This window comes from Gobio gobio (assembly GCF_949357685.1).
Source record: "Gobio gobio genome assembly, chromosome: 11".
Lineage (NCBI taxonomy): Eukaryota > Metazoa > Chordata > Actinopteri > Cypriniformes > Gobionidae > Gobio > Gobio gobio.
In genome coordinates this window covers 16,562,540-16,634,292 of record NC_137104.1, presented here as the reverse complement: position 1 = coordinate 16,634,292, position 71,753 = coordinate 16,562,540, and the positions used below count along the sequence as shown (strand labels likewise).

Below are 71,753 nucleotides of genomic sequence, written 5' to 3'. Positions count from 1 at the left end.
ACCCTAGGCATCTTTTCTCCTGGTGCAGTAGAAAGGTATCTTTAGTGTCCTAAGTTATTGGAACTGTGACCTTAAAAAAGGACATTTCTTTATATATTCTTATATCTAGTTCAGTCATGAAACTCTAGAGGGTGCTAAATAGTCTGGTTCAGTGTTTGCTGTATAGGCTAGTCCTGGAGCGCGCTATCATAGTTCCTCTGAAACTTTACATCTGCTATGGGATTTATCATGTATGTCTATTTATGCAGCAGCATATCTTACATGCTCACAGCTGCGTGTCTGTGTATCTATTAGCAATAGCAAGTCAATACTTGTTCTGCAGCAGCAGAAATAATCAACAGCAGCATCGTAACAGATTTAGTCCGCCAAGACAAAAAAAAATTTTTTATGCAAAAACATAGGGTTCAGGTTTTTTGAAACAGCATGGCAACACCCTAGCAACCACCTAGAACACATTAACGATTAACTAGAAATGCCTTAGCAATGACCTAGCAACCTGGGGCAGTGTACTTAGCAAACCATATCTTGACTCAGCAAAATTATAGAAACATGCTCTTTTCATTTGGGGTAGTGTGTCTCTGTAACAGAATATCAAATTGTACACAGGCCAGCACACCTGGTTATCTATTTGTGTTTGTGTGTGTGTGTGTGTGTGTGTGTGTGAGTGTGTGTGTGTGTGTGTGTGTGTGTGTGTGTATGTATATATATGGAGCTTGCCTATCCCTCGCTTTCTGGCTTTTCACCCACATACTAAAAAGTTGAGCTCCAATGGGTTTGGGTGAGGGTTAGTCTGTAGTAATTATAATTAGCTTTATTAGCTATATCTATGTTTTATCCTCGTTTAGCTAGGTGAGTATTTTTGTTCACTGACTGGACCGACCTCAGAGACCTCCCTCACTATCATTTATAGTTACACCCTCAGACTTGGCATTGAGAGAGAATGAACAGAGCCAGGTCTGAGTTTCTGTTCGGCTACGGTTTCATCCCCCCCACACACACACACACGGTATTGCACTTATCAGAAAGAGAGAATGAGAGAGCATTCAGCAATAGAGACCAATAGGTTGGGCAAAATTCCGAATTGAAGAATTCAATTCAATTCAATTTCATTTAAATTGGAAAGAGAATGTAGTTATAAAAGATACATACATATTTGGTGTAACGAAACACGATGAACTGCACGATACATTTTGACTAATTATATCAGTAGCTTATAGGTTCCTGATTTTTTTCTCACATTTTTATGTGATTTGACATGAATTGTCATTTTTGTAAACTTCTAAACCCATTTTAAATCAATGAATAGCTATCAAAACAGGTTTTAATATTAAAATCTGTGCGTGTGCATGTGAAATTTAATTTATTAAGTATAATGGAAATTATATACACTCCACCAGTCAAACGTTTTCGGGTCGGTAAGAATTTTTTGAAACTTTTTATTTATTTATTTAATTAAAAAACAGTAATATTGTGAAATATTATAACAGTTTGAAATAACCGTTATTTTATTGCAATATATTTTAAAGTGTAAATTATTCCTTGTGATGCTAAAAAAGATTTTTTTTTTTGCATCATTACTCCAGTCTATAGTGTCACATGATCTTTCAGAAATCATTCTAATATGATGATTTGGTGCTCAGGAAACATTTGTTATTATTATCAATGCTGAAAACAGTTGTGCTGCTTAATATTTTTGCGGAAAATATTTTTTTAATAGAATAGAAAGTTGAAACAGTAATATTGTTACATTATAAATGTCTGTACTGTAACATTTGATCAATTATATATTGCATTTGCTATATAAAAGAAAGTCATACATAAGTCTCAAAATAAGTCATATAAGTTACGTAAATATTTATATAAGTCTTAAAATAAAATCTTAATATATTAATATACGTTATCTAATGTTTTTGGAAATATCCCATATTGTGTGTATGATATGGGTCATTTATACAGACAAATACAATGTATTATTAAAAACAACACTGACAACAGAAGTTTATTTCACAATTCTACAGGCACTGAATTGAAATTGAAAAAGCATTCTCCATTCAATTCTGAATAGTGCAAAACCCACACTCACACAACCAAGAGCCGACCACTTTTGTTCTCACTAGTGTTAGTTCAGCATTCGGCCATCACATTTTGCTGTGGGCACTTCAGTAAAAAACACATAAAGTTAATCTGCAGCCATTCCTTTCCCCTTAGGGCTCAGTATGGGGTTAATGCTCCACTCTGTAATGCTGCTGGGCATGCTGGGTATTACTGTGGTGCTACTCTCTCTTTGCCAATCTGTCTATTCACCCAGCTAATGAGTCATTGTTGGGTTGTTAAGTGCCAGATGACGGTGATACAAGCAAGGGAGAATGTTCCGCATGATCATAGAAGTGATTGAGAGAAGGAGATAATGGGTTAAAGGAATAATTCACCAGGGGACTGAGGATGTCAAACTCCAAAAGGACACTAAAATTATCATACAAGTATTACAAGCCCCATTCACTTTCATATATGGAAAAGAGCAGCCATGACATTCTTCAAAATATCTCCTCTCTGTTCCACAGAAGAAAATAGGTCACAGGTTTGGAATGACATGCAATGTAAGTAAATGATGACAGATTTTTTTATTTATTATTGAGCAATGCCTTTAAAAGTAACGTAGTATGCAATGTGCATGCAGGGAGTCTTGTGCGGGAGACCTCTTTCATGCACATATGTATGCGTGGGTGCGCGTTATGCGTATGTATAGAGCTTTTCATGTGTCTCCTTGGCGACACGTCTCTGGAGTTCACAGTGACACTGAAGCAGAGAGAGGGAAGCCACAGCTGAACGGCAGACAGTCGGAGGGAGTCACAGCCATTCTCTCCCATGCAGGTGCGATCAAAGGCTCGCTGCTATTCAGATCTGCTTGTGAAAATGCATATCAGTCTGAAAGCATTCAGTGTGCGTGCATGTAAAAGGACACATCTGGCCATGAGAGGGTGGTTACATTCCACCGAATGGTGCAGAGTTTTCTTGTGAAGTTTGATTTGAGTGGATTTTTAAATCACTGCACCGTCAGATTCACACAAATTCTTTGGCAAACGGCAAGAGTGCATCGCACCCGAGCATTCAGTGGGATATGAAACCAATCATTTTGTGCGTTAGCAAACAAAACTATGACTTTTTATAGAAGCATAATTATACAAGACTTCATGTATGTGCATATTGCTGTGTAAATTAATATATTTTTATTCACGTTTATTTTTACATACTGTGATTAGCTGCATGTGTCAAGTATAAAACCATGTTGTGCTTGGATATGATTTTAACTCAGCTGTCCAAGTAATATAATAAAAGAAAGTGTTTAAAATAGATGTGCCTGTTATAATCCGGGCATCCACCATGTTAGAGCCATTAGGTTGGATGATTACAAGACCAGATGCACACTGGGATTATGCTTTCAACGTTGAAACCATAAGGCTTTTTACACTTGAAATGATTAATCTAACATGTATATTATATTATATTATATTATATTATATTATATTATATTATATTATATTATATTATATTATATTATATTATATTATATTATATTATATTATATTATATTATATTATATTAATTATATTATATTATATTATATTATATTAATTATATTATATTATATTAATTATATTATATTATATTATATTATATTATATTATATTATATTATATTATATTATATTATATTATATTATATTATATTATATTATATTATATTAAAATGTGGTGGTCTGTAAAAAATGTTTTAATTTATTTGATCAACATTTCACAATATTAATGTTTTTTCTGTAGTTTTATTACAATTTAAAATAACTTTTCTATATATTTTAAAATGTAATTTATTCCTGTGATGGCAAAGCTGAATTTTTTGCATCATTACGCCAGTCTTCAGTGTCACATGACCCTTCAGAAATCATTCTAATATGCTGATTTGGTGCTCAATAAACATTTCTTATTATTATTAAAGTTGAAAACAGTTGTGCATGAATAGAAGGTTTAAAAAACAGCCTTTATTTGAAATAGAATGTCTTAAATTACATTTTAATTAGTACATTATTAATTATTCTTTAAAAAAAAGCTTGCTGACCCAAAACTTTTACATTATATTATATTGTATTATATTAACAGTGTCACCTGTACTATTCATTTTGAAATATTTTGAAAGAGCTTTGATAGAGGTGAATATATTGAAAGATACTGTAGATCCTGTTTGTGTGCATTACCATATGAACAAATCATTTCTGAACATTTGAACAGCTCTGAGAGAATCTGAATTGCCATGTCGTAATCATAGTAATACTGACATGGCATGAATGCAGCATTAATCCAGGTTTTCGATATTTCACTCAACATTGTAAACTCTGAGGTTAACTTTTTTAAACTATTAATAACAGATCGCTCTGGTCATCTTTAAATGAATATAATTTGTTTCTGTATCTCTCCAGTTGCGCATTTGCCAGCACTGTTGCGTTAGACCCTTCCCTCAGATGCCGAAACTAGAAACAGGAATTGTACAAAGCTTGTGCATAATTAACGAGACATCAGTTAGTTTATGATTGGTTGTGAGTTGCTAAACATTTCAGTTTCACAGTCTAAGTACTGAAAGTCTTTCTTGAATAATGTGCAATATAACAACTTGTATGACTGCATTCCAAGAGGAATTAAAGCTGTTCTGAATGCAAAGGGTAGCGCTACACCTTAAATGCACTCTCTTTCTCCTTCTTAATGACTGCAATCTGTAGAGAGGAGAAGGATGTTCACCGCTGTAAAGAGTAGACTCATCTCCTGCATAAAAGGGGATATTTTGTTATCAGGGACTTAGCAGTTGCAGCCTTTTTATCCTACTCTACTTCTGTCTGTTCCATAATCTCTTGTCTGTCTCTTTGTTTCTCTCTTCCCCCGTCCATTTATCAATCTCTCAGGTGACTGCACGCGCTTCAGAGTAAACACACACAAACTAATTGAATTACCCTAAAGGCCCAGAAATGGTAAGCATAGCTAATTTGTTGCCATGGCAACAGACAAACCTTCCCGTGCCGCTTGTTTTGTGGACTGCGGTTCTGTAAACAGCACGCACTCCCTTGCCTAACAAGGGAACTCCTTGCGTGCCCGTCATGCGCTGCTCTTCAGATTGACTCGCATTAATGACCGAGCCCGAGCTCAAAGCACTGACAACCTCTGACTGCCTCATACTTTCCATAACACGGCCCATAGGGACGCGTTCAGTCGTGCGTTAAATTGACTCAACGGCAGGCCCACATGGATTCTGAACACGCAGAACTTCAGCGAGCATCATTCACATAGTTCTGAGCACCCCTTGTGTGTTCAGTTAGTCAATATTTTGGTTATTTTGAGAATGTTTTCACTAGTCTAGTACTTCACGAAACACATTTAACCAAAATTAAAATCCATGCCACAGGCATCCGTGGACTTTCCACTAAAATCAGTGTAGGAAATGTCTGCAGGTTCCATCTAGGCCTGTAAAGAAAGTTAGCTAAGCTATACTTTATTTTCATGAAGTATGTGAGTGTAAACAGCGGAAGTTTGAACTTTCACCTGTGTTATTTTAGAATCATTTGGTATAGTTTTATCTTTTTATTTTTTATTTTTTTTATCTTAAAGTTTTAGTAATTTTGTTCTGTTTGTCATTTTTATTAGTGTTTTTTTCATGATGTCTATATAGTTTTTATTAATTTTATTTTAATTTGAGTTATTTTTTTGTACATCAAGTTAAACCTAAAATAAAACAAGTCAATTTTTTAAATATCTTATTTTATTTTATTTTATTTAAAGGGTACAAAACACACAGTTTCTGCCAATCTCATGTAATTTTGAGAACATATAGAGCAGTATTGCATCCTTCATATCTCCGAAGAGTATTTAGGTTTAGTTAGCGCAGCTAAAGAGTCACAAGCACACATCATGGCATTATTCCTGGATAACTTTCGATTCACTATACGTTCATGTTGTTGGCATTGATTCTTGATTTAAGAATGTTTAACCCTCTGGGGTTCTTCATTTATGGGTCACACTCAGGACCTTCGGGTCAAAAATGACCGAAGAGCCCCAGAGGGTTAAATATTTAGACTAGAAACAAGACAAAAATTACTAATAAGCACATTTTTTCTACATTTTCTATTACAATTTTTTATGTTTTTAAAAGTAGTCTCATGCTAAAAAATTAAATAATAAATCTAATAAAAAAATTATACAAAATGAAATTCACTTTAAAGAAAGCAATTCACTTTCTACAAAAAAAAATCACTCCAGAATAATTTCTGACAAACTTTGATATTAAATTAAAAAAATAACACTAGGCTATTATATTTAAACATCAATATGAAGCAAAATATGTTTGACTGGTACTATATTTATAGCATCTGAGCAGACATTTGCGAATAAAAGCTTTATTGATGTGACACTAGGCTCTTTTACAATAAACACGTTATAATCTGTCCAAAACAGGCCAAATAAATCTTATCTAAACAGTCTTGCGTGTATGACATTATATGTTGCAGCAGGATATTTAAACTGTCTTTTTGTGTTTAATATTCACAGATGCTAACAGAATAAATGTATTCTACCTTACAATCAGCCCTGAATCCGTTGCTCTAAGAAATTAATAGCTTTTCATGAGGAGAATAAATCCAGGATTATTTCTCAGCGCGTCTCAAAACGATGTAGCTGAAGTAGGCTATAGCAGTACTTGATGTGTTTGTTTGAGTTGATGTGTGGGCGTCTGGATCGTCAGTATTTGAATCTGAAAGAGTGTGCGCTCCATGGGTGTGGTCGCATTACCGGATAATGAAGTGGCTTGCGAGTGACTGACATCTATCTCTTTTCAAACAGATTACATAAACACAGAATATTTGCTTTCGATTTGTGGTACATTATTTAAAACCTGACATTTCAACGTTTCTTTAGACATATGTCTCATGTTTGTGAGACAAGTATTCACTAAGCTAGAGTTCCTTTTCTGAAGACTATCTGAATGAACGTCTTTGACAGAGGGGCTGCAGATCGCGCATCATGTTTGTTTTCTTTATTTTGCGAAAAGCAAAACATTTTATTTTTATTGTGACTGTACACAAAAAAAGAAACTTAACAGATTATAATGATGTATAACACTTGCCTGAATGATAAAAAACTTTGGCACTGATAAGAAAAAAAAGCGATTCGATCGCGCTGGCGCCACCACCGACTCGGGGGGGTTAAATGCACTTACAATTGCCAACAAAACAGACATTTGATGCAGTTTCACTCACCGCCAGCGGTTTCGACTCATGACCGGGAACAAACAAACATGCTTGCAGAACTCTGTTTCTGCTCCGGAAAAAGAAACTGCATCCACTGTTTCCTTAACGCTGGGTTATTTGGGAAGCTGAACAAGGTTATTTTCCCTCACAACCAGAAACACACTTCTTTAGTGACATTTCGGTGTCTAAAAACAAAATGACAGCGCTGCCGACGGCTTCCGTAACCCGAACAAAGCTCTTTGATGGGTGTGCTCTTGCTCTCGCTCTGGTTGATGTGCGCACACGCTCATCCGGGAGAAGAGGCCATAGAAGGAATTCCACCCTTTATGACGTCATACAGGGCAATACTCGAAAAAAAACTTTACGAAACTTATTAGAATCGATTGAAATTGAAATTTTGTTTAGCATGAGAATTCAACTCTTTAACAGTGTAAATAAGTCAGAATGCATGAAATAGCATTATAAACCCCACCCCCACCCCCCTAATGTCAAGTAACAGAATTTTTTATGGTTTTAGTTTATTAATTTTAATAACCCTGGCTTTCACCTTCACTGTAAAAAAAAGTTGCTGCCTTAAATTTGTAAGCACAATCAACTTAAATGGTTAAATCATTTCAACTTAAATTACATTAAACTGACTTAAACTGAATTGTATAACCTATTAAAAAATTGGTTAACTTATTTTGATAAGTTAAAGCAATGTAAAAACATATGCCATAGCATATGTGAAATGTTTTAAATTGAAAATAAAGGTTCCAAAAGAGGGGTTTCATATCGACGCAATAAAATAACCTGTTTGTTTGGTCAATCTTAGTGTAAAGAACATTTTAATAATCTGAAGAGCCTTTTTCGTCTATAAAGAGCCTTTTGTGCCATGGAAATGTTAAAGGTTCTTCTTGGAACGAAATTGAAATCGATTACCTTTTTATTTTTTGAGAGTGAATCTTTTTTTTCCTTTGTGGGAGACATTTCTGTTGTCCGCTCTTACTGCACCATCCTCACCACCAATGAGCAGAATATATATTTATCAAAACTGCATAGCTAACTAGGTCAGCTAAACAAACTCTAGCCTTTAGCTATGAATCTGAGACGTTGTTGTCTCTAGCACCACCTGCTGGTGAGCTAATAGAACTGCAGAAGCTGTATAGCAAGAGATGCCGTTTGTTTGTTTTTTAAATGGTGCACAAACTAAGAGGTTCGGAGTTCAATTAGATGAGATGTAGCTGTACCGGATTCGCATCACAATGTCCTTGTGCTTTTTTATTGAGCTCACCTGAAATGAGCTTCTAATCCAGGGAACGCCGTGACTCTCCGTGGAAGTGTGTGTGGGTCTGTGTTTGTGTGTGCTCTTCTGCTGAAATGATTAGAGCCATGTGTGGGAGTGCATACTGCATATATAAGGGAGAGGGCATATTCACTCGTCTGAGTAGTTTGTCTATTTCTTCAGCTACGAAAGCACTTTTGACTTTTAGTGAATTAAGTCCTTTTGAATACACTTTTGACTAGTTAATTACAGCACGTCTTTAATGATGTATTGTGTTTGACATCATTCTGGGATGGAAATGTCTGTGGTGGAAATGACATTTGAGACATTGTTGCATTAAAATGGTAGATTAGTCTTGCCAAGGCTAATTTCATATTGTTTATATCCTAAATAACAGTTCAAATCACACTCTGTATGACTAGAAATGATGCACAAAAAAAATATTGGTAAGACTTCATGGTTGCACTTTATTTTAAGGTGTCTTTGTTACACTGTAATTATACATTTAAGTACTGAGTAATATTAAGTTACTACACTTATAGGGTTAGGATTAGGGTTTGGTTTAGGGTTAGTTGAATGTAATTAGGCATTAGTTATTACTATAGTATCTACATGTAACATTTGTAACAATGACACTGTAAAATAAATTGTTACCGACTTTATTTTAGTGTCTTTGTTACACGTTACATGTACTTGCTATAGTGATAATAGTAATTACATGCAATTAACCCAAACCAAACCCTGATCCTAACCTTATAGTAAGTACATGTTGTTAAAGGGATGGTTCACCCAAAAGTGAAAATTCTGTCATTTACTCACCAAACCTGTTCCAAACCTGGTCTGGTTACCAACATTCTTCAAAATATCTTCTTTTGTGTTCAACAGAAGAAACTCATACAAGTTTGGAAAAAATTAAGGGTGAGTAAATGATGACAGAATTTTCATTTTTTGGGTGAACTGTTGGTAACTTTTTTTTTTACAGTGTCCTTGTTACATATGTTACATGTACTTACCATAGTAATAACAGTAAATGATGCATAATTACATGCAACTAACCCTCAACCAAACCCTAATCCTAATCCTTGTTAATTAATATTACGCAGTACTTAAATATATATATACATTGTAACAATGACACTGTAAAATAAAGTGTAACCGAACTGTCCCTTTAATTAATATTACTCGATACTCAAATGTATAATTACACTGTAACAAGGACACCTTAAAATAAAGTTGTAAACAAAATATTTAGTTTATACGTTTTTGCTTGATATTTACTGACACTTTTGTGTCCTTGTATGAGGCCACAGCTGTAATTTGAGTATTATATTTTATTTATACAATAACCATAAATTTGGGTCTATTTTTTGATATAGAGATTAATACTTTAATCCAACAAGGATGCATTCAAATTCATCAAAAGAAATACAAAATATTTCTATTGTATTTAAAGTATCATAGTTTCCACAAAAATATTAAGCAGCACGACTGTTTTCAACATTGACAATAAGAAGAAATGTTTCTTGAGCACCAAATCAGCTGAAATTTCAGGAATGAATACTGTATTTTTGATCAAATAAATGCAGACTTTCAAAAACATTTACAAATCTTACCGACAGTAGTAAATTACTTTTGCTTGTTTTACTCTTCATTTAGAATGTCATAGTATCATTTTGTGAAGTTTTGTGATGAATCAAAAATCAAAACATCTGTTGAGTTGAATTACAATCAACCTCTGGGACATAGAAGTGCCTGTAGCTGTAGAAACGTACATCTCCTCATCTCTCTCTGGTTTAATCTCCATCGCTCTCTTTACGCCCCACCTCTCTCGATTTCCTCGTACTCTCGTTCCCTCACCTCCCTCCTCTGTCTTTCTGTACATCCCTCCCTCTCTCCCTGATCTCCTCCCTCATTCTGTCTCTCTTTCATTCTTTCGCTCTCTCTTTCTTTAGCAGTGTGGTCTGGGCATGCTGCCAGCTGGCATGTGTCTTTTTTGAATGAATACCTGATGAAGTTGGTGGTGCGCAGTGAGGTGAGGAGTGGGAGGAGCTGAGCGAGTGAGCGAGCGAGCGAGTGAGGGAGAGGGAGGGGAGGACTGGTGGCCTGGCGAGGCCTTGCATAACGCACGTTTGAGTGCTGCAGGCAGGGCTCAGGGCTCAGAGCTCAGCGCTGCCTGTGTGACACACGGGGCCCGGTGGGGCAGGGGGCAGTGCCTGACCACAGCCATGACTTAGACCAGGAAGGGCCATTGTTCACGCCGGCCTCACGGCTATACCTTCAGTAAGGTGTCAGGGTGTCTTTGTGTCTGTTTGGCTCCTGTGGAGACTGAGAGAGCGACTCAAATGGCCTCTCTGAACAACAAGGTAAGCTGTAACGCACTCCCACTACAACCGTTTTACTCAAATGCATGTATGTTGGAGTGTGCACGTCTGTTTGTGTCTAGCACCTCTCAACCGTATCCAAGGGTATTTCAGCAGCTTTCAGGTGGTACTGAAAAAGATCCAAGTTTTGCTTTGTTAAACTTTTAAAAATAGATTGTCAACACATTAAGTTGCTTTTTAAAGTAAAAAGGCTAAACAATCTATGTGTAATGTGTGCATATTGCTTGTGTAAAGTCTCTTGACTCGATTGATGATAATGCCAAAAGATGTGACAAGTTCACATCTCTGGTTTGGTATTGATGAAGTGGTTCCTGGGCGTTAATGATCGAACTGTAAAGGCTCATAAGACAAAGAAACACTACAGAGTTCTAGCTCAGCTTCTCTCTTTCTCTGTCTTGTCTTTGTTATTCATGTTCTTTATGAGTATCTCTGGACTTGAAAGTGCAAGTCATTCAGCTGCGCTTCTTCATGCAGCTACAAAGCTCTCTCTCTCTCTCTCACCTGAGAGTGTTCCGTTTCTTCTTTCCTTTTGTCGTTTCTACTTTACAACCTGTCTCCGTTTCACTCGCTCTATCCATTTCTGTGCTGTTCATTGTAGAGATCAGGCACTGGGACAGTTAGTGAGTATCTGCCCACCTTTTAAAGGGAAAGCACCTCAGAAAAGTGTGGAAGAGGCTACAGTACAGTAAGGTTGTGTAGTGAGCACTTTTGAGCATTTTTGATGCATTCTAAACGGCTATTTGTACTATTTGTGTTATTTATCAGTATCTATGAAGTAGGCAGCTCTCTAGAGGTTTTGAGGTTTAAGAATTAACTAAACATTTATTTAATTATAAATGTATATTCATGTGAAGTATACATCTTTTATATTTATATGCATCTATATAATATAATCTTATATATTCTAAGTATATAGATATATATTTTTAGGTATACATATCTATATTATATATATTTTTCTCAGTTTTTATGCAACTTTTATTTTAATTCTATAAAAAATTATATACAAGCATATATATTATATTTATATAAAATAAAATAAAATAAAAAGTCTGTAAAAATATGGCCCAATGTATACTGTTTTAATATAAAGGAATTTGGCATGAAATAAATTTTCACAGGTGTTTTATCCATATTTTGAATTCCCCTTATTTGCATTATGCAGGAAATTACACTAATATTTCATGTAGCTTCTCAATTAATATGACGTGATTTTCTAAGAATAGTGAAAAAATTATGTTTTGAAATAATTTAAGTTGAAGAGTATAAACATAAAAGTAATGCATTATATATACATATTGCCTTCCATTGTTTTATTTTTATTGTGATAGTTGTTTCCAAATCTAAAGTATGTTTGCATTTTAAACAGTGTTCGTTTGTGTGCAGAGTTTCATTCTTGTCAATAATGCTGAGGTTATATTGACTTAAACCTTGTCATCCTCACGGTCATCTCCCATTGACCCACTAATGCAGCCCACAGAGCTCTATGGATGACATGTATTGTTGTGGTGCATTATTGCGGTGCGAGTGGGGTTTTATGGAGAGAAAAGCATTTGGAGAGCCAATGCTTCCTCTCATTCATGTCTGTGTTAGATTCACAGTGAATGTCTTTGATTAATGTCTCAGATTTGTCCCTGCGGTTCTCCGTGGCTCTGAGGCCCCGGGGACATGATTCATAGTGTTGCCAGGGCTGATGGAGGACAATACGTTTAGGTTTCAGGTCATCTGATACTGTTCTGTTCCTAGTGCGCTCAGCAAGATCCAGCTGACAAGGCTTTTACACTGCAGTCTCTCTCTCTCAACTCTCACTACGCTCTTAGTTTACAGTTAGGAAGGTGTGTGTCTGAGTGTGTGTGTGTTGCGTGTGTGTGTTAATGAGTATTTGAATGAGCCTCTGTCCTGGTCTTCTGTTGCTATGTGCTTGTTATTTTACAAGTGTGTGTGTGTGTGTAGGTGTAGCATAGTGTTCTCACTAATGTAGGTCAGTAGATTGCTCGCTCCCTCCCTGCTGTGTGTGTATGCGTGCGTGTGTGTGTGTGTGTGTGTGTGTGTGTGTTGGGTTTAATCCTGAGGGATAAGCAGGCAGGGCTGAGAGGACCCAACTGTGAAAGATTAGGACTTGGCTTTCCCCGGGATACCACGCAACACACTGAAGCATGTTTGTGTGTGTGTGTGTGTGTGTGTGTGTGTGTGTGGGTGTGTGTGTGTGTGTGTGTGTGTGTGTGTGTGTGTGTGAGTGAGTAAGTGTGTGTATGTGTGTGTACACAAAATACCAGCCATTGGCATCAGTGTCATTAATCCTAACTGGCTCCCTGCAGTATCAGGCATTCATTAAAGAATTGTGTAACCTGCAGTCAGTTGAGTTGAGAATATACTACGCCCTCCCTCTCTTTCTCTCATACTGTGGCTTTCTCTCTCTTTTGCTCTGCTTTTCTTTGAAATATAGTGCCTGCATGCTGTCGTAGTATGTACTAAATAGGGTTAGTCACGGTTGTCCTTAGAGGTTGATACCTATAATGTTATCTGTCAATTTGACGGACTGAGTCAGTTGTGATATTCCCCCTCTGACACTTTTTTTCCAATCCCTGGTGTTGGTGCTGGACAGAGTTTAAACTATTTGGTCGCATTATTTTCTCATTCCAAATTTTGAGTTATATTTTTTGCATTTTTGCCTTTGTTGGATGGGTGGAGTCGAGTGGAGAGGAGAGGAGAGAGGGAAACGGGATCAGAAACTTGGATCTCGGACTTTGCAAATACCTTTTTCAATCACTTTTTTTTTTTTCAGATTTATGTTCAAATGTAATTCATTATACATATATATTAATTTATTATTATATATATTTTATATGTATATACATATCTTTATTATATAATGATATATATATATATATTTCTTTAAAATGTATATACAAAATATATATTATTTATAGATTATTTATGTAAATGTATATATATATATATATATATATATTATTATTATTATTTAATTTTTTTAAATGTACTAATTTTAAACACTTTTGGCAGTTCACTTAAATAGTCTTGTGGTGTGGCAAAATCCTTTTTAGAATTAGGAATACTCCATATATTTTTACAATTAATATGAGATTATAAAAACCACAGTTAGTAATTATAAAGGACGTTAGAAAACTGTGATATTTCTTTTTTTTTTTTTTACACTATTTGGTCTCGTATGTTGTTGTATGTTTATTTTTGTTTTGATACAGTTCTAGAGCTGGGACTCAAAATCAGGTCAATATTTAGGAGTGCTACCCCACAAGTCTATGGCTCCGATGCCATACAAATATATATATATATATATATTCTTGGAAATGTACATTCCACATGTGCCGTGATGGCATTGTCCTTTTACACGCATGTTCTTTGACCTATGATGTGACCTATGACAACCAAAAAAATGCACTGAGATGTTTAAACAAGTAAATAAACAAACAAGTACACTATAAGGAACTTTCTCGGTAGCAGTTAAACATGAAAAGATCCGCCCAGCTCACAATTCTCTGCTACTTCTCCCCCCCCCCCACAGTTTTCATATCTTTCATATTGATTGTATGTTATGCATAATACGTAGCTGAGAGTAGAAGCAGAAGAGTGAGGTGAGAAGAGTGTGATATATCATATGCTCTTGCAGGCAGAGACTAAATCGAGATGAATCGTACATCAAACTGGGAACAATGAATCACTGATTACCATTTTAATCAGTTTTCAAATATAATCTCATAATAAAGGTTTTAGTTCACCGCAAGCGTTCAAGGACCTGACAGAGACCAGTTTAAACCTCTAGAATTGCCTTTAGAGTAAGTTATAATACCATCTGGATAATATTGTCATCTACCATGCATGATTACTTACATCATTAATTAAAATGATTATGATAATGGGGTTATTAACATGCTTGATTGCCCTTGTCTGAATCAAATTATGGTTAAGGAAAAAGACTTACAAGAGAGGTTGGGGGTGGTGCAAAGAGAGATGAAAAGATATATGAGCCAAAGGGAAGGAATGAGAGTGTAACGGATAGGGGGTGAAAAGTAGAAAAAAAGAGGCAGGAAACACTGATTGAGAGAGTGCTGAGAATAAACACCCTGCTCAATGTCAATAGCGTCAATCAATAATGTTCAGCTGTTGTGTAACCTTTCTACACTACTTTGACTTGAGAGCAAACAGAGAGGACATACTCCTGCTGTTAGTAATCAGCTGAGGGCTGTTGTGTCTGATTTAAGTGATGACATGACCTTTGTGAACCTAAATATAAACTTTAATATGTAACTTTGATATTTGATATAGCCTATAAAAGCTGACTGTCAGTATTTTGTAAGGTTTCTTATTTTGTCTGAGGATATGAAGATTGACAGGCACACTATAGTGATGGTATCAGATGGTAATACCGTGGTAGTTTGATATATCAGGGTTCTAAATGATTACCATATTTATATACTATGGCATTTATCATGTTCTTCAAACTGGTACACTTCAAAGAATATCATAGTATTGCCATGTCCAAATAAGCATAGTATTACCATTGTGCAACACCACGGTACGGTGCATCATATAGTAATACCATGGTACTACCATCTGATACCTGTAACTCCAAGATACATCCAAGAACACTATATTGATACATGATACATGTCCAAAAGGTATAATAGTACTGTGGTATTTTATGGTATTTTGTAAATGTAGTTTTATAAAAGTAAATGTCTAAAACACCACAGTATTACTGTGGTGCCATGTCCAGTAAACCATGCAGACTTTTCTGTCCAAAAACATGATGCTTGCATTGTACATTTCCAAAACCTTGTGGTAATACTATGGTGCATTTAGTTACTTTTGTGCATACACACAAAAAAGTAAGCCGGTATACAGAGCGGCTTAAATAGCAGAATCCGCCTGCTCTTTTATAGCACTGCGACACTTGTTAAATCATCAGGGCCTGTTTATCATGCAAAACCACCCTCCCACCAGTTCTGGACAACAGACGCAGCTGAATGGGTCCAATCAATAGAGCTCAGGGAGAAATGTCAAACAAGCCATAACACTGCACAACATCACGGTTTCATCACGTGTATCCCCATACACTCTGGAGTGGGTGGGAGAAGAAAAATACTTTCATAACACACTTGTGCATTCATTAATTCATTAGTGCATTCTATTCCAAAGAAAAAAACATTTGTGTTTGTAATCTTGCACCAATATGTGACTTGCTTCTTCTCTGATCTGTTTCTTTTTGTTTGATGTCACCCAAGCCATGTTGGTCAAAGTAGTCCTCTAATACTGACAGCAAGTCATTCATCAATTCAAATCTTGCCCAATAATACCATATAAACACCCACTTTTCACAATTCAGTCAATTCATGATGGATAAAAATAGTCCCTGCCTACACTTTTTCTCTTTTGAATATCCTTTTTTGAAAAAATGACTCATTACAGAAGTAAAATGGGTTACAAATGCTATTCCATTTAAACTTTAAGATGTTTATATAATGTTTTCACAGTATAGTAGATGGGCTTCCAATCTAATTTGTGATTGTGTGTTGCATGATGGTGAATGTGTTACTGGCTTGAAATAGGCCCTGAGTGCAGAGTGCTGGTTCATTATTAATGATGCTCACACTGTGTGTTCCATCTTGCCCCACAGGGGGTCCACTTACATACTCCAAACACGCACACAATGAGTTTTATCCAGAAGATACTGATGCCCACTCACATGTATAGTGATATTTTAAAAAGCTGTTGAATGCACTGAACTAGCTTTTTACTTTAAAGTGTCTTGACAAGTTTATAGGCCCGTCTTAAAACAAAAAATCACCTTAATTATGCGTTTCCTTTTTTTTTTCAGGTTCTTCCTGCAGTCCTGGAGACTCGCTCTCAGAGGGAAATGATTCCACATGAATTGCATGGACCGCTCTCCCACAGCAGGTGTGACTTCCATTGCTTAAGACTGAAATCTGTGTCCATCCAACCTTAGGCACAGGACATATCCCCTCTCACCACCACTCTCCTCTCTACCCCATCCCCATCCTCGCTCCGAGTCAATCAGTGGGAGGGCACACTCTGTTAGCAAGACAAACTGAGACCAAGAGGGAGAGGAAAAGAGCGAGAAAAAAAGACAAGGGGAAGAAACATCCAGAAAGTGTGGTACAAGATTCTCAGGCACCATGAAGTCAAACCAGGAGCGGAGCAATGAATGCCTGCCCCCAAAGAAGCGTGAAATCCCAGCAAGCACTCTGCCCTCAGATGATAGGCCCATGGTGATGGCGCCTGCGAGTGAGAGCCAGCGTGGGGGGAACCTGGCATGGCTTGCCAGTCTGGCAAGTGGGCATGACAGAGGACGGCAGCACATCAGCATCTCCGCAGAATCCGATGGGCCTCAATACAAACCATTGTCAGCAACGGCTGAGTGTGCACCTTCCTCATCCTCGCACTCAACCAGAGCTCCACCTTCTGTGACCACAATACCTGCAGTGTACACGTCACCCCTCTCTCAGCCTGCTGGCACCATCCAGTACACACCCCTGACTCCCAATCTACATTTCATCAGCTCTCCGTACCCATATGCTGGCTACATCTCTCCGCTAGTTTCCCATTCGGCTGCCACCACTACCACACAACGTGAGGTTTATGCCAGCACGCTTTCTCCAGCATCCAAAATTGACCAGCACCACCATTTGGGCCGTTCGGGCCTGGTCACAACTGACAACACCTCTTCAGCCCACTCCACCCAATATGTTCAAATTTCTGGTTCTCCTCTAAGCGTATCCCCTCGAACTGCTCCATCACCCCATGGTCACTTGCCTCTACACTTACACCCTCACCACACGTTCCCCCTCAGTGGCCCCTCGCAGGTCTTAGTTCAGTACACAGATGGGCTTTTACCCAAGAGGGAGGAGACTAGGCCCAGGGAGGTACTTAACGGAGAGCTGGAAAAGGACAGACGCTTTGGTCCATCTCCTGAGTCCAGTGCAGGGAAGCAGGGCATCAATGCCAAAGGGGGTTCCTCCTCCCATCATCACCAGATTCACCAGCAGCAGAGCCCACGTCATTATGAGGCTCGGCATGTGGTGCTACCTGCTGAATATGCGCAGGATAGTGCAGCCATGCGGACCTCGTTGGTGCTGGTTCCAAACAGTCATAGCTCCAGTTTTGCTGATCCTGGAGGTACACCGGACAAGCTGCCTCCCCCAACATCCCACAATGAAAAGGGGGGGATTTGTGTTGGCAAACCTGTCTCCCGCAGTTCCTCCTCCCTTTCATTTCCTCCTCCCCCTCCACCTATGGACAATCTGAAGGGAGCAGTTACCACACTGTCTCCCCATGCAGTTATCCAGACCACACATAACACCACAGAGTCACTCTCCCTGGGCCTCCCCTCCACCAATTTCTACCCCACCCAGCAGCCCATTATTGGTTACATTGCCGGCACAGGGCACCAGCAACCTCTCAGCTACCACACCAGCCTACCCCAGCACCTGGTCATCCCTGGAACTCAGCCCGTCATCATCCCAGTAAGTGGAACCGAAGCTACTGCTACATCAACCACAACGCCCTTGTCTGCGGCACTGCCCCATGCTTTCGTCACCTCAACGGCCCCCAAAGTGGAGAATTTTGAACCTCCGGCCCCATACTCCCACCCTTCCACAGCTGTGGTTCAAGCCCAGTTGCATCTGCCTGTGGTTCCGGCCCCTGCCAGCCTGCTGACGACTCCACCACCACCCTCAGCCCCTTCGCTGCCTCCTTACTTCACGAAGGGCTCCATCATCCAGTTGGCAGATGGGGAACTGAAGCGGGTGGAGGACCTGAAGACGGATGATTTCATTCAGAGTGCTGAGATCAGCAATGAGCTGAAGATTGACTCCAGCACTGTAGAGCGCATCGACAGCAGTCATACTCCTAACTTCGCTATTATTCAGTTTGCTGTAGGACAACATCGCTCACAGGTGGGATAATATATTTTTGCTTTACAGTTTCTGTAGAAATGTTTGATGACAAATCTGAGCATCTATTTCCCATGTACACAAGAATAAGGATGGGTGATGTATCGGTAGAAATAAAATTAGAAATTTGTCAAATGGTATATCATTTTATAGTTCATGGTAGTAAAAGAATTTATTAGAACAAATAATGTTGACCCTTGGCTAAGCCCATATTGTTATAAAAAAAAGGTTTTCTAGAATTGTTGCCCACCCCTATGAACAGACAGTACAGGTTGTTTTTTACTACATAACTATTGCAATGATTTGACAAATGCTCATAAGTATGTTTATACTGTATATTTTTATGGAATGTGTATTATTAGGTGTATATACAGTTCATTTTTTAAGGTTATCATTCGCATTAAAATCCCAGTCATTTGAATCCTGCTGTCTTACAGTTGAAATATATGGCAATATATTTTGCCCGTTAAAGACATTTTTATAATATGCAGATGGTATCCAAAGATGGCTAATTTAATTACATATTTACCAGTACTCACTGGCAAAAATCTTTATGCCTTTAACAAATGCCCAGGGATCTTCTTTACTTTATTACATCTGTTTAAATAACCACATGATAGTCATGACTTTTATTTTTTTATATGCTTTGAGGTTGAATGTCCTCCTATATGAACTCCACCTGCACTCAATCAGTGTAACTAGATGTGGGGTAAATTGGCAGCTGAAATCATCTCCCTGTTCCATAATTCCTCCCCTGGCTGTCCCCATGGCATCTTTGTTTAGTTTGTGTGGGATTCACTGACAGAATTGAGTCATTCCTTATTTCTGCTTCCTTCTGTTGTACTGTGAGTAGGCTGTATGAAAAATCTGCTTCATTTGTCTGGGAGTTGAGATGGGGCCACCCACTCAAAAGCAGTTCTAAAGTCTGTCAGTTTGAGAGGCGCTGATTAACAGATGCTATTTAGCAAAGGCATTCATTCATATCATCAGGAATTTGTGCATGACTTCTACTGTATGAATTCCATGTCATCTTTTTTGCCTCCCTTTTTCTCTTGCAGGTCAGCGTGGAGGTTCTAGTAGAGTATCCTTTCTTTGTGTTCGGCCAAGGCTGGTCATCCTGTTGTCCAGAACGGACTAGCCAGCTGCTCGAGTTGCCATGCACCAAGCTTTCAGTGGGTGACGTCTGCATCTCCCTCACCCTGAAAAACCTGAGGAACGGCTCCATTAAGAAGAACCAGGGGCAAGTCTTGGATGCGCCTACCCTTGGTCCACCCCTTAAATCACCCAAAGCACTCTCAAGTGGCACGCGTGGAGGTGTTCGGCACACAGAACAGGAAAATGGACTTGGGCAGTGTGTAGATCAGAGAGGTGGAGGCGGTCAAGGCAATAGAGAGAATGGAGAACTGAGGTCTGGCGAAAGAGACATCTGCAAAGCACCCCCGCTCACGGAATCAGAGTCCGGCGGTAAACCCACAGGCCGTAAAAGGAGGTGGTCGGCCCCTGAGGGCCGCAAAGTAGAAAATCCTGAAGGAGAGCCCCCTTTAACGTTCCCCAAGCCTTCCTTCATCCCTCAGGAGGTTAAAATCAGTATCGAAGGCAGATCAAATATTGGCAAGTGAACACGCATTGGACTGTCCGATTTTAAAAGCAAAATTTGCCCTCAGAATGTTTTTTTTTTGTTTGTTTTTTTTTTTTTTTTAGTTCTGATTTGATTTTCTGTCCAGATTACTTTACTTAAAGGCTAAATTGACTCGGTATGTACTTTATCACTTCTAACATTGTAATAGATGCAGTCAATATTACACAAACAATTGGTGCAATTCATTTGATTGGTCAAATTCAGGGCAGATGTAGTACAAGGTGAGATGGTTATGAGACACCTGAGCACTGCATGATATCCTGAAGGCTTCAATGTATACAATCAGTCACAGCTAACAAGGCTAAGTCTCTCTAGTCTCTCACCTATGATATTCTTTCCTTTTCTTTTCTTTTTTGGCCCATACAAACTTGGCTCAACTGCACCTAGTGGCAATTAAAACATTCGTCTGCTAAGTAAACCTGAAAATGTTAGTAAGGGAAGATGAACAACTGGTGTGAATAACATTGCTAATGGTGGCAGAACGGAAATCACTCCTCCACTGGTTGCAGGAGTTTACATGATGTCAGCCATCTTGTTTAACTGTGACATAAAAGAGACTATCCAAATCAATCCTAACAATATAGAGCAGCATCGTCAGCGCAGTTAGACTAGAAAATTTATTGAAATGCAAGAGGTTTCCAAATACTATGGTACAGGCCAAGAGAGATGGTGTCATTGAGCGGGGACAGTTGCCCCATAGAAAGACGAAACTATCATTTTAACCAGGGAAGATGGATGAGTCTATTTTTATATATCCAACTGTCTAACCTTTTATTTAACTATTTTTGTAGTTTTTTGCATGTTCAAACCCTCCTATCATACCTGATGGGTAGATTTTTTTTTTTCTTTTTTTTTTGGTAAATGTGTAAACCTTGCAATCAGGGGTCATTTTTTACGTAAACACAGGATGGGTTCTTTCTTGATGCATACAAACAAAATGGTGAGTAGTCCCTTGTTTTTATTGCAGTCTCATCTGTTTTTTTGTTCAAACTAAAGAAAGTATATTATTTCGAAAGAAAGAGCGAAAGTTGTCTGAGGAGGATGAGATGAGTGTTGTCCTGAAGCACTTAGTTTAAACGCCTGTCATGCTCACTAGCTGATAGTCAACTGAGTCAAATGAGGATGATTATTATATTAATTATTACTATTATTATTATTGCTACTACTATTTTCTGTTGATCTTTTAACATGAACACAGTACTGTATGCTGTATCATGAATTGGATGTTGTGTGGCACTCTGTGGGAATGTGATTGCTCTCAAGGGTTGCTGGGAAAGGATGAATGTAAAAGTTAAAGAAAGAGCAAACGATGAGATTTTGTCCCTTAAGAGGACTGCTTTAAAGGAAGCACTTTTTTTCATTGTGTCTGATTGGCTTAGCCATCTCAAGCAAGCTGACGGCTTGAGTAAAGACGGGCACAAGAGGCCGTGGCCCGTTAAACAACTGCCATTTAAGTCATTTAAAGCAAAAAGAGTCATATGAAAGTGTGAATGCAGATGGAAATAAATACAGAGACTGTTTATATATTTACAAGAGATGTGAGAGATGGCGTGTAAGTGAGAAACTCTGGCTACAGAAATCTTTGGACGATCGAAGGGTGTCATATACCTGTGTTTGTTAGCAATGTATGTGGTCGTGCACGCATGCGAGTTCGTGTGCAGCTGCGCACAGGCTTATACACATGAAAACGTACACGGTTACGGTAATTTTCAATCATGTTGAAATATGTCATGTATTTTTTTGTACATTAACATGTATAGAACTGCATATGCTATATCTATCTTACTGTATGAGAGCGCAAGACTACATGAGCACGTTTTTAGTCCCGTCCCCCAAGACACTGACTCATCGAACGTATGTGAAAACATCATGTAGTAATTTCAGTAATCTGTAGAATATTTGTGTGAGTGTTTGTGTGTATGTGTGTGTGTGTGTGTGTGTGTGTGTGTGTGTGTGTGTGTGTGTGTGTGTGTGTGTGTGTGTGTGTGTGTGTGTGTGTGTGTGTGTGTGTGTGTACATACCACACATATTATAAATAGATATTTAAGTTCTACTTAAAAGAATATTGCAATTTGCACATCTGGAGGGATAGTAACATGATTTATTTAGTTTTCTGCCAGCACAGGACAGGGCCGAAAACCCAATTTTTACTGAAATGTAGCAGTTTCTTGACACGTTTGCTTGGTTCGCAGGTCTGTTGGGTTCATTTTCATTAGGAAAACAAGGAAGCCCCTTTTCAGGGGGTGGGAGTCACACACAAACACATGAAAGCAGGATTGTGCATGGTGCTGTGTCGAGGCGTTCACTTCGTAGGGGTGGATGAAGTCATAGCCTGTAGCCTGCATGCTTGTCGAGTCATTCGAGCGGCCACACTCAAGTTAGCTTGGGTAGGTGAAGATCTGGCAGGAAATAAAAGATGGATGGATGGATGGATTTAATGAGTGGTGGAGGGTGGGTGAGTGCACCCCATATACAATTTGAAAATGCTTTATTTTTTTATAATAAAACAGGGTTTCTCAGATCAATACCACAATCGTGCATTTTTTTTTTTCTTTTTTCATTTGACATGGCGTCTCTGTCCCCTTGTAATGTGCGTGTTTTAGTTTTACTTAGATTGTATGTGTGGATGTGTCTGCTTCAACCAATCAAACTTGATATTTTCATTCGTGTTTATTTTGGGCCAAAAGGTAGAAATAAGATGTGATATTGTTTGTCCATTGAACCACCCCAAGAACATGACTGTCAATGGCGAATTGGTCTTGCATTCGTTTTGTTTTTCTTATCTTTCACTGTTGTCCTTCTCTTCGTGCAATGATCAGTGTTTCGATGTTGCTCATTGCTTCGATCATTTTAGAGTCTGCCTCCTTCTGGTTGCACAGTGCGGTTCCACGTACACGAGAAGCATTCCGAACAACAGCACGTAGCAATAACCCTTAGTCTCTAGTGCTGAACCAAAAAAACAAACAGAGAACCGGACATCAATGCCAGATCTTCTGTTCGACCTCAGCAAGCTGTTTTTTATCCTCTTTAGGTTGATTTGCGGTTTGCACAGCCAGCCCTCAGTAACTTCAGGGAGAATTGTAAATTAATATGCAGTGACAGAGTCTGTCCCCTCCTAGCCGTCTTAACCCATAATCGATAGTGACCTCCAGATGCTCTTCAGGTGCCCATACAGAACCAGTACGCCTCTCTCTCAGAGTATGTTTACCCAACCGCAACCGTTAGCTACCTTCTGTTGCCTGGCATGTACGTGCGACCTCTTTCTCTCCCGGCACACCCGCTATAGTTCTTTCTCTCTTTTCAATCTGTCTCTCTCTCTCTCATTCATAGCCATAGAACCTTGACAGTATTTGTTATGGAGTTTCATATTGCCTAGCCTGTCGAAATTCATTTTTTGGGGGGGTCAATTATGACTGTGACTCACCTACGATACCTATTAAAGTCCATGTGAATTGGCATTTCGACCCATTTTGCTTCCATAATGTGACGTATTCCAGAGTTAAATTAGAAATCAAGAAAAGTTCTTGTCAGACTGAATGCGAGTTTGCTAAAATAATACCTAAATTTGTTGTTTTTTTACGTTTTTATTTTTATTTTTTCCTCTGGAGTTACATGCACCCATTAATCTCTCACAATAAGACCTGGAATGAGCATTGAGGAAGTAAATAGGTTCGATTTTGATTCATGCTGACTTTAAGTGTCACTTGTTATCGACCAGGAGACAAGCAAGTGTATATGTTCAGTTCCAGGTATGTTATTTGTTTGCATTTGGACTTGAGGACATTTCGACATTTAATTTGAGCGTCCTCGTCACTGTTTGATATTGAGAAGTAAGTCCAACTGCAAATGAATTAAATATGCTTGCCGTGCGATGACTTGAAACATCACAGATGTTCTGTGCCATCCCATTCGATGGTCATCACAAACAAAGATAATAAAATGGTACAGCTGGCGCTTTATTGTGCTGATAATGATGGTCTCTTATGACCTCCAGTGCTGAGAGACAAGAGAAATAAGAGAACATTAAAAGTGGGGGCTGCTGTTTTGACACCTATTTTTTTAGCGTCAATGTCACACGAAACTCAACCCCCACTGGCGATGTTCTAAACTCTTCCTCTGTTTAAGCTTGACATGTTTCACGTGTAACAGTTTGTGCCATCCGCATGTGGTTTCCATTCATACACCTTCTCCCACAAATTTTATTCTTTGTAGCCTGTGGGTTTTGTGATTTTATTTTGCTGTTTGTGGGCAAATATTGTGTTTCACTTTGTTAAAATGTTGCACATTTCTGATTCCCCCCCCCCCCCCCCCCCCCCCATTTTCTTTGGCAGAGGGGTGAGTTTGCTGTTCCTGACATTATGACAACATCATTTGCTTTTCTGATAAAGGTCAAAATCTTTCCTTGGGCTTACTCAGGGATGGGAAATAGATGTGAATGTGTGTGTCGAGGAGGTTGTGTGACCTTTGAAAGGTTTGTGTACATGTAAAGAGAATATATATATATATATATATATATATATATATATATATATATATATATATATATATATATATATATATATATATATATATATATATATATATATATATATATATATATGTATATATTCTTGTGTGTGTTAAACTGCTGTAACCAGAAGCAGTCATTTCATTGGCCCTGTGCTTTGGTTTGCCACAATGTCTCTACACCATATGAGGCCTTCCTAAAACACTCTGTCCGTCTCCGTGTAAACGTCTGTATCAGTCTGTTTGTCCGCATCACAAGCTGTCTGTCCGTCTGCCTGTTGTCCCTCTGACGTCACAAGCCCAGATCCTCACACATGCAAGATACTGAAAAAAAAGACTGAGAAATGATTCATCGACCTCATCAAAGTGGGGACCACTTTTATAGAAACTAACGAAAACAAAATGCACATTTTTGTCATTTATAGAATAGATAGACTTGATAATACTGTTTCAGCACTTTCTAATCCCGAGGAAGATAGGGCGAGAGTATGGTGTCATCGCAGTTTCTCCCCTCCAATACGAATTCCCTCCGTCTCGGCCCGTTCCTGGGTCCAACGGGTTGAGACGACGAGGACAGAGAGTTGAAATAAAGTTTGAACGGTCCTCTACGAACCTGAGATGACTTTACTTTTCGTTGTACTGATGTGTGCTCGAACACCATCGTTCTGTTTTGTTTCATTTTTATGTTCTCTATATTTGACCTTGCTTCATGTACTTTGGACTTTGTACTTTTGCTTCGGTCTCCTCTGTAGCACTCTTTTATCATGGTAGGAGACGAGAGAAAAGTGTATTAATGAATGTTTTTAAGAGCGGCTCTGTGAAAGCTCTCTCTCTCTCTCTCTCTCTCAAAAGAGGAGCACCGCTGACTTTTCCTTGTTTTTACTTTCATTTTTTCTGGCACAAATGACAAAAATGATGAATGTTGGATTGCGAGTTTCAGCAGTTTGAAAAATAAATCAAAAGTTGTTCTTTTCTTTTATTGTGGCTCTCATTGAAAGGAAAAAAAAAACATTTATTTTGAGTTTGCTTTTCTTTTAAATGAGTTGTAAAATCAGTCAGGATCTCTCTGTTCAACTTGACTGTTGTTTGACATCTTGTCAATTGTCCAAACAGCTGGATTAATAACTCAGGCTGAGAATCTTCTACAGGCCCACCTTATGGTTTTGTTTTACCCTAACTTATGTATGGGCTGCTTGATGTGGGTATTGTAACTAGTCTTATTGTTAATGCTATAATTGATATATGATCATTCAGCTATATCAGTGCTGGATAGTGAAAGCAGTGCGCACTCCTTAAAAAAAAGGAGGCATGCCCGGCCCTCGTCTCTTACGTCATATTGGTGAGCCGGTAAACTGGCAAACGCTTCCTCAGAGAGAGGTACATCCTGTGCTCTGTTACCCTCATCTGTCCAGAGCGCAGGAATGAGACTCATGCACCCCTCCTCTGTTGAATCTTCAGGAGTATTTGTCACTGTTGGGTTGAACTGGACACTCAACCATGGTTAACCACTGAGAACTAAACGCCAGGGACGTTTTGACCATCACAGGCCGGAACCGACTCGTGTACAGATGCTGTTTTCACATACCCAATGGCACCTTCACGCATAGCAATCAACAGCCTCGTAACGTGTGTATTTATCCTTCAGAATTTGTACAACTACACTCTCAAGATAACATATCTTCAAGAAAAAAGGTCATTTTGTAATTCTGGATTTCTTGCCAATGAATGCTTAATAAGATGTCTCTGTAAAATTGTACTCTGTAAAATCTTTTTAGGCCTAATTTTAACGTGTCAGTCATTTCCAAGTATGTTTTTGTGTAGATTCTGAATGAATGGTGAAGGTCATTTCTCATGAATAATCGCCCCATGATTTTAAAAGCTGAGGCCAGAGGTGAAATAACACTATGTACACCTTGTCAGGTGCACAGCATTCGGTTATCATTAAATGTGCACGCACCTCTAATTTTTGTTTTCGCTTTTTAGAAATTGAAATGTTAAGATGTGTTACGTGATACACGGGAAGCCATTGGTCATTCCTCAGGAAGGAGTGGGTTCAGATATAGCAGTAATACCCCCAGGTTTGCTGGAATAGATGTGTTGCAGGTCTTGTCATAAAGAGATTTGAAGTCTTCCATTGGAAGGGAAATGGAAGCTGTTTCTTGTTTCTTTTTTCACTTGCCATTGGGCAGAAAGATCCACGGTCATAAAACCTCCGGATTGGGAACTCTGTTCAATAAACATTGACTCAGTGGAGGTAGGTTGCCATATTGTCAGTGTCGGAGTTACTGGACCTATTGTATGTTAGACGCAATGCAGAAATGTAGAGCGAGACTGTTAAAGAAAAATTGAATGTCACACCCAATCCTGAGGTTCTATTTTCTTGGAATTGTATTTGAGGATTCTGGCCAGTAGCAAGCGATGGTTGTTGGGAAAGGAAGTTGTGTTTTGCACCTTACTTATAAAGGAAAATAGATATAAAAAAAAAAAAATATTTAAAGCCCTAAGTAGGAAATAATTGTGAAAGGCAATTTTGTTTTGTTCTTTTGGTTCATTTTATTTCCATACGCGTGCATACTCTGTAAGTTGTGTAAAATATTGTACTTGCACTAGCTTTTTTAAGAAAGAAAACTAATATAAAAAATGGAATTGAAATTCTATTTTCTAATTGTGGTGTGTCTATTTGTAGGATACACTCACGTTGTTTCTTGGATTTTTTTGGTCCCTTTCTTTGATGGTGCTTGCCGGTTTTCTAGTTAGAACTTATTTCATTATTCTGAACAACAAAACAATATTTGATTCAGGTTGTGAACAAATTTGTTTAAAAAAGAAATTGTCTGTATACCAGTACAAGTTTATTGTTGCAGTATACACGTACTAATAAAAATGACAGTGCCAATTGCAAACTGCACCCGTTTTGGAGTTTGTGATTTGTGAGAACGGGATTTCAAAGGTGCATTTGTCAGATAGAGTGGGCTTATTGCGCGGACAAACATGAACATATACTCACAAACAATTGCACACACTAAGGTATTCCACAGGCTTCTTTGACTCCAGCGCACCTAGTCAATGGAGTGTGGGTGTTGGCGGAGGTGGAGGCCGTGTGAGTATTCGCTTCTGTTCCGAGCTGGATCATTCATTTGAAAAGAGGTATAGATGGAAGACATTGAGATCTTATCAGACACGACAAACCCACACTTGACTGTGTGGGAAACGGCAATGACTGGCACAATGAGCCCAGACTGATTCAGCTCTGTCTGTCTTTGTGTTACCATATAGTTTAAACCACAGTACACTAGTCTAAAAGAAGGTAAGTTGACTATAAAAGCCTTAATATACACTTTAATGAAAGAAACATGACTTATCATCTGTGTGATGAAGACTCCCCCAAGCACAAATGTCTTTCTTGAATACCCGATTCTGATTAGTTGATCACGGAAATCAGCTGTCAGATATTTCAATGGCAAAGCTGAATATCTGTGTATCAATTAGTGTGGTGAGAAATCGGGTCTTTAGCTGGGTTCACGCCATGTCGAACCATAATTTTAACATGACAACATATGACGTTCTAATCTGATCTTGGTTTGGAAATGTTGCATTTTTATGACAACACTCAACACCTACATGAATCTTCAGCGGTCAGGTGGTAGGCCTACACGTAGGAGCTCTCAAAACATTTCCAGCTTACAAGTTGTAATTACGAGCTCTACGAGGACGCTGAAGTTGAATCTTGTAATTACGACATGGTGTGAACGCACCATTTGAGCCAGGGGGATTTGCTTGGGGTCCTAACTCGACAAATCACATTAATTATCTCCATTATATAGGGGATTTTTAACAGTTTATAAACCATTTAAGACAGCTACTGTGAGCTACAAAGCTGTTAATTAATGATATGCTCTTGTTGAAGCCATCAGCCCACTTCATTTAAACCTAATTTTGTTTCTTTTTTTTTATGATGATGTTATAGTCAAGTTGTGTCCCAAATGACACACTATACATCTTTAAATCAATAGTTTTATGTTTATCATTTGTTTTCATCAATCATAACATTATGGCATTCGCAATTGTGGTTCTTTCCCTTATTAAAGTCTTGAACCTTTGTCATTTTTTTTTGCTTTAAAAAAAATATGAATCATAGCTGGTTGATTTGGTTCATGGCTTATGGAAAAAAAAATCATCATATGGGAAAAATTATTTGGGGAAATACTTCTGCTATTATGTCATGGCAGCTCGGAATTTGAAATATTGTAAAAGCGATGTGTTTTTATTACTCAACAGGTGAGTATCTCTTAACCCTCTGGTGCTGTTCAGTCATTTGTTTACCAAAAATGTTGTTTTACTTCATTGGAATGGACTTGGTTAAGGTTTAGGCACTTGCTGTTTGAACACTCACACACACAAAAAATCACGGACATGATTCAAAAAGGTTAAATGGTCCTTTTTTTATAGTCACACTTGTATTGTTCGTGGTCAAAAGTGACCGCATTGGAAATAAACGGGAGACGAATTTCATCTATTGGAAACGTTTGGTACTGCACGCAAACAAATTATTACTGAAAGCTCATTTTTTGAGATATCAACCTTAAATTTGAAACACAACTTGTTTAGCTTTATGGCTTTAATTTTGTCACAGTTTTAGAGAAAAACGTGTTTAGGAAAATATATATTTCATATAACAATGGAAAAAGGTATTTTTATGCATTTATCATAAGAATAAATGCAACAAAAAAATGCACCTCTGCCAAGTGCCGTCTTTAAAAAGAGACCAAACTTAAAGGGTTAGTTCACCCAAAAATGAAAATTCTGTCATTAATTACTTAATTACCCTCATGTCGTTCAACACCCATAAGACCTCATCTTCGGAACACAAATTAAGATATTTTAGTTGAAATCTGATGTCTTTAGTACCTTTTATGGGTCTTGAGAGTGTAAAGTACATTGTGCCAATGGAGGCCTTACTGAGCCATCGGATTTCAACTAAAATATCTTCATTTGTGTTCTGAGGATGAACGGAGGTCTTACGGGTGTCGAATGACATGAGGGTAAGTAATTAATGACAGAATTTTCATTTTTGGGTGAACTAACCCTTTAAGTCTGTGCTCCAAAGCATTCAAGATTTATGACAGTTTAAGTTGGAATTTTCATTTTCACCTCCATGCTCGAATGTGAATAAATGCTACTGCATAAATATAATTTAGTAACTTAAAATTTTCCATTTTCTTACCAACGTGTGAACGGTACCAGATGGTTAAGCCTAATAGTGAATGCTTTATGAAGAGCAGGATAACATATTCATCCCCATAGTCACACAGCCAAAGCACAACCAAAACAAAGGTCCAAAAGTTACATAGTGTACCTTAAACTGGTTATTTCTATTTTTCTAGTGATAAAGTATGTTTACAAGCCGTTCAATTCATAAGCTTTCATTCAAATTTAAGTTAATTAAAACTACATTCTGATCCCACAATGGGAACCCACTAAAAAAGGTCAGCACCTGACAAAACCCTTCAAGGTTCTATATAGAACCTTTTCTTCTAAGAGTGATACCATTTTGTTCCTATAGACCCATTTTCTACAGTATATAGACTGTTTTTAAGTATGTAGTCAGCCAGTCATTATTCCAAGATAACATCTCTGATCGCATAATTGAACAAAAACGGAAAGGTATTTAGGGCATAAAACAACCACAATTTTCATTCAGATGTTTATTCCTTCATATGTATAATGTTTTACACATAACACATTTAATCATATACCTCATCTAAACTGCACAAGGCATGTTGAAGAAATGAGGTGCAGAAGTTTTCACATTCCTCTGGTCTGATATGACATCCCACCACACCCATTGTACAATCACAAAGGAAGCAGGCCAGCAGAAATAGTTCACAACAGTACACAATGCACCAATCTCTGATCAAATCAGCACAAACTTACAGTACAACACACAGGGGCGAGCATAAAGTGACAGAGGAGATTCTCTGCTGATGTGTTAATTCTTCACAAGCATGCTTTTCTTTCAGTTGCTATACTATACGGAGAGAATGGGTTGCATAGTTAAAAAGAATGAATCGTTTCACACTAGTATTGTCCTGTCAAGAGTCTTGTTGGATGTTTCCTTATTCACCCTCTTGTACAGATGCGACCCCATCGCATACTTTAAAGAACTTAAAGGCTTTAAATGAGCAAAACTGAGCTATGCTGCAACAATGGTTTTCCAAAGAAATGCATACAGCAAAGTTCCTGAGTATCTATGGGTCTGTCTGTATGAGTGTAATAGTGTTTTTGTGTAAGTTAGCTGAATATAAAGAGCACAGAAAACTGGAGAGGGAAGTATGTTTGTGAATGTCTTTTCTCTCCTCTTTATGGTAGACTTATGCGGCTCATTTACAGAAATCCAATTCACCCAAATTTTCATGAGCAGCTGAATATTCCATTACTAGTAATGGTGAATTTGTATCTGTGAGTGTGCATGTTTTTCAGCCTGTGACTAGGTGAACATTTGGCTAGACTGCTGTGTGACTCTGATGAAGGTCGTCCTGCGGCTCAGTTCTTTGAGTTTGGCAGCTCCTACATAGGTGCATGTGGACCGCAAACCGCCCAAGATGTCCCTGATGGTGTAGTCCACGTCACCTTTGTAGGGCACCTGGATCGTCCTGCCCTCTGATGCCCTTGAAATCACATAAACAGATGTACATAAGATGACCTGCAATATCATATCTGCTGCCACACACCTTTTAACTGCCACACATCCTTTAACCAAATGCACTTTAACCCCAAAATGAATAGCAATAAATATGTCCTATAAAATGTATGAAAACATCCTCACCTGTACTCTGCAATCCCTCCGACGTACTTCTTCATGGCAGTGTCCGAACTCATCCCGTAGAACATCTTGAACTTCTTGCCATCTTTCTCAATGACTTCGCCAGCACACTGATCGTGTCCCGCTAACATTCCTCCCAGCATGACAAAATCTGCCCCAGCGCCTAATGTAAATGTATTATTAGATAGATTAAAGGCCTGTTCACACCAAGAACAATAACTTTAAAGTAGGGCTGTCAATCGATTAAAAAAACTAAACAAATGAATCACACATTAATCGCGATTAATCGCACCTAATATTAAAATGTTATTAAATATATTTGTGAAACTGATTCCAACAATATCCTTCCTCTGTGTTGTGGACTCTGCTGTTCTTAGAATGATTTTTAAAAATCATATCATTATCGTACTTGGTGTGAATGGGCCTTAGTAGGACAACAATATATATAACAACTTTTATAATTATGTTTTTACTGTTAGGTGTTAGAAACATGAAACCACTCATCACTGCTCACCAAAAGCTTTGGCAACATCCCCGGGGCAACTGCAACCTCCATCCTAGAGAAAAATAGAAAGCTTTACAAACTCATACCTATATGGGCTGCGTCTGAAATCGCATCTTGATTAGAAGTAATTACTTCACAACCACCAAAAAAAGTATGTTCTATATAGTGTGAATATAATCTGGATGTCCTACATTTGCCATGTTGTCGTTATCATGTGACCTGCCAGTGTCGGTTACGTTGCTTCACTGCCATTCACAAATCTTCTCCCGTGGCCTCATGGGATAGTAAAATGTCCATCGTATACACACTTCGGAATCTCGCCGGAAGAAGTAGGTCATCCGAGTACTTTTTGTCTACTCTTTTATTAGTACTGTGAATTTGGACACACTTCTTTTGTAGGCCTATGCGATTTCGGATACAGCCATGGTTATATAAGCACAGCTGAAAAGCATTGATATAGACCTTAGTCTGGTTAGACGCCATATTGAATTTATTGCGGATGAAAGCTCTGAGGGATAGACTTACAGTCTTTAAAATGGCATGCACTGTATAAAGGTCATAAATCACTTAATTTTGCCAACTCACAACTTTCAGCAGTCCCTTTTATTCCTGTCAAAAATTAAACTGAGGTCCATAGCTCAAATGGTAAAGTGTGGCACTAGCGACGCAAAGAAAAGAAAAAAATGCATAAGCTGATCAAAATTTTTATGTGAATCCAAAGTAAGTTGCTTTGGGCAACTTAGAATATTTTTTATTGTACTGTGTTAAACCTATAAAACAGATTTTATTTATAAATAGATTCACCATTACAACTTTCTCCAGAAAGCTTCTCCATGATTGCTACCAGAACTGTTCAAACTTGTGTCTCAACAAGCTTAGGTGTCCATTAAGGGAAGAAACTACTTCAAAAGTGTTTTGTTTAAAATAAAATAAAATACATTTTAATGCCAACCCCGGAAGAGATAGCATTTTAACATTTCCCAGTTCCATCATAGAAGTCAATGGGTTTTTAAATGGGGTTTTGGTTAAATGCCTAAAATAAGGTCTGTGCTTAACACAATATCAAGATACTTTCACATTTTATTCTACAACAAAACATATATATCACCCCTTTGTGATTGGTTTAAAGCTTTTACTTTTGTCTTTAAAAAATGTGGTTGCTAACAAGTGGCTAAATGGAACAGCAGATGTTGTTGGGGACATTAAACGTAATCATAGTGAATATGGGGCGCCGTTTGTAAAGCGACTCACGCTGAAAATAACAGCAACATTTTGACACATTTAGCTTCAAACAATGTTTAAAAAACTGGTATGAATTTTTGGCGGTCACTTTTTTAGCACATTTACAACAATATTTATCAACTTAGAGATATTTTAAATAGCTAAATCTAAATGTTAAATCTAAATCTAAATGTTAAATCTAAATCTAAATGTTAAATCTAAATCTAAATGTTGAATCTAAATCTAAATGCTAAATCTAAATGTTAAATCTAAATGTTAAATCTAAATGTTACATCTAAATCTAAATGTAAAATCTAAATGTTAAATCTAAATGTTAAATCTAAATACAAAATATAAATATAAATGTTAAATCTAAATGTTAAATCTAAATATAAATGTTGAATCTAAATGTTTCGGGTGAAACTAAATATTTAACTAATATGCAAATTCAGAATGCAGATAACCAGTTTTAACATTTAGATTTAACATTTAGATTTTACATTTAGATTTAGATGTAACATTTAGATTTAACGTTTAGATTTAACATTTAGATTTAGCATTTAGATTTAGATTTAGATTTAACATTTAGATTTAGATTTAACATTTAGATTTAGATTTAACATTTAGATTTAGCATTTAGATTTAGATTTAACATTTAGATTTAACATTTAGATTTAACATTTAGATTTAACATTTAGATTTAGATTTAACATTTAGATTTAGATTTAACATTTAGATTTAACAATTAACATTTAGATTTAACATTTAACATTTAGATTTAACTATTTAAAATATCTCTAAGTTGACAAATATTGTTGTAAATGTGCTAAAAAAGTGACCGCCAAAAATTCACACCAGTTTTTTAAACATTGTTTGAAGCTAAATGTGTCAAAATGTTGCTGTTATTTTCAGCGTGAGCCGCTTTACAAACGGCGCCCATATAGTGAACAGGTTAACTCGTCTACTCAGTAGTTTGCTTTTACAGGCTTAAAGACTGAAAGAGATGCTGACATTGAATTCATGCGACCATAGTCTAACTTACATTTAGCTTTTTACTTCTGCCAATTTTATATAGGCTTCAAAATTCATAAAAGTCGTGCTCAACTGTGAAGATTATCATGATGAACAGAATGTGTAGGAATCAAAAACTTTTGTTGGCTACAATACATATTTTATGCAATAATCCAAAAGCCATTGGAAAGAGAACCAAGGTGATGCCAAACTTCTGGGTTGGCCTACAAAAATAAAACATTAAAGCTGCAGTCCGTAACTTTTTGCGCTCTAGCGGTTAATAAACAGAACTGCATGCGTCTTGCGGAAGAACATTGCAGCCGGAGCTACTTCTCTCTGTTTATGTCTATGGCGAGTCATGCAGGGACTGTGCTCCTCCGCAGCGGTTACTACCAGTCTGGTCTGAAATAGTCCCAATATAAACACTTATTATAAGTGTACCATAATGATTCAGGGTAAGACAAAAACACGGTTTGGAAAATGGATTCATGTTGTACATTCTCATTATATATTTTTTGTAAATCTCGAACACAAAAAAAGTTACGGACAGCAGCTTTAACTAAAAAGGAGCACAGGTCTGGGCTGCGTTTAAGTCAAATTTTTTATACCCTTCCCTCGCTAACTTCCTCTGTCTCATTCACTCGGATGTACGTTATTGCTTACATTGCATGAGTGCCCACTACTGGCGGAACCCCAATGAGTTTAAATGGAACGCCCTAAGCCCTTAAATCACTTGGAATCCGCAATGGAGCGTATTTATTTTTTCGTTATTTCCTTAGGAATAGGTTTTACATACCATTTTATAGGCCTGTATGTATGCTTGGGCTGTTGGGAAAATATAAAAATGTACACAAAAGAAAATAACAACAATATAATAAACTATAACAGTCAGCTTAAGGTAGCTACAAGTATTATGCGGTTAAATGGCAAAACTCCAATTTCATATACTAAAATTGTGTTGAGTGGGAGTATATATAGTGTGAGCCGCTGTGACGTCACAATCATGTCACGTTGTGATCTATGGATCTGCATGAAGTGTACATATTGAGTAGACTTGCTCCCTCAGTCAAAATTGAGGGGTTGAGGGTCTGTCTAAATAAACTCCCCTCGCCCCCTTGACGAAGTTGAACGCACTTCAAAATGGCGACAGGGATTCCTCCGAGGGGAAGTGCTTAGTTTGCGAGTGTATGTCTAAAAGTGGAGTTAAACGCAGCCCTGGTTTTGTGCTAATGAAGCCTTTGAGCCTTTCTGATGGGAAACTGACAAGGTAGGGAAACACTGGAATATAATTGAGGATGCTGCCCCCTTGTGGTAATGTGATGTCACTTGTATGTAGGTTCCCGTCCTGCCAATCTATGCATTGCATTTAAAGGGATAGTTCATCAAAATATGACAATTTTGTCATAATTTACTCACCCGCATGTTGTTCCAAACCTGTGTGCGTTTCTTTATTCTGTTGAACATGAAATTAGTTATTTTAAAGAATGTTGGGAACCAGAAAGTTGACGGCACTCATTGACTTCCATAGTAGGAAAAAAAATTACTATGGAAGCCAATGGGGGCCGTCAACTGTCTGGTTATAAACATTCTTTAAAATATCTTCTTTTGTGTTGAACAGATAAAAGAAACACATACAGGTTTGGAACAACATGAGGGTCCCTGAACTATCCCTTTAAGGATGGCCTTCTGCTAACCATGATAGCCATTTAAAGAGACTCACAGATATGATGTGTCCTTTCAGTCCATGGGCCGAGTCAGCACACTCAATAACAGCACTCAGTTGAGGATAACCCACACCGGTCTTAATGCGTGTGGTGCAAACAGAACCTGAAGATCACAGTGTTGTCAAACATCATTAACATGCTCCAGATCAAGACATATGTAATTTAATATGAAGGAAGATTATCTATTAATAAATATGTATTACAGTGTTGGGAAATCTAATCGGATACCTGGCCCAATGCCCACTTTAATGATATCAGCTCCAGACAGAATGAGTTCCTCCACCATCTCTCCTGTCACCACATTTCCCGCCTAAATGATCAAGATCATTGTGTTATATGACATTTGTATTTCCACAATACAAAATAAATGTACGGTGGCTAGACAAAGTATGTGAACCACCTGCCGAATCTGTGAAAATGTGAATAATTTTAAAGGTCCTGTTCTTCGTGATCCCATTTTTCAAACTTTAGTTAGTGTGTAATGTTGCTGTTAGAGCATAAATAATACCTGTAAAATTATAAAGCTCAAAGTTCAATGCCAAGCGAGATATTTTATTTGACAGAAGTTCCCTTTCAAAGCCTACAGCGAACGGCCGGTTTGGACTACATCCCTGTACATCCTGCTTTAATTACGTCAGTAGAGCAGTATGTCGACTAACCTCCGCCCACAAGAATACGCGAAAAAGGGGGCGTGGTCTTGTTGCTCCCTCGTGGAGAAGAGGAAGTGTTGCGTTCGGTTCGGTTGCGTTTGTCGCCATGTCGTTCAGACGCTGTTATTTTCATCCCGGAGTCAAATCACCTTTGTTTGGCCTTCAGGGGCTGTAGTTTGAGCGCGTTCATCTCCCCGTTATGGTAAGAGACTTGACCTTTCCGGGCAACGTGAGCTAAGCTGCTGTCGAATCACAACACGGGAACCGCTGTCACAATCAGAACTCGTTACGTATTTCTGAAGGAGGGACTTCATAGAACGAGGAAATTCTCAGGCCGTTTTGAGGACAGTGAAAACAGCAGTATACAGATAAGTAAATTGTGTGAAAAATACTGTGTTTTTTTACACATGAAACATGAAAACATGTTATATTGCACACTGTAAACACAATCAAAGCTTCAAAAAAACACGAAAAATGGGACCTTTAACTAAATAAAAAATATCATACAAAATGCATGTTATTTTTTATTTAGTACTGTCCTGAATAAGATATTTTACATAAAAAACGTTATAGTCCACAAGACAACAAAATAGCTGAATTTATTAAAATGACCTCGTTCAAACGTTTATGAACCATTAATTCTCAATACTGTGTCGTTCCCTGGATGATCCACGGCTGTTTGTTTGTTTTGTGATGGTTGTTTATGAGTCCCTTGTTTGTCTTGAGCAGTTAAACTGCCCAATGTTCTTCTCCAGGTCCTGCACATTCTTCGGTTTTCCAGCAACTTTTGCATATGAACCCTCTCCAGCAGTGACTGTATGATTTTTAGATCCACCTTGTCACATTGAGGACAATTGAAGGACTCAAACACAACTATTAAAAAAAGGTTGAAACATTCACTGATGCTCCAGAAGGAAACACGGTGCATTAAGAGCAGGGGGGTGAAAACTTATTGAATTTGAAGATCAAGGTAAATTGTACTCAATTTGTCTTCTGGGAAACATGCAAGTATCTTCTGTTGCTTCTGAAGGGCAGTACTCAATGGGAACAAAAAAAAGATATTTAAACAAAACAAGAAACATTTGGACATCTTCATCCTGCTCAAAAGTTTTCACCCCAGCTCTTAATGCATAATGTTTCCTTCTGGAGCATCAGTGAATGTTTCAACCTTTTTTAGTAGTTGTGTTTGAGTCACTCAATTGTCCTCAGTGTGAAAAGATGAATCTCAAAATCATACAGTCCCTGCTGGAGAGGGTTCAAATATGCAAAAGATGCTGGAAAACTGAAGAATGTGCAGGACCTGGAGGATTTTTCTGAAGAACATTGGGCAGTTTAACTGCTCAAGACAAAAAAGGGACTCATGAACAACCATCACAACAAAACAAAAAAAACAGCCGTGGGTCATCCAGGGAACGACACAGTATTAAGTATAAATAGTTCATAAACTTTTGAACGGTGTTATTTTAATAAATTCAGCTAATTTTTTGTCTTGTGGACTATATGTAAACATTTTTTATGTTTAATATCTTATTCAGGACAGTACTAAATCAAAAATAACATGCATTTTGTATGATCTCTTTTATTTAGTTTAAATTATTCACATGTTCACAGATTCTGCAAGTGGTTCACATACTTTTTCTTGCCACTGTATATTTATATGATGCTTGTAATATCATGTTTGGGCAAAAATCTCACCATGATGGTGTGCTTAGGAAACTTTTCCCGAACTTTTTTTACAAACTCCACAAAGTGCTCTGAGTAGCCATTGGCCACATCCAGGCAGATGTACTGGATGAGAGGAATGGCCTCCAGGATGCTGGACAGCTTCTCCAGATCCGCCACTCCACTGCCTGAGCTGGCCGCGACATGCTGAGGATGAGACAGTAGATGCTTAAAGGATTAGTTCACTTTTAGATAAACTTTTGCTGATAATTTACTCACCCCCATGCCATCCAAGATGTCCATGTCTTTCTTTCAGCAGTCGAAAAGAAATTACGTTTTTTGATGAAAACTTTCCAGGATTTTTCTCCATATAATGGACTTCAATTGGCTCCAAACGGTTCAAGGTCCAAATGACAGTTTCAGTTCAGCTTCAAAGGGCTTTAAACGATACCAGACGATGAATAAGGGTCTTATCTAGCGAAACGATCAGTTTCTGCGAGAAACCGAGCAGTATTTATGCTATTATTTTACCACTTATCAGACGGACGTGATCATCTCTGAGCTCCGCCATAACTTGTATTTTGACCTAAGTGAGGTCAAAATACGAGCCTGGTCATAGATGTATAATTAGATGTCTCATTAGCGCTTGCACGGATCAGTAAAACGAAGCATCTACGATCGATATATCTATGACCAGGCTTGTATTTTGACCTCACTTAGCGGAAGTTATGGCGGAGCTCAGAGATGATCACGTTCGTCTTATAAGAGGTAAAATAATAGCATAAATACTGCTCGGTTTCTCGCAGAAACGGATCGTTTCGCTAGATAAAACCCTTATTCATCGTTTGGTATCGCTTAAAGCCCTTTTAAGCTGTACTGAAACTGTCATTTGGACCTTGAACCGTTTGGGGCCCATTGAAGTCCATTATATGGAGAACAATCCTGGAATGTTTTCATCAAAAAACTTAATTTATTTTCGATTGAAGAAAGAAAGACATGGATATCTTGGATGACATGGGGATGAGTAAATTATCCGCAAACGTTTATTTAAAAGTGAACTAATCCTTTAAGGCTTCACAGCAGGAACTTTGTGGAGAAATATGGAATTAGCCGTCTAGAAAGCTAAATGTGTGATGCGCTAAATGTGCTAAAAGTTATGTGTTAATATGGACGCTTGTTTCCATTCATTTAAAAGATAATTGCGACTTTTTTTCAGAATTGTGAGACATAAAGTTGGAATTGCGAGTTATAATGTCAGAATTGCAAGATATAAACTCAATGTTATAAATATAAACAAAATTTCGAGTTCATATCTCGCAATTCTGGCTTTTTTTCTCGCATTTGCTAGTTTATAGTATCTTGCAATTCTGAATTTTTTCTCGCTTTTGCCAGTTTATATCTGGCAATTCTGACTTTATAACACGGAATTGCAAAAGTTAACATTTTGAGTTTATATCGTAATTGTGAGAAAAAATTTCAGAGATAAAAAGTCGCAATTATCTTTTTTTATTCAGTGATGGAAACAAGTTTCCATAGTGTTCGTCTGGTTATTATATAAACATTTGAAGTCTGAAAGGATGCATGCCTTGTTTCTAATGTTTCTAATGTAAGTTATTATGTGTCTGCTAGGCAGTTGCTTAGCTGTTGCGAGTTGCTTGGTGGTAGCAAGGGTATTTTGGCAGATTACTATGGCGTTACCAGGTTAATAGCTGGGGGATGCTAGGCCTTTTAGTCATTAAATGTGGCTTCTATGATGTTGCTAGTGTTCAGAAGGGATGTATGCCTTGCTAGATATGTTGCTAATGTTCAGTGTGATTGGGCAGTTGATAGACTATACCATTTAATGAAACTGCTTTTGATTAAGCAAGGCAAGAAAGTATTTTTGTCCATTCACCTCAAGGCACTCAGGATGACTGGCAGCAAAAGTCTTCCACTCCTCCAGGGAGTAGTGCTTCTGGATGGCTGTGAAGAGAGTGTGCTGAAAGACAGAGCAGGGAAATGCCTAAGAGGCCAGCAAGCGTCTGGCTCCGAGACAGACAGAAATATAAGAGCCTCTTGATCCCAGTGCATGGAAACAGGACACAGCTAATTATGTTTCAGTGAGATCTTGATAATCACAGAGATTAAACATAGTAAAACAAGACTTTTCCGGGGTTATATTTCAGACGTAGGTGCTGTGTTTCTTCACTTAGTGTGCTTTGTTTAAAGAAGCACTCACCTTGCTGAGCACCTGTGCCATCTCAAACGTGCCGGTGGTGTCCATGTTAGCAGCGATGATTGGGATGCCATTGTATGTCTGCTTTGAGTTCCGGAATGTGAAGGTCCTCTGCAGGTCAACCTTCAAGAACAAAATATAAGGAGGAAATTACTTTTCAAACATACAAACTTTACATGTGACAGTCTGAAGAGTCTCGTTTTAATGGATAAGCCCATAATCAACCCAAACATCCTGTGTGTGTTCCATATCCTACTCTCCTGTCCCTGTAACCCATCCAAGCATGCACTCAAGATATCACAACTGAAAGATATTAAGACCCATCTAACGTTCACATATCTAACAACTGAGCTGGAGTCATTCTCCATGTCTAGTGTATGTTAAATGCAGTGTAAATGTTAGTGTGCAGTGCTTTCTATGAATAAAATGAGTGTCATAAAAGTCTGTTCTAGTTTGAGATTTGAATCAAAACATAAAGTATATTGATATATTACACAAGAGTGAGGCAAGTAGTCATATTACATACAGTCACTGCATGCCTTTGCAGTTCGGAGGCCTGTTTCAAATAAATAGTTGGAGAAACAGTTGGCTCAATGAGCTTGCTCATGTGATATTGCTTATACAGCACTTATACAGAGACATTGTTCACAATTTCTTGGATTTTTGGGGCATTTTGATTCATTTTGGTGGCATTTTTGCCCCAATTCCCCATTAATTTCAGACCCAAGTGTGTGCGTGATGTGATGGCATGGGCGGGGCTTTTTTTTCCAGGCACAAGTGGAGGAGCCTTCTTTTGCGAGGCCCATTTCAAATGCCGCTACTGCATACAGTATATATATTTCTCATGCTTTTTCTGATTAAGATCCATAATCTGGTTAGCCTTGAGTCTGAGAAATATGTTTACACTCCACAGCCATTGGATTATTCCTGTACATGTAGTCAGCATATTCAGAATAAAGACATTCACATTCAATGGATATTCTTTTTTTTCCCAGCCATTAAATATTTTAAGCACCTGATAACCGGTATGCTGAACTAATAATCAGAAGTAGTTATTGTTTTGATTCTGCTGTTGTCATTATATCTGCTCTTTTGTTGAAATGAAACCTTCAATAGCTTGATACAATTGTCTGTAATACACCCCTTTGTTTGCACGTTCAGATAAATATTAATGTTCAGTGGATATTTTGAATAAGTTGTTATATGACCCAAAATTCATATTAATTGTATTAGATTAGTCACATTCCAGCTATAGCTATTATTAAAATGGAATATTGACTTCTGACTTCAGGTAAATATGTTTACTTGACATTTACACTACTTGTTTTGTGTGATTGTTTTTGTTTTTTATTAAATAAGTACTGTTACTGTTTGTGCATTAACATGTGTATACACCAATGCTTGAGATTACTCTACTCTGATTGACAAGATGCATCTATGCACTGTTGTTATTATTTGTTTTTTTTTTGTAGTATTTAAATTCATTTGATGGGTCAGATTCAATGTAACAAGGGGAACTAAAATGTTTAGGTGTTTATAATGATTGTAAAAGTTTTTATTATTTTTATGGTATCTATTATTTGTATGGCATTTAACATTATTTCTGAGTGTAATAATAAATAGTGGCTTATACACTGATGCAACTCATCTATTAATTTTCCCTCAACAATGCAAAAAATGACCTAGTGTGACTTTTCAGTTAGGTACAACTTACTTTTTGGAAAATACGTTCGATTTCAAAATGTTTTAAAATAGTAGTTAAAATAGTTAAAACTGCTTTTACTGTATTTCAGATCAAATCAATGAAGCCCTGGCGAGTGCAAGAAGCTTGTTTAAAAACATTTAAAACAACACAAACTTTTAAATGGTAGTATACACCAATCTTGCATAACATATGACATACAGTCACCTAAAGGATTATTAGGAACACCATACTAATACTGTGTGACCCCCTTTCGCCTTCAGAACTGCCTTAATTCTACGTGGCATTGAATCAACAAGGTGCTGAAAGCATTCTTTAGAAATGTTGGCCCATATTGATAGGATAGCATCTTGCAGTTGATGGAGATTTGTGGGATGCACATCCAGGGCACGAAGCTCCCGTTCCACCACATCCCAAAGATACTCTATTGGGTTGAGATCTGGTGACTGTGGGGGCCATTTTAGTTCAGTGAACTCATTGTCATGTTCAAGAAACCAATTTGAAAATATTCGAGCTTTGTGACATGGTGCATTATCCTGCTGGAAGTAGCCATCAGAGGATGGGTACATGGTGGTCATAAAGGGATGGACATGGTCAGAAACAATGCTCAGGTAGGCCGTGGCATTTAAACGATCCCCAATTGGCACTAAGGGGCCTAAAGTGTGCCAAGAAAACATCCCCCACACCATTACACCACCACCACCAGCCTGCACAGTGGTAACAAGGCATGATGGATCCATGTTCTCATTCTGTTTACGCCAAATTCTGAGACTTCCATCTGAATGTCTCAACAGAAATCGAGACTCATCAGACCAGGCAACATTTTTCCAGTCTTCAACTGTCCAATTTTGGTAAGCTCATGCAAATTGTAGCCTCTTTTTCCTATTTGTAGTGTAGATGAGTGGTACCCGGTGGGGTCTTCTGCTGTTGTATCCCATCCGCCTCAAGGTTGTGCGTGTTGTGGCTTCACAAATGCTTTTCTGCATACCTCGGTTGTAACGAGTGGTTATTTCAGTCAAAGTTGCTCTTCTATCAGCTTGAATCAGTCGGCCCATTCTCCTCTGACCTCTAGCATCAACAAGGCATTTTCGCCCACAGGACTGCCGCATACTGGATGTTTTTCCCTTTTCACACCATTCTTTGTAAACCCTAGAAATGGTTGTGCGTGAAAATCCCAGTAACTGAGCAGATTGTGAAATGAAATACTCAGACCGGCTCGTCTGGCACCAACAACCATGCCACGCTCAAAATTGCTTAAATCACCTTTCTTTCCCATTCTGACATTCAGTTTGGAGTTCAGGATTGTCTTGACCAGGACCACACCCCTAAATGCATTGAAGCAACTGCCATGTGATTGGTTGATTAGATAATTGCATTAATGAGAAATTGAACAGGTGTTCCTAATAATCCTTTAGGTGAGTGTATATTATATTATTATCCTAATATTGTGTTGGTCCCCCTTTTGCTGCCAAAACAGCCCTGACCCGTTGAGGCATGGACTCCACTAGACCCCTGACGGTGTGCTGTGGTATCTGGCACTAAGATGTTAGCAGCAAACCCTTTAAGTCCTGTAAGTTGCGAGGTGGGGCCTCAATGGATCAGACTTGTTTGTTCAGCACATCCCACAGATGCTCGATTGGATTGAGATCTGGGGAATTTGGAGGCCAAGTCAACACCTCAAACTCGTTGATGTGCTCCTCAAACCATTCCTGAATGTGTTCCCCATGTAAGCGATGCACACGCACCCGGCCATCCTCATGATGTAAAAGAAAACGTGATTCATCAGACCAGGCCACCTTCTTCCATTGCTCCGTTTTTCCAGTTCTGATGCTCACGTGCCCACTGTTGGCGCTTTTGGCAGTGGACAGGGGTCAGCATGGGCACTACAGCCCCATTCGCAACAAACTGTGATGCACTGTGTATTCTGACCAAGCCTGCAGCACTCCTCTCAGAAACTGAAGCCTCCATGCCTCGATCGCCCCCAGGTGGTTGGTCCCAGTATAGCTCATAAACCCCACCTCTCCATGTATTACAATGGACGCGAGACAAACTAAAAAAATAAATTACACTTCAAATAATTGTTTCCTAAAGATGGTTTCTGTCATGTTAGGCAGTTTTCATCACGATGATTTCATTTCAAGTGTTCGTTTTTTAAATAAGTTTAGTTTTAGTTAGTTATTTGATGCTATAAAAACTGGGGGTGTGAAGTCATGATTGACAGCTGAGCTTGACGGCTTCTCTGGGGGAAGTTGCCATTGAGGCACTAGCGGACTTTTTTCTGGATTTTTGGGAGGAGATTGGAGCTTTAGCTTTAATTTCTACATTTCCATAACTGTTTATTTCACACCAACATAATGAATTGTTCTGCATCTGTGCGAGTGTGGGCGGGCTTTTGATAATCGCGCCTCTACTTCCTGCTCTCTACTGTACAACTCCGGTCCCAAGATCACTACTGCGCAGACTCGGTCCCAAATCTGCGCAAGATGTCAGCGCCCATGTGCGGGCCTCCGAAAGCTTCAACTCTCGTCAACGGAAGTCAATGAAGTCGTCCATATTTTTTTTACGGCCTATGATTCTGACCCCTTCATATCAGAACCTCTTGAGCAATTTGAGCTACAGTAGCTTGTCTGTTTGATCGGACCACACGGGCCAGCCTTCGTTCCCCACGTGCATCAATGAACCTTGGCCGCCCATGACCCTGTTGCTGGTTCACCACTGTTCCTTCCTTGGACCACTTTTGATAGATACTGACCCCACAAGAGCTGCAGTTTTGAAGATGCTCTGACCCAGTCTTCTTGCCATTACAAATTGGCTCTTGTCAAACTCGCTCAATTCCTTACGCTTGCCCATTTTTCCTGCTTCTAACACATCAACTTTGAGGACAAAATGTTCACTTGCTGCCTAATATATCCCACCCACTAACAGGTGCCGTGATGAAGAGATAATCAGTGTTATTCACTTCATCTGTCATATTATGCCTGATTGGTGTATATATAATAAGAATATGACCAAATTCTGATTAATATCATCATCCACAGCATTGTGGTGAGCTTAAGATTTTTGCTGAATCATTTATAGGTTTGTCAGCATGAGAAAAAATATATTGCAAACTGATATGCACAGAAGCTCGCTCGCTCTCTCTCTCTCTCACACACACACATACACGGACGCACAGACGTTCTCAGGTTCTCCGAATCAGTTCTCGGTCATTTCCAGTTCCAGTAACTGCTGCAGTCCCATCAGTCACACTACACCAGGGCCGTGCAGAGAGTTCTTCAGAGGCAGGGGCTCAAATGTAAAAAAGGGGCAATATGTAGCCTAAATATATATATATTAGGGGTGTAACGGTACACAAAACTGACGGTTCGGTAAGTACCTCGGTTTTGAAGTCACGGTTCGGTACGGATTAGGTACAGCAGTTTTACAAAATTGCTTTTTATTCATTTTTATTCAACAGTGGTTTAATGGGAAAAAAAATGTGTCTGTCCTTAAATGAATTCAGTTATAACTCAAAGTTTCTTAAAGATAATGCTGTAAACTATATAGGGAGCCCTTACATATTAAAGATTAACAACAGAGCCCAAACTATTAGCCTAAATTCATTTGCTATTTATTTTTAGATATAATAATCAACACTCATAAGCTTCACATAAGGCAGTTTTTGCATTAATATCTAAATCTAATTATTATTATTTTTTCTCCAACTTGTTGAAATATAATCATTTAGTGGCTGTAATTTTCATGACAGGTTTATTTAAACATACATTAAATAAACAAGACATCACTAACAGGGTAAGTGGTATATAATGAATATATATAGGCTAATATAACGAATATATAGGCTAATATAGAGCATGTATTTAGTGAAAGAGTTAATCTCTCTAGTGAACTCACAGCTGTGGACACTGAATGACTTCTGAGGTAAATGTGATTCTACATGACATTGTTTGTTTACAAGCTGTTTTATTGTCTTTCCGCGGTTTAAACACCGATGGAGCGATTACACAACATATGATACGTTTCAGTAAGTTGTAATGTATCCTCAACATACCTTTAGATATTCATTTCTTTAGGAAGAGATGATCGCGTTCACTCGCGCTGCCGCTTGAAGTTGAAATTATACGCGTATATCTGTCACGTCACATAATAGAGCGTTAAAATGGCATGTATCGTTTGAATTTCGTGATAAAATGGACTGAATACTTAATATGTTCGTGTGGGAACTCGGATTGAAGTGTGTTCCGCGCTTTAAACAAGCCGACTGTTAACTGTTATAGATTACATTCATAACCGTTCGGTACACGCGCGCACCGTACCGAAAGCCTGAAACGTTAGTTCGTCTGTCCATGTAGTTTTCAACCGATTTATGAATAAGAACAGAAAATTACCGCTCCACTTCACATGCCCAATGGAATTTGAACTTGCTTTGCGAGATCACGATTGGTTGGTGTATATACATGACAAACGGGCATTGAATTGTGTAATACTTTAAAATATATAATATATAGATTTGTAATTAAATCAACACATTAGCTCTGATTATGGATGAAAAAAAGGCTATTGGTTTACTTTTTTTCCGTAAGTCCACACGCTCTCTGAAAGGACCATATTTGGCTCGAGAGCCGCTTCCGAACAGAGGAAAATCAGCAATCAATCAAAACGCACGCAACCCATAGCAACGCGTTATGGCAACGCCTCAACAGAAATTGTCCGACTTTTGAGCCGTTCGTTACTATTGTATACATTGTCATCAATGTCATGTTATAATAATCACATTTATTTAGTTTTATTGACCACGATAATATCATTGATATTTGTCTGAGAGGGGCACTTTTGATTCATTTTGAAAAAGGGCAGGGGCTCGAGCACCCAAAGCCCTGACCGGCACTTTACGTCATCCTGCAGTGAAAATCTCCCCTGAATTCATCAGCCAGGACAACAATAGGAAAAATGAGCAGAATGTGCAGTAGATGATCCATGTTGTAAACCTGCCAGATTACCATGTGGATTTTGAAAGCAGCTGTTTAACTGAGAAAGCTCCACGTTAACTGGAACAAAAGGATGTCTGGGTGAAATGTGAAAGAATTACAGGGGCCATCACAGCAGAGCAAAGGTTTTTATCAGCCAAATGTTTGGAAGATAGGGCACTTCATATGTGTAGATGATGTTTTGATTATGTATTGTTGGTTGGACCTAGTGTGGCCAAGAGTAACACCACAGTGGAAACTGCTTCTATTGTAGGCATTGCTCAGTCCTATTTTTAAACATGTTTTCAAAGCACCAGCGCTCCGGTTGCTTTTGCTTATCCTGGTCAGTCGACCCTGAAAACCACTGGACTTGTTTCAAGACACATCAACGCCACGAAATAAAGAGAAGCCAATACATTCTGGAGCACTGATCAAGCTTGATAAACCACCACCACTGGTTGACGCTTAAACATGGGCTCCATAAAAACCAGCTCTGCCAGATGAACTTCATCAAGGTCATCCTAATGTTTCATTCTTTGCCACTCTCAACACGCAGCTCCCCTCAGTTTAAATGAATATTTCAGGTATAACAAGACAAGTTGTGCCAGTGGCACAAATTTCTTTGAACAGAGACAGCAAGCAGATGTTCTTACCTCAGACCTGCTCTTCAGACTGCTCCTCTTTGGTCTGAAAAGGACATCTTTGAAGTCCAGTTTGAGGTCAACATCCACCCGGGGCATATTGACAGGCCTGAGAGTGGATGAGAATCTCCTGAGATGGGCTGGTGCAGTCACTTGTCCAGAGCTCCAGGCACCAAACCCGAACCGGCAGAAGAACAGCGTATTTATAGTGTAGAAAGGGCCGTCACAGCCCAGGCCCCCATGGCTTTATTTGGCAAGGCCTGTACGTGCTCTCCTTCCCTCTCTCTCCTCTCTCCATTTCCCCCCTCCGCATGCATTCAGTCTAGAGTGGCAGCAGCAGTAGCAGTGATAAAAGGGTTTCCTATGGCTGTCTGACACACATAAACACACGCGCAGTCACTGCAGCTCAGCACTGCAGTATGTGCACAGAGCTCTGCTGTCCAGTGGAGGTATTGCTCCTCTGAATCAATGAGTGGACTCATGGGAAATGAGAGAGAGAGAGAGGGAGGGATGAAGTAGTGATGAAGGAGATGAAATACATTCTTACTTGTCCTTTTTTGGTGTTGTCCAATACAGAAATCATGGGCAAGTGACCCTTAAAAAAGCATAAAGATTGCTGCTATAATATATATATATATATATATATATATATATATATATATATATATATATATATATATATATATATATATATATATATATATATATATATATATATATATATATATAACTGCCATTTAACACATTCAACGATTTTCATATATTGCTGCCATTTTATATAAAGCATAAAGCATACACTACTGTTCTGCAAAGACACGATAAAATGATCAAAAGTGACAGTAAAGACATTGATAATGTTACAAAATATTTATATTTCACATAAATGCTACTGTTTTTAACATTGATAAGAATAAGAAATGTTTCTTGAACACCAAATGAGCATAATTTCTGAAGGATCATGTGACACTGAAGACCAGAGTAATCACAAGAATAAAAAATTACAAGTTAAATTATATTTAAATAGAAAACCGTTATTTTAAATTGTAGTAATATTTCAGAATATTAAATGGATCTCCTTCACAAAGCATGCGTACACAAATTTGTGTGTAAAATCTAAGTATGAACGTTTTCTTGAACAAATGATTCATCAAAAACATTAGTACTAAAATGTATCCTAAATTTACACAAAACGTACGCAACTTCATCTGCGTATATCCCTTATGTTGGAGAGGATTGTTTATTGTATTTATCATATTGTGTTTATCGCATTAGACTAAAACTTATTTTCCCCAGTTTCACTTGTGGTGTACCGGGTCAAAAATGACCGGCCTAGAAAAAATTGCTTATAAATCTTCCGTTATGCTATATTATCACTAAATATTGGATTCAATCTTTTTGTCAGCTTGTTTTCTTTCAATTAGAACAGGTTTTGTATTTTTTTTTTTTTTGAACTGACGGTTCGTTTTATTGATCTGAGCTTATGCACCTGTTTTTGAGTGAAAAAAGCAGTATTAGTGGATACTTTTGTTAAAATTCAATAACATATGAAAAAATTGCACTGTTTATCACATGAGTGTGCGTTAATATTTAACCAGGAAGTTTGTTTTTAAATGCTTTTATCTTGTACAAAATCACATTTGTGGTACTGACACCGGCTTACAAAAAATTGCTAATTTAAATCTCTCATTATGCTATATTATTACCAATTACTCTTTCAATTAGGCCAGGTTGTGTATTTATTTTTTTTAAACTGACTGATTGTAGGACTCATTGGTCTAAGCTTATATTGGTAAAAAATGACCATCCATTCAAAATGAATGGGGGAAATAAAAGATAAAGACCTCGGACCTGTGCATGCGTGGATACATGCAAACTCGTGCTACCGCGCACACACGTTCATGTACACAAACAAACTATTTTGAGTATTACAGGCTTTCTTTTTCACAGAGATGAACTTTATACTCAGATCAATGAGGCTCAGTTCAGTAAGGCCTATGATCAATCAGTTCCACAAACAAATACAAAACCTGTCCTAACTGAAAGAAAATGAATAAAATGTGTTTAATATCATTTAATCAGTGTTTAATATCTGACTATACATTTTTGAAATTTGCTTTGAAAAAAAATATTAAAATAGCACTAACATCCGCTGAAATGACGTTTCAATTTTATCCATGTGTAGGTTTCTAATATGCAATGATAAAAAAAATATCTGACACTGACATTTTGGTTCTGATGTGTCTTTCACTTGGTCGTTTTAATTGGGCAATCAAACACTCTACAATCAAAAAAACTTGATTTACACAAAATGTTTCTAGAAACAAAAGCATGTGGACAAAAATATATATTAATATTACAATACATCAGACTATATATTTTTATAAATTAATCAAAGCCTTTGAGATTTGATGAATCGCACCAACTGGCGAGTAACGGTTTCATACAGTATACTTGCCATTGCTGATTTGTACTCTCATTTAACACTGGCTATAATAAATGTATTTGAAAACGCAGCATTTTGCAGTTGTTTGAGAACCAAGACAATTTTGCAGTTCATATTGGTCATACTTCTCAAGTAGGAAAATATAGAAATCTGAATTAATATATGAAAAAAAATCCCTGACAATTTAATTAAAATCTCTAGGGTGGTTTTAAAGGCTTTAGGCCACCCCGTCCAGCTTGAGGGTCCAGGCTTGAGCAAGTGTGGAAGGCAGATCAGGCAGCAGAACAATAAGTCCTGATCGTTTCAGAGGAGCCCATTTTAAAGGCTCAGGGTACCCCAACAAAGTCACCTGAACAGAGTTGCAACAGATAATTAATTTGTGTCTTACAAAAGACAAAAAAAAAAAGACATTTTATTCCTAAATGCTAATGAATTCATAAATATTTACCACTGTGCTGCTAGAGGTTTTGGGCATCAAAAGTGTAAAGGAGTTTTGCATGGGGCTGGCGGTTAAGATCGCATACACAGTGCTGGTGTCTTTTGAAGTATACCTGGAATTGAAGGAAAATGTAAAACATTCCATTAAAGCTGTGAAAGTTTCATTAAATTTAAACTACACCACAGGCTAGGCTCCCGTAGCCAGATCTTCAGACTGACGGCAGAAGGTCTGGACTCTATCGCAGCTTTCATTGGTCAAGGACCGCCCAAGAGGACATTTGACTGATGTAACCAATCACGGTTTGTTTTGTTGTAATAAATGTAATAATGATTGCTCGTTCAGAGGAAGCATTACTCATTTAAAATCATCTGAGCCGAGTCGGAGCAGAAATATAGATATAACAAGTTGGTAAAATTCATTATATTATTATGACGTGTGCGCGCTTGAGACTGCACATGCGCGTTAGCTGGAGCAACCTGAAATGTAGCCTTTACTTTTTAACGCAATTTGAATATCATTCATGTGACAGTTCACCTCAGATTTTGTTGCTGATTTGAAATATGTCACATGTGAGTGTGCACTGTGCAAGGCTGCAAGAGGTTTGAGATTTGAAGTTTGTTTGCATTTACTACTGTACACATAGAAACAGGAAAACTCATGATCACCGTGCGCCCGCTCTGCTTCTGACGGCTGGGCACGCTTGCGTTTTTGTTCACCTTATTTCCCTGCTCACACTTTTCTCATTCTAATTGTAACATACAAATACAAGTTGTATGTTACAAAACACAGACAGCGCTAACTGACTCTGATCACGGCCGGGTGTCCTATCGACTCGGGTATTACACACAACGTTAAACAGATCCGGGACCCGAAGTAACAGATTGGGACCTGACCCGGAACCGGCTGACCATTTAAAATATAGACCCGAACCGTACGGGTCCCGAGTCGGATCTCGGGTCCTCTGTGTAAACCTCTGTGTGGCACAGAAAGATAAGAGGAAGTAAAAAAACATCAACACACCAGACAAGAACAGTAGCATTCTCAGACTGAACTCTCCAAGGTTTAGTTGCATAGATGGCTTCACCGTTGATCTTCAGCCAGGCTCCGATTCCCCTGAGACGCTCTTCAAAGACAGGGGCGATCACGCCGTCTGCCGTGGGCCCAACATTCAACAGGTAATTCCCTCCTAAAGACACGGTGTAGACCAGGTCCTGTGGTCACAACATATGAGAGGTTAAAGGATTAGTTCACTTCAAAATGAAAATTTCCTGATAATTTACTACAAGATTGTATAATGCCATCCAAGATGTTCATGTCTTTCTTTCTTCAGTGGAAAAGAAATTGAGTTTTTTGAGGAAAACATTTCAGGATTTTTCTCCATATAATGGACTTCAATGGCAACCAAAATATTAAAGGTCCAAATCAATGCAGTTTCAAAGGCTTCACAAAGCTCTGCACGATCCCAGCTGAGGAATAGGGTCTTATCGAATTTTTTTTAAATGTATATAATTTTAAACCTAAATTGCTCATCTTGCGCTGCTCTATGACACCACGTATTGCGCAATCCCGTCGTAAAGGTCACACTAGACGTAGGCAGAAGTAGGGCTGTCAAATAAAAATTCAAATTTCGTCGAATTTACAAAAAAAATACACATTTTTGGTAGAGGCGCGTGAGACATGACGATGACGGAACTGACGCGGTTTGTTTATCCAGTACAGCGCGGTGCGGCTGTGTTGTTCATTTAAAAAGTGAATGTCATTTAATTTCAATAAAAGACGCAATGATTGATTTGGTTTGAATTTGCTTGTTGCACTCGCTTGCGCCCTCTTGTGGGCATAGGAGACAATACAGTACTTTTATCCTCTAAAATTAAGTATTGCCTTTAGGATTCAAAGATAATTCGAATTTTGATAATATTTAAGAAAGAATTTAGAATTTAGCTTTTCAGTCATTTTGACAGCCCTAGGCAGAAGTACCGCCCCCGTGTTTACAAAGAGCTTGTGCGAAGACTAATACAAACATCATTTAGCAAAAAAAGATTAAACGAAGTCGGACGATTTTGAAGTTGGAGATGGAGTTTTTTTTTTTGTAAAGGGCATTTGTATTAGTCCTCGCACGATCGTTTGGGGCGGAACTTCCGCCTACGTCTAGTGTGACCTTTCCGACGTGATTGCACAATCCATGGCACGTTACAGAGCAACGCAAGATGAGCAATTAAGGTTAAAAAGTAGATAAATGTTTATTTGTTCTTGAAAATGGCCGATGGCTTTGCTAGATAAGACCCTATTACTCAGCTGGGATCGTGCAGAGCCTCTGAAGCCCTTTGAAACTGCATTGATTTGGAACTTCAACGCATTGGTTGCAATTGAAGTACATTATGTGAAGAAAAATCCTGGAATGTTTTCCTCACAAACTTAATTTCTTTTCTGAAGAAAGAAAGACACAAACATCTTGGATGAGATGGGGGTGATGAAATTATCAGGAAATTTTCATTTTAAAGTGAACAAATGCTTGAAAAACTTACTTGACACATTAGACACCTCATGAACTTTCATTTGCTTTTGTGTCCATGTGTTTCATTCATATACATTATTTACAATGCAGGAATCTAGTAATATCTGAGGCGAGCACTTTTTTGCTCATTAGCAACACATCTCACCCTTATGATGGTTGGTAGATCCATCAGTTCGCTTAGTTTCATATTTCGGCGATACCCCCATGATAATGTGTCCACTGACTGACATTTCTCCCACTTGTGATTAGGCAGCTGTCCAGGAGTGAACTTGTCGGCACAGTTGTAATAACCTCCATGTTTACAGTAACAGCCTTTCCCCCATCTGTCATTGGTCACCACCACATCCTGTAAGGAGCGCAATAATGCAGTCATAAGGATCAGAATTATAATTTGAGACAGTTCTACAATAAGAATGACATGACATGATGATCTCACTTTGACTGGACTGTCGTTGTAGAGCCAGGCGAGGAATTCTGTAGAGTTCCAATAAGTGTCAGGAGCTTCCCAGTCCCCGTCTGACCAAATCAAGTCTGGCTTGTACCTGAGAGGTTAAAACATCACCAGTTAGGCTGTAAAGGTTGATATTTACACAGACAAATACAACAGAACAGTCAGGCTTATGTCATAAACAATTGTTCTTTCTTCTCCAGCCTGTATCAATCACATGACTGATGTAATTTACCTTTTGACCAGATTGATGAGTTCTGGCATAGCTTTGTTTGCAACATAATCCTGAGTCTTGAAACCAGCTTTCTTGTCACTGAGGTAGATGGGATTGAACCATTCATACAGAGAGTTGTAGAGTCCATAATGCAGAGACCTAATACAAAAAAAAGCACATTTTTGGATAAAATTCAGAACAGAGAAAAAAAACAGCTATTATGATTGCTACTTGATGTTGTAAACTGGTATTTGTTATATTATTTTAAATTATTATCAGAACCATAAATACACTGGTTTGCAGCGTAAATTGTTTAACCATTTACTTCACTTTGTTATTATTATAGTGATTTACCTAGAGTGCAACTGTTGGGTTCTGGAAATAAATATCCCACTCATTTTCTCCATAGAGGAATTAATAACTTAACTTATATCCTTTAAAGACAGACCTACTGAGAGCTACTACGAGGTTGTTAAATGATGCTATACGCATTTGTTGAAGCAATATGCCTTTTTTTTTATTTAAATAATCACTTTAACAGTGGAATTATTGGTGAAAAGCTACATTACCAATGATTCTGCAAGGTTTAGTTGTCATTTGCAATGCTTCATGGGATTGTAGTTCTTTCCCTCATTAAAGCCACAAGTCTTGTACCTTTGTCTTTTTGTCCGATTTTTTAACAATTTTTTTTGCTTCAAATCAAAGTTTGTAATGTGTCATATCTGTTGATTTTTAAGATAGCCTGGTTTAACAAAGTTAAAATTTTTGTTACAGACTTATTCAGTTGTTCAGGTAATCTATAGTGAATTTGTTAATACTTTGGGGGGAAATGTCTTTAAAAAAAAGAATATTTTAAAATGTAATTATCTATAAATATGTAAATCCAGGCAAAGTCAAAGAAACTTGGTTTAAAATAATAAATCGAAATTTGCCCTGCAATGACTTTATTAGTAACCTATGTTCAAGGAAGGGTTTTCTTTATTATGTTGTTTCTGTAAAAAGGAGGCAGAAACGATTTTACACTTATTTTCAGTTGCATTCATACTCAATTAAATGTGATTTTTTTTATGATTCTTTAATTTCTACAAAGAACAACTGTAAAAGAAGACATCTCTTTTGTTGAAAAATATCGTTTTTGTAATAGTTAAATGACGGATTTTTGTTGCAAGATGTATGAGGTATATAGATTATTGTGCATACATAGAAGTATGTTTTGTAACGGTTCCGCTTATGTAAATATTTGCAGGAAATAGATTATTTCCGCGTTGAAAAGACAATGTAACACCAGCCTCCCCAACAAGCACACAATACCTCTTTCTTATCGCATTGCCCAAATCTCCCACAAGATCCCTGTGAGGTCCATTATCAACAGAATTCCAATTCCACGAATTTGGGGACCCCCAATTTGTGAAGCCTTCGTGGTGTTTTGAAGTGAGGACCACATATCTGAGAAGAATTAAAAATAAAATGATAAATACGTAGAATAAACACAGGAAGCAGCATTGCTAATGCATGTCTTAAGTACTTTGCTCCTGAAGCTTCGAAGATTTCAGCCCACTCGTCAGGATCAAAAAACTGCGCGTGAAAATTAGGTGCGAAGTCCGTATAGCTGAACCCAGGGGGGTAGTTTTTGATCATGTACAGGATATATTCAAAGTTATGTGCTCCTTTCCAGTCCCACCAGAACCACTCGCTGCCGAACGCGGGCACTGAAAACACCCCCCAATGAACAAAGATCCCGAACTTCACCTCGTCGTACCATTCAGGCAGAGGTCTGGCGTCCAGACTGTCCCAGTCGGGTGTGTATCGAGCCCCGAGTGTTGAGGTGCATGATAGTAGACAAAGAAGCAGCGATATCTGACACAGAGTCACTTGCATGATTGTTCACAACTTACAGACGCGAGCGCGTACACTGAGATCAGTAAAAGTGAATCTAAAAATGCATGAATGTCAGTATGCACCAATTTCCGCCCTAGATAATTATGCCTACATAACTTATTCAGCATAATTCAGACCCAGACAACAAGTTTGTATTTCCTGGTTAACCATAAGCCATCAAACACGTGACTATAACACATGACTTACTTTCGAAACCACTCGTAAACAAAGGATGGGGAACTAAAGGAATTCGGGAACGGGAATCAGACTATACATGGTGTTAAAAGAAAAGGCTTTCGCTTCCTATTCGTACTAATCGCTGCCACTCGTTCACTTTTGTAAAAGGGGAAATATCAGTTTTACTACTTCAATATTTTTTTAAATAAATATTTTTAATTTCCTTTTCAAAATAAGAATAACTTCTTGGTAAATAGCTAAAGTAATGTTTAAAGGCTAGTCTAAAAAAAACTATGTACATTATAGCCTAAATAAATATAGGCTAACTGCAACCACAACTTTTCTCTTGTAAGTTACCTAAAAAAAATTAAAACAAAATCAGCCCAGCATGTTTTAGGTTCATGATGACAAGCATACTCATAACAGTTAATTAGTTAAACAAATGAAATGACAAGACCATTGACATGGTCCCTAAAAAGTGTACTTTAAAATATTATTCAAACATAATCCATAATTAGCCACTGCAAATCTATAATAAACCCAAACATAACATTGCACAGAGCTCTGGGTTTCCAATACAAATTAATTTATAATTACAAACAATTAAATAATTGCCTAATAATCATTTCTATTCCACAAATAATCTGAAGGAAAAGTGATAACTGTTAGTTAGCTACAGTAGAACATTAGATGCACTCTGCCTCAGCCTCTTTGTTCATTACAATGAATATATATTTTTCTATTTGAAAGTCTCAAGTTTGTTTTGGGCAAATAATAAAATGACACTGGCATCAGTTGAAATTATGTTTCCATTTTAGCCCTGGGTTCCAAGGTATCTAATATGCAATGTTATAAGGTTGTTAAATTAATGTAAAAAATCACATTTGGTTTTGGTGTGACATTCAGTTGGTCATTTTTATTGAGCAATCATATCAAATCAACAATGATAAAAAAAAACTTGAATTATACAAAATGTTCTTTAAACAATGTCATTAAAAGCCTATTAAAATCTTTTAAAAAAGTTTTAAAGTCTTTAGGCCACCCCGTCCAGCTTGAGGGTCCAGGCTTGAGCAGGTGAGGGAGGCAGATCAGGCAGCAGAACAACCAGTCCTGTTGGTTTCAGAGGAGCCCATTTTAAAGGCTCAGGGTTCCCCAACAAAGTCACCTGAACAGAAAGGAAATATACTTCATTGAGATCATAAAAGTAGTTATTTAATTTACACACAAAAAAAATAACATTTTATTCCTTAAACCAGATGAATTCATAAATATTTACCACTGTGTTGCTGGAGGTTTCGGGCATAGAAAGCTGAAAGGCAACTTCCATGGGATTGCCGATTAAGATCGCATACACAGTGCTGGTGTTTTTTGAAGTATACCTGGAATTTAAGGAATATAAAAATTCTTGATTAGGATAATTAAAGCTAAACTAACAATTCAAAAACAGAGAGAGAAGGAAGCAAGACTACAGTTGACTTAAATCACAGAAATCCAGGCTGTTTATAAATACACCAAGAAGTATTCACATAATTGATGACAAACGTTTTAGGGATGAGTCACGATTTTCGAATATTCGATTAGTTGATTTAACTATAGAATATTGAATAGGTTGTGCGATTATCATCTAAAAAAAATCCCCATGTTTTCGGTGCTGATGTGGTGGTGACACGTTCATGTAACCGCTGTCAATAACGCACCTAAAAGCTGTCAATCAACTCTCAGGGTGTTTTATACTGGGCACGTTTGCTGCGGTCCGAGCGTGATTCTTCCCTGCACCTCCGCAACGTTGGTCTGGTTTCACACTCAACTTGAACCCTGGTGCTTTTGTGTTACATTCACACGAATCGCGGCACAGTTCGAGTGCAACCGAACTCAGGTTGTGGGTTCTCTGGTTCGGTACCTCAGTGCGCACCAAGCTCTGTATGAGAGCTTTCACATTAGCGATTTTTAATGTGAACCGTGCCCCATTTCGAACTAAACTGCCAGTGTAAAAACACCCTGAGACAACAGAAGAAGAACACATTGTCTCACACACACACTGTAGTCTTGCGTGGCATATAACGGTTACGGTAACTTGGGGCGATGTCAAATAACAGTCATATGTTTCAGCATGTTACAATAAATATATGGCTTGAGTTAATAAAGCCCATTCCCTGATGAATTAAACAGTTTGTTAACATACAGATTGAGAGCGTGAATGGTCTCGCTCCCTCTCTCTTTGTTTATATGTGTGTAGCCTATACATGCGTGCATGCGGGGGGGAGGAGTTGCGACTTTTGAATAACAATCGAATAATTCCCAGCGATCATCGAATATTATTTTTGCTTGAAATGCCCATCCCTAAAACGTATGATCGGTTGACTGATATGTCAACATGTGAACACAAACCTTTGCCCTGAAAATGTCAATCTCAGCCTTTCATCTGGAGCGTTAAAATTATGAAAACTTAGGAACATGGAGCACACAATATAAACCCTATCAGCTTAGCTCATGAATATTAATTAGTAGTTCAGAGCTGGAGTTTTGGAAAGTTTTTCAAAGGAATTGTCCGGCACAGAAAGATATGAGGAAGTATAAAAACATCAACACACCAGACAATAACAGTGGCATTCTCAACTTGAACTCTCCAAGGTTTGGTTGCATAGATGGCTTCACCGTTGATCTTCAGCCAGGCTCCGATTCCCCGGAGACGCTCCTCAAAGACAGGTACGATCACGCCGTCTGCTGTGGGCCCAACATTCAATAGGTAGTTCCCTCCTAAAGACACGGTGTAGACCAGGTCCTGTGGTCACAACATATGAGAGGTTAAAAACTTACTTGACACATTAGACAGAGATTGCTTTTGTGTCCATTTGTTTCATTCATATACATTGTTTACATTGCAGGAATCTAGTAAAATCATCTGAGGCGAGCACTTTTATTAGCAACACATCTCACCCTTATGATGGTTGGTAGATCCATCAGTTCACTTAGTTTTATATTTCGGCGATACCCCCATGATAATGTGTCCACTGACTGACATTTCTCCCACTTGTGATTAGGCAGCTGTCCAGGAGTGAACTTGTCGGCACAGTTGTAATAACCTCCATGTTTACAATAACACCCATTCCCCCATCTGTCATTGGTCACCACCACATCCTGTAAGGAGCGCAATAATGCAGTCATAAGGATCAGAATTATAATTTGAGACAGTTCTACAATAAGAATGACATGACACGATGATCTCACTTTGACTGGACTGTCGTTGTAGAGCCAGGCGAGGAATTCTGTAGAGTTCCAATAAGTGTCAGGAGCTTCCCAGTCCCCGTCTGACCAAATCAAGTCTGGCTTGTACCTGAGAGGTTAAAACATCACTGTAAACGTTGATATTTACACAGACAAATTCAACAGAACAGTCAGGCTTATGTCATAAACAATTGTTCTTTCTTCTCCAGCCTGTATCATCACATGACTGATGCAAATTTACCTTTTGACCAGATTGATGAGTTCTGGCATAGCTTTTTTTGCAACATAATCCTGAGTCTTAAAACCAGCTTTCTTGTCACTGAGGTAGATGGGATTGAACCATTCATACAGAGAGTTGTAGAGTCCATAATGCAGAGACCTAATACAAATAGAAAAGTGACTTTATTAAATTAGGGATACCATAAAGCTATTGGACATTTTCAAAGTTATTGTCAAGGAAAAAAGGTAGTTCATTATCTACCAAATACCTCTTTCTTATTGCATTGCCCAAATCTCCCACAAGATCCCTGTGAGGTCCATTATCAACAGAATTCCAATTCCACGAATATGGGGACCCCCAATTTGTGAAGCCTTCGTGGTGTTTTGAAGTGAGGACCACATATCTGAGAAGAATGAAAAACAAAATTACGTAGAATAAACACAGGAAGCAGCATTGCTAAAGCATATCGTAAGTACCTACTTTGCTCCTGAAGCTTCGAAGATATCAGCCCACTCGTCAGGATCAAAAAACTGAGCGTGGAAATCAGGTGCGAAGTCCGTATAGCTGAATCCAGGGGGGTAGTTTTTGATCATGAACTGGACATAATCAGGTATTTGTGCGCCCTTCCAGTACCACCAGAACCACTCGCTGCCGAACGCAGGCACTGAAAACACCCCCCAATGAACAAAGATCCCGAACTTCACCTCGTCGTACCATTCGGGCAGAGGTCTGGCGTCCAGACTGGCCCAGTCGGGGGAATATCGAGCCCCGAGTGATGAGGCGCAAGATAGTAGACAAAGAAGCAGCGATATCTGACTCGGAGTCACTTGCATGGTTGAAACACAGTGAAACAAGTGAATGTCTGCACTACAGCCAACTTACCTTGCGACTAACCATAATGTAGCTCCAAAAACAAGAACAACTAGTTTGCATTTCCTGGTTAATCATATGACACCATATCACACATGTGACAACAACTCATGACTTACCTGCAAAACAACTCGCCACAAGGGAATCGGATGATGTACAGGGAACGCAATTAACAGTTGTTTTCGATTGGATTGGATTGGATTGACTAAAAAGAACCAGCTCATAAGAATAATTTGCTCGAGAACCGAACTATACTCGTGACAAGAAAATAGTTTCGTTTTCCATCAATACGGATCAATGCACAGTAAATGTTTTCTTTTATAAAGAAGATATTTTAATTGCTTTCTCAAAAACAAAAATGGAATAAAACATTTTTAAAAAAAAGCATTTTGACTTTCATAACTTCTTGGCAAATAAAGGTCACATGGCTAAACAATAACCAAAACTGGAACCACACCTCGATGATGACAAAGCATTTTACTTCTGGTACATACATAATATCTACTCAACTATTAAGTGAATTGACAAGAGCACTGAAACAGTCCCTGAAAAGTGTTTAAGGCAGATCGCTTTAAAGCATAAAAATATTTATTCACACAACTGCCACAACACATTCAAATCTGTTGTGCCCTCATTGTCATACAGCAAAATATGTTCATAATCCATAATTAGCTACTTTAGATTTGTACTAAACCCAAACATAATGTTTCAAAGCTTTTCCAGCTGTGTAATGTTTCAATACAAATTAATCCTTTCAACCGCTTTTTCCAACCTACAAAACATATTAAAAGAAAGTGATTAAACCGGTAATTTGTTACCAGTAGAGTGCTGGTCACACCCTGCCTCAACCGCTTATGTACTTCTCACAAAGTCTTTTTTTATTGATTTGGTAAACAAGTGCAACTATGGCAATGAATCTACCATGCCATTCTCCCCAAGCTGCTTTGCAACATTCTGCTTATCGTCTTGTCCAGCAGTACTAGCACTCGCCTCCGCTTCATCCCTTTCCACTATAAACATGGGCCAATCAGAGTCTCTAGCGCCCCTCTCCATAGCTTCAGACTGGATGCTGAGGTTCATGGAGGAGGGATCCTCATTAGTTGTAGTAACAAAGGTGCAGCCATCGCAAAGTCCAAATCGCTTCATTCCCTGGGACACAATGCCTGAGAACACTTGACGACAGCCTTTGCAAACAATGGGCCAGGTGGAGCGATGGACCTTCAAAACAAAAATATACATTTAAACATACTAATACATACATAAATCTAATCAATAGATTGAAATAATTGATCACAATCCACCTCATTATTTTTTTTTGCATGTTTACCTCACATTTGAACTGGCTGAAATCTGGCTGTATATTTTATGTAGCGCATTTGTATTAATGCATTTATTTTTAATATATTTTTAGAGTTACATATTTATAATTTATTTGTAATTTTAATATTTTTTTTAAATATTTTTTAATTTTAAAAACATCTGTGCCACTAGTCATCAGCAGTCAACTCACTACCATAGGGAATCTTTCACGCTTTGATTAATTATTATTTTAATAATCCATTAAAATGTATATAATAATATATATTGTATATTTTTAAAAAAGTGTGCCATAGGTCTATAAAACTGTAATTCCTGCAAATGTATTATTCTTCGATTAATTGGGGACTAGAACAATTCAACTGAACAAAAGAATGTTGTGACACTGTTGCATGTGCGGACTATAAATTAAGATCAGTACAAAGCCATCTTAGTGTATTGTTGCATAATTAAAATTGTTCCAGACCAGCAATATATTAAAAGTTATATACATAGTACATCAAATTAGCTGCATACATACAGCACACCCGCATGAAGCAATACATACTACATCTTGGCTCCATGATTGTTTACATTGTTGCAAAATGTAAACAATATTATTGCACAGCCCTCTATATAGCAAAGTATATATATATATATATATATATATAGTATATTGCCATTCAAAAGTTTTTGTTCGGTAAGATTTTATGCTCACCAAGGCTCCAATTATTTTATTAAAACAAAAAAAAACAGTAATATTGTGAAATATTATTAAAATGTTAAATAACCATTTTCTATTTTAATACATTTTAAAATGTAATTTATTTCTGTGATGCAAAGCTGAATTTTCAGCATCATTTCTCCAGTCTTTAGAGCCACATGATCCTTCAGAAATTATTCTAATATGCTGATTTGCTGCTCAAGAAACCTTTATTATTATCAATGTTGAAAACAGTTGTGTATTTTCAGGATTCTTTGATTAATAGAAAGTTCAAAATAACAGCATTTATTTTAAATAGAACTGTTTTTAAACACTAATAATAATCATAAATGTTTCTTGAGCAGCAAATCAGCATATTAGAATGATTTCTGAAGGATCATGTGACACTGAAGATTGGAGTAATGATGCTGAAAATTCAGCTTTGCATCACAGGAATAAATGACATTTTAAAATATATAAAACAGAAATTTTTACATTTTAATATTTCACACTATTACGTTTTTTTTATTTTTTTTATTATTATTAAATAAAATGCAGACTATACAGTGCACAGCATAAATGAGTACACCCCCTCTGAACGAAAACAGATGTATTTTCTTAATGATCACTAATACAATTCATGGAAAGATGGCAAAATTTAAATGTATTAAACATATACTTAATAAAACCAGAGAAATATATGTCATTAATATCCGTAAAATAAGTAAATCAGCCAATTTTGTTTAAATTAAGGATTGCAGAAATGAGTACACCCTAGATTTCATTCAACAAATGTATAATATTCTAGTACTTAGTATGTCCTCGATAATTTTAAGTATCTGCTCCGATTGCTTCTTGGCATTGAGAGTACAAGTTCATGATAAATTGTCACATCTGTCCTGTTTAACTCCTGTTTAACTCTGTTGCTCAACTCGTCTCTACAGAATCCCCACAGGTGCTTAAGAGTGTTAAGACTGGGTTGAATACATCTCCACAGAAGGGTTTTCACCTTGGGAGAACGCATATCGTCATGATTATCATGTTAAAAAAAACCCAACAACGCAGGGAATGAGGAGAGGGTAGCATCTTCACAATGGTGTGTGAATTCATGACAGCATTGATAAAGCACAACTCTCTCACACCTTCAGCACACATACATCCCTATATAAGAGCTTTACTATCACTGTACTCCTCCTCTAGCAACACCAGAACATTTTAGATGCTATTAGATCCAAAATGATTGACTTGGGTCTCATGAGACCAGAGTATGGATTCCCAGAAGTCTATATTTTGTAAATATGGTCCTTGGAAACAGCTAATCTTTATTGTGCTTTGGCTAGAGTAGATAGTACCAGATAGAACCAAGCAGACTTCCTGGAACATTATAGCTGTAAAGAACTCTAAAATGTCCTCTAAGTAAAGATTAATTGCTGAATTTGTTAAAGGGTTAGTTCACCCAAAAATGAAAATTCTGTCATTAATTACTTACCCTCATGTCGTTCGACACCCGTAAGACCTCCGTTGATCTTCGGAACACAAATGAAGATATTTTAGTTGAAATCTGATGGCTCTGAAAGGCCTCCATTGGCACAATGCACGGTTCACTCTCAAGACCCTTAAAAGGTACTAAAGACGTCATTACAAAGTCCATCTCACTACAGTGGTTCTAAAATAACTTTATGAATCGGCGAGAATAGTTTTTGTGCGCAAAAAACCCCTAAATAACGACTTGTATAGTGATGACAATTTCAAAACACGGCATCATCAAGCTTCGAAGCGTTATGAATCAGTGAGTCGAATCATGATTCGGATCGCGTGTCAAACCGCCAAACTGCTGAAATTTGGCGATCCAAACTGCTGATTTGACTCACTGATTCATAACGCTTCGAAGCTTGATGATGCCGTGTTTTGAAATTGTCATCACTATACAAGTCGTTATTTAGGGGTTTTTTGCGCACAAAAACTATTCTCGCCGATTCATAAAGTTATTGTAGAACCACTGTAGTGAGATGGACTTTGTAACGACGTCTTTAGTACCTTTTAAGGGTCTTGAGAGAGAACCGTGCATTGTGCCAATGGAGGCCTTTCAGAGCCATCAGATTTCAACTAAAATATCTTCATTTGTGTTCCGAATATCAACGGAGGTCTTACGGGTGTGGAACGACATGAGGGTAAGTAATTAATGACAGAATTTTCATTTTTGGGTGAACTAACCCTTTAAGTTTCAGAGGGTGTGTACTAATTTATGCTGTGCACTCTGTGTGTATATTTTATATATATATAGACATGTGAAGGCAGAGTATGGTAACCCATAACAAGCCCATCCTCTGCACTTAGCCCATCCAAGTATATACAAGTATATCCAACTTTATTCGCATGCTTACAGTATACTTACATAAAGCTATGTATACAGCATAAATCTAAACTACCTGGTTGTTAATATCGTCGGAAACTATAAACTATTTTATCGCACAGCTCTATATATGAAGTTGGATAAATAGGTAATTTAAATTGACCTGATTACATATCAATTAGGGCTGCGCAATATATCGAAATATCACAAATGTACATATTGCAATATGCATATCGCAAGGGTATGCAATATCTGAATGATTTTAATAGGCTACTTCAACATTGTGAAATGTGTACATTTTAGGTCGACGCATATAGCAGACTGGGCACATGACTGTTACTTATTATGTAACTTGCTTGACGTTAAAAAGAGTTATTAAACGCAATAACTTGCGAAAAACAACTCCCTGCAGTCTCGCACTGTCTGCTGTCTGACACACACACACCGAAACGTGCGCACAAGCTGTTCTTTTTTTCGTGTCTTGTTACACACTCGAACTGTCAAATAAACACACAGTTATGTCAAAATGGCTGTCTTGATGAGTATTCATGTAAACACAGTCGGTTATGCTTTAAGTGAAAGATATCAGTTGGGGAAAGAAATAGATTTTACACACTTAAAGCAATATCGTATCGAATATCGCATTATTTAACAAGAATATCGCATATCGCATTTTTCTTCAATATCGCACAGCCCTAATATCAATGCAAAATGCAAATTATATAATTGCCACGCTCTAATCTGCTAAATGCAACTATAGGCATGAAGATATTAAAATATTATAAACATTAACATCATGATTTTCTGTCAAGCTGCTTTGAAACAGTGTTTATAGTGTAAAGTGCAATGCAAATAAAATGAACTTAAATAATTTTCAATTTCTATCAAAAGCATGACCTTTTCTGAGTGATTCAATATTTTTCAATGCTAGTGTGTGCATAAAATGTCACCCTGTAATTATAATTTTTTAAAATTGGGAGTCAATGTGTTTATTTAATATGGACACCTGCTCATCTTCTTTCTCTGGCCAGTCTTTAGAACAAAATGAAACAGATTTATAGCAAATTCGGTAAATGGGTTAACTGTGTCCAATACTTTTAATTCTTATAAACATATTTATCTAAAAAGCAACATAGCTACACTTTCAAATATTCCTCAGGGCTTATGAAGACTTACAGAAATTGCATGAGTGCGAAGATGTTCTTGTCGTGTGAAGCGTTTGCCGCACACCTCGCAAGGATACGGCCTTTCTCCCGTGTGGCAGCGGATGTGCCTTTTCAAAATGCCCTTCTGTTTGGCCGTATATGGGCAGAACGGACATTTGTGTAGTCTCCCTGTGTAAACACACATATCAATTCTCCCTGTGTAAACACACATATCAATTACAACACAAATCAAAAAGGATTGTTTTACTGTAGCAATTTTATACAGCATCTCTCACCTGGATCATCCCCATACCAGTCATTCTGAATCTCTATCCCACAAGGGACCGCAGGACCAAGTACATCATCACCACGGCTGAATCCAACGTACCCCAAATTCTGGGAAAAGTGTTCATCCCGGTTAGGGTTCATTCCCCCTCTATACAGCACATCTGGATACTGCTTCATAGGACAGTTAGTAAATGATACAGAGGAGTGCTCAGTGCTTGGAGCCGGGCTAGAGTTAACTGTTCTCTCCCCATCGTGATTTGGGACTTGATAAAGCGTTGTTTCTTTGGATTCCCGTGAAGATTCGCCCTCTTCATCAGGGTCATACTCTATTTTGGGGTGCACCAACCCCAGAAGCAGACCCGGGGTGGAGGAGTTGACTAAATCTGGGCCTGGACTGATCTTTAGTGGAGCATTCATGGGAGGATGGTTGGGAAATGCTCCTTGAGAGTTTTCGCTCTCTGAGTCTTTACTACTGGTGGCCGCTGGTGTGCAGATAGCAGCCGTTGGAGCATCATCAGGGCTGAGGGCTTCAGTGACCTGACAGGTCCTTTGGTCGGCTTCGGAAGTGGATGCCACAGGGGCACTAGTGACTGAAATTGGGGTTGCACTATGATTCAAACCCTCCCTGTTTTTGTGTCTCTCCCTCTCCCTGTTACAGATCTCCAGGGATGATTTAATGTAGCCCTTACAAAAGTTCACCACATCGGTCATCTGCAAGTAGCTCGCAGCTGACATTATTTCAATGACATTTTCGCTGCGCAGGTCCAGGTGACCCGAATACAAAAAGTCCAGGATGAAGGAGAACGCCTCGGCTGTGACGATGTCCAGAGAGGCCGTGCTGTGTCGCTGGCCATTGTCTTTCAGGTAATGCACCAGCAAAGCCCGAAAATAACCACTGCTGGCGAAGAGAATATTACGATGTGCTTTGAAAACACGTCCCTCTACTATGATGCTGCAGTCACAGAAGAAGTCCCTTTTCCGCTGTTCGTTCAGCTCAGACAAGAGCCTGGACAGATAGGAAGGAACCTCCATATTCACCGTAGGAGAGCCATATGTTTATCTGGCAGAGTAGAGGTTAAAGATTAAATCAATGATCATGAGAAAGACATCCTATGAAATAATTCCATATTATTCCATATCTCACAAACGGATAAAATAGGTCCCCAATTTCCTCCCACACAACTTAACAAGTTGAGTGAGAGTAAACCCTGATATTAATAATAATAATAAAAAAATAATCAACTAAACATTTACACTGGCAACAAATACATTTGCAAAAAAGCACACAATTTGTGCTTTGAGCCTAAAATACAAAATAGTCCGTCTAATTAAAGACAGTAAAAACCCATTTCCAAAAGCACAAACATAAAATAACATCTGAAAAGGTAAAAAAAAAAGTGTGATTACTGTATACAGTACATTCACAGTTAAATATAATTGTATAAGTTCTATGTAATGTGTTTGTCATAATTTCCTTATACCGTAATATAACTGATTTGCGTGTGTATAGATAGATAGATTTATTCATTTATACAGGCTATATTGATTATCATACCGATGTCACACTGTTAATTTAATGCACATTGCAGCAAACATATAAGGTTTGTATATAGACTATCGAATCACTGTCACAATAATATCAAAAGTTGACCAAATCGAGCTCGCGCTACACATCAGCGGTTATAATTCACGAATAACAGAAATGCGATTTTAATGTTATGTTTTACAGCAATGAAGTTCAGTAATAAGCGAATTGTGGGAAGCAATCCGATCCAGTAACTTACACATGGAACAACAGTGTACGGAAAAACTGTAGACTACTAACTACTACCTTTGATGCTAAAAACGGATTTTTCGACAACAGTAATTTCTTTATACTTACATTCAAGCGTATGTTTGGTTGTTGTTTATGATGGTCTTTTAAAAATGTCTCCCTGGTGACTGCTTCCTGATTTCTGCGTTATACTTCCTGTCGCTGCCATAGTAGCGGGTGGGGTGAGTCGAGTGGATTGTCCGACCACAATATCGTTCCCTATACCCTATATAGTGCACTACTTTGGGTGTCAGCCACTTATTTATAGTCAAAGCACTCTGATTTAGATTGTACAACCGAAATACTATCTTCGAAGCCCTAACGTTATACCACAAAAGCCAACGCGGAGAGGAACAAATGACGGAATAAATGACGAACTGAAAGGGAGAGAGTTTGAACTTTGAAGCTGCGCTGTGGAGTTTTTTTTTTTTGGTCATGATGAATTATTACTTCATTAAAATATATTGAATTAGAGAGACTGTTAATTTAAAATGTATTTAAATTATATTATATTTATAAGACAATAAATTGTGGACTTTTTGTCATTACTCCCAAGCTAAAAGTCTATGTTGCCTTGCCTGCCTTCTACTCTACCCCTTGTCAAAAAATCCTATTGGAATTTCAGTTTATCCTGTAGGATCTTATTGGATTCTTAGAATCCTATTGGACATTCTGATTTATTTTAATGGAATTTCAATTTGTCCTGTGATATTTGTATTATTACTTTTTATTATAATAAAAACATTTTGAATTAATGAATTACTTTTTTGAGTTGTTTAGTTTTTTCTTTTTTTACCTTTTTAGAGTAACATCAGTGTGTGTGTGTGTGTGTGTGTGTGTGTGTGTGTGTGTGTGTGTGTGTGTGTGTGTGTGTGTGTGTGTGTGTGTGTGTGTGTGTGTGTGTGTGTGTGTGTGTGTGTGTGTGTGTGTGTGTGTGTGTGTGTGTGTGTGTGTGTGTACATATTTTTCTAGCCTGGTGGGGACTTCAACCTGACTGTAGACAGACTCATGGGGACTCGTGTCACCGTGGGGACCTAAATTGAGGTCCCTATGGGCACAAAAGCTTATAAATCATTCAGAATGAGTTTTTATGAAAATGTAAAAATGCAGAATGTCTCCTGTGAGGGTTAGGTTTAGGGACAGGGGCAGTGTAAGGGGATAGAAAATACGGTTTGTACAGTATAAAAACCATTACGCCTATGGTGAGTCCCCAGAAGGATAGCGCACCAGACATGTGTGTGTTTGTGTGTGTGTGTGTGTGTGTGTGTGTGTGTGTGTGTGTGTGTGTGTGTGTGTGTGTGAGAGAGAGCGAGAGAGAGAGAGAGAGAGAGAGAGAGAGAGAGAGAGAGAGAGAGAGAGAGAGAGAGAGAGAGAGAGAGAGAGAGAGAGAGAGAGAGAGAGAGAGAGAGAGAGACCCAATTGGATCCCATTAAAATCCTGTAGAATGTACAGGATATTTATATATTCACTCTAAAAAAAAGGTTCTATATGGCACTAAAAATGGTTCTTGGCTCTTAATCATAGGGAAACCTTTTTAAGTGCTATATAGCACCAATTTTGGTGCTTCAGTGGTTCTTCAGCGGTTCTTCACCGGTTCTTTGACTAAGGTGCTATATAGCACAGCTAACTAAGGTGCTATATAGCACCGCTGCCATATAGAACTGCCATACAGAACATGTTAAGATATGGTGCTATATAGCACCAAAAGTGGTTCCTCTATGATTACGACGAAGAACCATTTTTGGTGCCATATAGAACCTTTTTTTTTAGAGTGTTGTCTTATAAGACAATTCCCACAGAATCCTAGGAATCAGATAAGAATCTTACAGGACAAGACATAAATAAAGACAACGGAATCCTATAGGAAAGGTTCCAAAATATAATAGAAATTCTAAACGGAATCCTGAACAGGTTTTTTATTGGAATCCTTTAGGATTTTATGACACGGGTCACTTAATTCACAGAAAGAAATTAGGCTATAATTTGGGTGGATGAAATATGGATACAAATATTCAGTAATAACATAGGCTATATATATACACTGATAGTTTATGGCCTAGGAGGCTATATATATAGCTATATTGTTTGTCTGTTTGAGTCTCTTTCACATTCAAACCTGAAACTTATCAAATTACTGGGCTAAAAAGGTCTGATTGGAGGGGTTTGTGATGACAGTAAAACGAGAATATTTTAAGGAAATGGTTCTCTCAAAAGATATTAGGCCTACCTGTATTCGTCACCTGACCTGATCACAAGAGAAGATAGCTATTTAAAGAATCTCAGCTGTTTTTGTCCATACAATGGCATGTAAGTTGGTGGCATCCAAAAGTTTTGAGCACGAAAGAGAAAATAAATGTAGCATACAAGTAATCCATTGAACTATCCAAGCAGTGTTATTTTAGTCTTTATTTTAGTTTTATTCATATTTTGAATTGGGCCTAGCTTTTTTTATATAGTTTTCATGTTAATTTTAGTCACTTCACTTCTTTTATAATTTTACTAGTTTTTTTTATATTGCTATTTATAGGTTTAATTTATTTTTATTTCAGTTTTACTTTTTATAGCCTATTTCCAGTTAATTTTAGTCAACTTTAACTTAAGGCTATTTAATTTAGCTATATCTATTAGGTTATTCATGCTATTACCGCCTTTTTTATTTGATTTGGGCTATTGCTTAATAATACACACTTGTGCATACATGCAACAAGGCTGCAAAATGCTCCCTGAACTTTCCTGTTTTTCTCTACTGTCCTATAAAGAAAATCTAAAAAAGCTACCATTCCATTTAGAAAGGACCACGCCTGCTCTTATATTAAAAATAAGGTGGATACTATGGAAAAAAACTGCAACGCAAAAATGCAATTACCACTGTCACCAGGTGAGGGAGCAAAATCCCTGAAACAGTTGGTACTGCCAAGAGTTTCAACAAGTGCACATTTACAGCACTGTTACACAGACGACAAGGTGATGAACAGCACATGAGGAGAAGTTTATTTTTCAGCATAGTGGTCGACCACCATAGTGAGACAAGATGACAAACTCACATGTGCTCTGAAATAGATCCTGCTCTGAGTGAGGACTGATGTCTTCACAATGCCCAAATCCTAACATGCCCGTACAGCCAGCTCATGTCAGACCATGTGCCTACCCCCATTGTCTGCAATGGAATGTGTGTTTATTTGCTCTCTTTAGCCTGAAAATAGCTGTTTTTTAACATTTGGACCGAGATTAAACAAACATGCAGTTCCTGCAGGCTGCACCGCACCCATGCATCACAATCCACAGCGCTCGAAAGTGATTTTTAACACTGATGGGTCACCGGGTGAGTTATTTGTTTGCAGAATTTTCCCATGGTAAACCCACAGAACACAAAGGCTTCATGGTGGCCCCTCTAAACCACAGGGTAGGCAAGTGGACATAAGCCGCCATACACCCTCTTTTGAAAATGAAATTTATAGCACCTCATAAAACTCTATTCATCCTTATAATTCTTATATACAAGCTAGAGTGTTGTCCCCGAATCCTCTAAACTTGAAACTATACCTTAAATCAAATGCGGATGCTCCTGCTTCAAAATGGAG

The 71,753-nt window shown here is 37.9% G+C and overlaps 5 protein-coding genes across 9 annotated transcripts in view; 1 reads left to right on the top strand and 4 right to left on the bottom strand.

Moving 5' to 3' along the window:
- The window catches only part of atxn1a (ataxin 1a), a 121,031-nt gene extending 97,982 nt beyond the window's left edge, over positions 1–23,049 (top strand). Inside the window, exons 1-3 of one of the 2 annotated variants that reach the window (XM_079829821.1) lie at positions 10,667–10,909; positions 16,785–18,882; positions 19,938–23,049. In XM_079829821.1, the coding sequence (XP_079685947.1) occupies positions 17,104–18,882; positions 19,938–20,498 (2,340 nt within the window). In that variant the 5' untranslated portion in view covers positions 10,667–10,909; positions 16,785–17,103 and the 3' untranslated portion in view covers positions 20,499–23,049. Of the gene's footprint in view, positions 1–10,666; positions 10,910–16,784; positions 18,883–19,937 lie in introns of those variants that run through there. The other variant, XM_079829820.1, reaches the window with a different exon arrangement.
- A 7,665-nt stretch (positions 23,050–30,714) lies between these two features.
- Positions 30,715–48,568, bottom strand: gmpr (guanosine monophosphate reductase). Its single transcript, XM_079829822.1, has 9 exons — positions 48,158–48,568; positions 40,839–40,958; positions 40,515–40,598; positions 38,654–38,827; positions 36,537–36,618; positions 36,305–36,411; positions 32,362–32,404; positions 31,851–32,010; positions 30,715–31,692 (listed from the first exon to the last, which is right to left on the bottom strand). Exons 1-9 carry the CDS (start codon positions 48,242–48,244, stop codon positions 31,512–31,514), a joined length of 1,038 nt encoding a protein of 345 aa, XP_079685948.1. The 5' UTR covers positions 48,245–48,568; the 3' UTR covers positions 30,715–31,511.
- Positions 48,569–49,593: 1,025 nt separating this feature from the next.
- On the bottom strand, positions 49,594–56,299 carry LOC307134460 (tissue alpha-L-fucosidase-like). Its single transcript, XM_079830227.1, has 8 exons — positions 55,730–56,299; positions 55,516–55,650; positions 54,226–54,363; positions 53,979–54,084; positions 53,688–53,888; positions 52,048–52,238; positions 51,037–51,139; positions 49,594–50,937 (listed from the first exon to the last, which is right to left on the bottom strand). The coding sequence occupies exons 1-8, from the start codon at positions 56,080–56,082 to the stop codon at positions 50,806–50,808; spliced, it is 1,359 nt and encodes a 452-aa protein (XP_079686353.1). The 5' UTR covers positions 56,083–56,299; the 3' UTR covers positions 49,594–50,805.
- Positions 56,300–56,654: 355 nt separating this feature from the next.
- On the bottom strand, positions 56,655–61,059 carry LOC307134459 (tissue alpha-L-fucosidase-like). Of its 3 annotated transcripts, none has more exons than XM_079830226.1 (9): positions 60,694–61,059; positions 60,185–60,530; positions 59,973–60,107; positions 59,726–59,863; positions 59,488–59,593; positions 59,197–59,397; positions 58,851–59,041; positions 57,536–57,638; positions 56,655–57,424 (listed from the first exon to the last, which is right to left on the bottom strand). In XM_079830226.1, the coding sequence occupies exons 2-9, from the start codon at positions 60,295–60,297 to the stop codon at positions 57,293–57,295; spliced, it is 1,119 nt and encodes a 372-aa protein (XP_079686352.1). In that variant the 5' UTR covers positions 60,298–60,530; positions 60,694–61,059; the 3' UTR covers positions 56,655–57,292. The 3 variants fall into 3 exon arrangements, with proteins under 3 accessions (XP_079686352.1, XP_079686350.1, XP_079686351.1); XM_079830224.1 differs by lacking the exon at positions 60,694–61,059 and adding an exon at positions 60,587–60,667 and having other exon boundaries at positions 60,185–60,516; XM_079830225.1 differs by lacking the exon at positions 60,694–61,059 and having other exon boundaries at positions 60,185–60,630.
- Positions 60,895–68,543, bottom strand: zbtb8b (zinc finger and BTB domain containing 8B). 2 transcript variants are annotated; one of them, XM_079830223.1, is made up of 4 exons: positions 68,242–68,543; positions 66,368–67,419; positions 66,103–66,260; positions 60,895–61,792 (listed from the first exon to the last, which is right to left on the bottom strand). In XM_079830223.1, the coding sequence occupies exons 2-4, from the start codon at positions 67,389–67,391 to the stop codon at positions 61,478–61,480; spliced, it is 1,497 nt and encodes a 498-aa protein (XP_079686349.1). In that variant the 5' UTR covers positions 67,392–67,419; positions 68,242–68,543; the 3' UTR covers positions 60,895–61,477. The 2 variants fall into 2 exon arrangements, with proteins under 2 accessions (XP_079686349.1, XP_079686348.1); XM_079830222.1 differs by having other exon boundaries at positions 66,103–66,287; positions 68,242–68,457.
- Positions 68,544–71,753: the final 3,210 nt, after the last annotated feature.

Excerpts from the sequence above, each read along its gene's own strand:
- zbtb8b (XM_079830222.1), bottom strand. The coding sequence starts at position 67,391 with ATGGAGGTTCCTTCCTATCTGTCCAGGCTCTTGTCTGAGCTGAACGAA. Across the intron at positions 66,288-66,367 it reads CTGGTATGGGGATGATCCAG|GGAGAATTGATATGTGTGTT; the intron begins GTGAGAGATGCT and ends GTGTTTACACAG. Across the intron at positions 61,793-66,102 it reads TTCGCACTCATGCAATTTCT|GTCCATCGCTCCACCTGGCC; the intron begins GTAAGTCTTCAT and ends TTTGTTTTGAAG.
- gmpr (XM_079829822.1), bottom strand. The coding sequence starts at position 48,244 with ATGCCCCGGGTGGATGTTGACCTCAAACTGGACTTCAAAGATGTCCTT. Across the intron at positions 38,828-40,514 it reads GTCATCCTGAGTGCCTTGAG|CATGTCGCGGCCAGCTCAGG; the intron begins GTGAATGGACAA and ends TCTCATCCTCAG. Across the intron at positions 32,011-32,361 it reads GGATGTTGCCAAAGCTTTTG|GCGCTGGGGCAGATTTTGTC; the intron begins GTGAGCAGTGAT and ends CATTTACATTAG.
- LOC307134460 (XM_079830227.1), bottom strand. The coding sequence starts at position 56,082 with ATGCAAGTGACTCTGTGTCAGATATCGCTGCTTCTTTGTCTACTATCA. Across the intron at positions 55,651-55,729 it reads TTCGAAGCTTCAGGAGCAAA|ATATGTGGTCCTCACTTCAA; the intron begins GTACTTAAGACA and ends AATTCTTCTCAG. Across the intron at positions 54,364-55,515 it reads GGCAATGCGATAAGAAAGAG|GTCTCTGCATTATGGACTCT; the intron begins GTATTGTGTGCT and ends TTTTTGTATTAG.
- LOC307134459 (XM_079830224.1), bottom strand. The coding sequence starts at position 60,652 with ATGATTAACCAGGAAATGCAAACTAGTTGTTCTTGTTTTTGGAGCTAC. Across the intron at positions 60,517-60,586 it reads ACATTATGGTTAGTCGCAAG|ATATCGCTGCTTCTTTGTCT; the intron begins GTAAGTTGGCTG and ends ACTCCGAGTCAG. Across the intron at positions 59,864-59,972 it reads GGCAATGCAATAAGAAAGAG|GTCTCTGCATTATGGACTCT; the intron begins GTATTTGGTAGA and ends TATTTGTATTAG.